This window comes from Trichechus manatus, unplaced genomic scaffold (genome assembly GCF_000243295.1).
Source record: "Trichechus manatus latirostris isolate Lorelei unplaced genomic scaffold, TriManLat1.0 scaffold00002, whole genome shotgun sequence".
Lineage (NCBI taxonomy): Eukaryota > Metazoa > Chordata > Mammalia > Sirenia > Trichechidae > Trichechus > Trichechus manatus.
The window spans coordinates 35,960,400-36,032,488 of NW_004443938.1; the positions used below are offsets into that span (position 1 = coordinate 35,960,400).

General features: G+C 39.6%; 1 long non-coding RNA gene across 3 annotated transcripts; it reads right to left on the minus strand.

Annotated features, from left to right (window-relative positions):
• Positions 1 to 15,141: 15,141 nt before the first annotated feature.
• LOC111820229 (uncharacterized) lies at positions 15,142 to 45,094 on the minus strand. Of its 3 annotated transcripts, XR_002823775.1 has the most exons (5): positions 44,719 to 45,094; positions 25,426 to 25,575; positions 24,412 to 24,540; positions 17,066 to 17,127; positions 15,142 to 15,679 (listed from the first exon to the last, which is right to left on the minus strand). It is a non-coding gene; the product is annotated as an uncharacterized LOC111820229 (long non-coding RNA). The 3 variants fall into 3 exon arrangements; XR_002823776.1 differs by lacking the exon at positions 15,142 to 15,679 and having other exon boundaries at positions 16,841 to 17,127; positions 24,412 to 24,490; XR_002823774.1 differs by lacking the exon at positions 15,142 to 15,679 and having other exon boundaries at positions 16,841 to 17,127.
• Between the last annotated feature and the right edge of the window lie 26,995 nt (positions 45,095 to 72,089).

The window sequence follows — 72,089 nt, forward strand, 5'->3', positions numbered from 1 at the left end:
TTTTCAGGTTGACTGAAAGTTTAACTTTGTTATTTTTTTTTTTATTTTTCAAGAAAATCCAGCGTGACGTGGCACGTGTTAATGCCCTCTTACTTAACAAATTACATGTTTTTCTGACCTAAGCTAAAAGCTGTGCAAATCTCCCTTGTCTGTGTTTTCATTGTGTATGGATTTGCCTGGTATAGCCTCAGAAGTGTTCGTGTTGGAACTCTGAAATTTAACCTCCGTCTCTCTGCCCAGAGCTCTTCTTGGTACCTCAAAACTCTGAGGAAGAGACCCTCCTCCAAAAAGGCGGTATTTTCTGGTGGTGAAACTCTCTTACTCTTCTATTTGTCATCAAAAATCAGAGATGTCCTGGGAGGGAGTAAGACCATGTCCACGCAAAGGCAACATCAGGGAGGCTGCATTATTGTCATCATCATCATTTTTAGAAATATCTGATTTTTTTCAATGATTGAAAGAGTTATCAGGGTTTTAATTTTCTTCAGGGCTGGAAAAATCAAAATGACCACAAAAGCTACCAAACCTAGCTCTCTTTATTTTGAGGAGCTTTTTAATAGTTTACAGAGTTCTTTTCCAGACTTCAATAGACTAGGGTAGAACACAACAAGTTTCTAGATGCTGGCTCCCCTGTGAGGGTGATGGCCCGTCTAAGGCTCCAGGCAAACACTGTCTTCTGGGAAAAATAATTTGGGATAAGCCTTTTAAAAAATGGATCAGAGGAGTCTTGAGGGAGCCTCTGCTTGCCCATTATTAAGCACACGCATCCTTTCTTTTCCTCCACAGACTTGCCTGGACCGAGGGAAGCTTTTGCACTGGGCGATGAACATTGAACTGGTCATGCCTGGGGATAGGCCCTTTCAGCCAAGCCCCTTTTCCTCTAATCTGCCATTTCATTTTCAAAAGGAAGGGATATTCTAGAGTTATAAATCTCTTCTCTTTCTTCACCCCCTTGCAGCCCTTGCCCTTATGTGGGGGCTACCTCTCCAAAGTTATTCAGAGTGGGCTGGGAGAGGTCAACCTGACGCACAGTTCCTGGCAGGTGGTCCCACACGGTAGCTCAGGGCCTTGGCTGAGTCTCAGCCCCAAGGTGCTTAAAAGGCTCTCTCTGGAAAATAATGGCCTGTCTTTGTCTGCATTTCCAGGGCTGTCTATGACAGGCTTTGCTTCGTGACAGATTGCTGTCCAGACACTGACCCCATATATCCCCAATCTGCCTGCGACGCAACCCCAGCGCAGAACAACTTGACATTCTTCCCAAAAATAAGCTCTTTTTACCTTCAAAGGAAAAAAAATAAATAACCTCATTGTTGTAGGTAGCCATAGAGAGATTCCTCTGAGAAAGACTGCTGAGAATGGAGGTGAGAAATACTGAGCAAACAGATATTAAGATGCTAGACTATGGGCAGCCGTGGCTAACGGCGCTAGGCTCACTTTCACTCTTGCTTTTCTCCACACGTTACTTGGATTCCATTTCACTCTGTCTCACTTTTCCATTTCCTTCTCAAGTCCCCAACTTAGTGTATCACTTATCATTATTGTCTTTCAAAAATCTTTTTCCTTCTGATTCCTCTAGTTTTGCCTTTGTTTCATTTCTTTGATTTCTTTCATTTTTCCTTTCTTCTCATCTACAGTGAAACCTGTGAGAGCCGGAACTTGATGGGACTGGCTTGTTTTACTGGGTCTTGCAAGTTTTCTGCCTTTGAAAGGAAGAAGTCTTGCCACTTTTCTATCACCTTCTACTAGTAGAAAATATTTGAATGTTCCTTCTTTGACAGGTTTCTACCTTACACACGTTCTGGCTTTTGAAGGTTTTACTGTATATGCAAGACTTTATGCTAATTCTTTAGTGGATAAAAACATAAGGAAAGTTGATTACGCTTTCCTTTGCCCAGAGTATAACGTTTACTACATTCAGCATATGTGACAACGTCTGATGTATCTTTACATCCAGAGTGCTAATATAGTACCCTGCAATATCTGGAACTCTATTAATGTTTTCTGAATGAATAAATAAAAGAATGAGAGCCTTCACAAAAAAAAGAGAACAAATTCTTATTAGCTCATCAATTCTGGCAAGTGAGTATGGTATCTGAAGGGTAGAACAACAGCCAGCAAGTCACAATCCAAGTAAATATTTAGCTTGGGAGGTGGGTGGTGGCCTACTCTAGGCACTATTGACATTTTGGGCAGGATAATTCTTTGTTCTGTGTTTTATTGACTATGCAAAGGCATTCAACTGTGTGGATCGTAACATGTTATTATAGAAAACATTGAGTACAATGGGAATTCAAAACACTTAATTGTGCTCATGAGGAAGCTGTACATAGATCAAGAGGCAGTCGTTGGAACGGAACAAGGGGATACTGCATGGTTTAAAGTCAGGGTTGTATCCTCGCACCATACCTATTCAATCTGTATGCTGAGCAAATAATCTGAGAAGCTGAACTATTTGAAGGATTGAAGGGAGACTTATTAACAACCTTTGATATGCAGATGACACAACCTCACTTGCTGAAAGTGAAGAGGAATTGAAGCACTTACTGATGAAGATCAAAGACTATAGCCTTCAGTACGGATTATACCTCAACATCAAGAAAACAAAAATTCTCACAACTGGACCAATAAGCAACATCATGATAAATGGAGAAAAGACTGAAGTTGTCAAGGATTTCATTTTACTTGGATCCACAATCAACCACCATGGAAGCAACAGTCAAGAAATCAAACGACACATTGCATTGGGCAAATCTGCTGCAAAACACCTCTTTAAAGTGTTGAAAAGCAAACATGTCACCTTAAAGACTAAGATGCTCCTGACCTAAGCCATGGTGTTTTCGATCGCCTCATATGCATGTGAAAGCTGGAAGTTGAATAAGGAAGACCGAAGAAGAATTGACACCTTTGAATTGTGGTGTTGGAAAAGAAAATTGAATATACCATGGACTGCCAAAAGAACGAACAAATCTATCTTGGAAGAAGTACAACCAGAATGCTCTTTAGAAGCAAGGATGGTGAGACTACTGCTCACATACTTTGGACGTGTTATCAGGAGGGATTAGTCCCTAGAGAAGGACATCATGCTTGGTAAAGTAGAGGGTCAGAGAAAAGAGGAAGACCTTCAGGAAGATGGATTGACACAGTGGCTGCCACAATGGGTGCAAGCATAACAAAGATTGTGAGGATGGAGCAGGACCAGGCGGTGTTTTGCTCTTTTATTCATAGGGTTTCTATGAGTTGGAACCAATGCCATGGCACCTAACAACAACAGCAACTCTTTCTTGTGAGAGGTTGTCCTGTGCATTATAATATGTTTAGCAGCATCCCTGACCTCTGCCTAGTAGACACCAGTAGCAATTCCTCTCCTCAATTGTGACAACATAAATATCTCCAAATAGTGCCAAACAAATGTCCCCTGAAAGACAAAGTCGCTCCCGGTTGAGAGCCACCACTCTAGATCAGCTCTGTCCAGTAGAACTTTCTGAAATGATGGAAATGTTGTCTCTGTGCTAATACAATGGCTACTGAGAACATGAAATGTGGCTAGTTTGAATTGTAAAATACACACCATATTTCAATGACTCCATGAAAAAAGAATGCAAAATATCACATTAATGATTTTTATACTGATTTCATGTTGAAATGATAATAATTTGGATATACTGAGTTAAATAAAATATATTATTAAAATTAACTTCGTCTGTTTCTTTTCACTTTTTTGGCTACTAGAAAATTTTTAGTTACATTATATAGCTTCGATCTGTGTTGTTGTTAGTTGCCATTGAGTTGGCTCCAACTCATGGTGAGCTTATACATAACGGAAGAAAACGTTGTTCGGTCCTGCACCATCTTCATGATGTTTGTATTTTTGAGCCTATTGTTGTGGCTATTGTGTCAATCCATCTCATTGAGGGTTTCCCTCGTTTTTCACTGACCTGCTACTTTATCAAGCATGATGTTCTTTTCTAGCAATTGGTGTTTCTTGAAGACATGTCCAAAGTAAGAGAGCCAAAAATCTCGCTATCCTCGCTTCTAAGGAACATTGTGATTGTATAACTTCTAAGACCAATTTGTTTCTTCTTCTGGCAGCTCACAGTATCTTCACTATTCTTTGCCAACACCACAGTTTGAATGTATCCATTCTTCTGTTTTCCAATTATTGCTCATATTATATTTCTATTGGAAAGCACTACTCTAGACAGTCATTGCTTGGTTTTTGTTTTGTTTTCCCAATTTATTTTCTTCTTATTTATGCTCTTCTCATCTGCTCCCCAGATAGCCACAGCTGCTATTTTCTAAACTAAGTTACTTTTGTGTAGCTCTGTTTCAATTTTTGGATTTTATTCTGATAGTAAATGAGAATCTGCTGAAGCCGGGAGTGACGTGAGTAATTCATATTTTAGTAAACTCCCTCTGCACAATGTAGGTGTCAAATTAGAAGGATAAGATAGGAGATCGGGTCAAAAGCAGATAATACCAGAAAGATGTTTACCCATGTTTTATTGACTATGCAAAGGTATTCGACTGTGTGGATTATAACAAAGTATGGATAACAGTTTGAAGAATGGGAATACCAGAACACTTAATTGTGCTCATGAGGAAATTGTGTATAGACCAAGAGACAATTGTTAGAACAGAACAAGGAGAAACTGAGTGGTTTAAAATTGGAAAAGGTATGTGTCAGGGTTTGTCCATTCATCATACTTATTAATCTGTATGCTGAGCAAATAATCCAAGAAGTTGGACTACATGAAGAAGAATGTGGCATCAGGATTGGTGAAAGACTCATTAACAACCTGAGTGCTATAGGCAGTTGGCACAACCTTCCTTGCCGAAAGTGAAGCACTTACTAATGAAGATCAAACACTACAGCCTTCAGTATGAGTTACACCTCACTGTAAAGAAAACAAAAATCCTCTCAACTGGACCAATAAGTAGCATCATGACAAATGGAGAAAATATTGAAGTTGCCGAGGATTTCATTTTACTTGGATCTACAATCAGCACCCACAGAAGTAGCAGTCAAGAACTTGCTGCAAAAGACCTCTTTAAAATCTTAAAAAGCAAAAACATCACTTTGATGACAAAGGTATGCCTGACCCAAGCCATGGTATTTTCAATAGCCTCATATTTATGTGAAAGCTGGACAATGAAAAAGAAAGACCAAAGAAGAACTGATGCATTTGAATTATGATGTGGGCGAAGAATGTTGAATATACCATGGACTGCTAGAAGAATGAACAAATCCATCTTGGAGGAAGTACAGCAAAATGCTTCTTAGAAGTGAGGATGGCCAGACTTTGTCTCACTTACTTTGGACACATTACCAGAAGGGACCAAGCTCTGGAGGAAGCCATCTTGCTAGGTAAAGTAGAGAGACAGTGAAAAAGAGGAAGACCCTCAATGAGATGGATTGACACCGTGACTGCAACAATGGGCTCAATCAAACATACCTACTATTGTGAAGATGGTGCAGGACTGGGCAGTATTTTGTTCTGTTATACATGGGATCACTATGCATCAGAGCCTACTACTCATCAGCACTTAACAACAACCACATTTTGAGTTTATTCTCTCTATAACCTTGAGTAAGTCTCTCCTTCTCTGACCCTCCATTTCTTTAGACATTAAGTCAGTGAATTGCACTCAATGATTTTAAAAGTCTCTGGCAGCTCTATAATTACGGGTGAATCAGCTGGGTTTAATCAAGCCCAAGGGCTGAGAGCAGGCACTCTGAGGAGAATCAGGGTAGGCATCCCTCAGGACAGCAGCTGTGACTTCCAGTGCAAGATCTGTGCTTTGCATTTAGACCTAGCTGGCCTCAGAGCGCCGAGTGAACTCCCTGGAGTATGTGCCAGAGAATTCTGCCTGGGGGCATGTGGATGGGAATTACTAGGGGAAAAAATTCCAGTTAAATGAATTTGAGACATACTGGGTTAAGCAAAACTAGAGAAGTCTCTTTAATGCTGACCTTCTCAGAACGTTTGTTATACTAAAGGCCAGTGTGAATCTCAAAGGAGGTATAAGAATGCAACATTTTCCACATGAATTTGTTTGTGGAAGTTATATGCTGGCTTTGGATTTTATCCTGATAGTAAATGAGAATCCACTGAAGCTGAGAGTTACATGAGAGATTCACATTTTTGAGAGCTCCCTCTGGACATTGTAGGTGTCAGATTAGCAGGATAAGATGGAAGGTCAGGGGGAGGCTGAAAGCAGAGGCAAGCAAGAGGCTACCGTAATTGACTGGATGAGATTTTGAGGACCAGGAAAGGAATGACTTGAGAGATGTTTACATGATTAAATCAACATCATTTAGTGGCCAATGAAAATGTACCAATACAGTCCCAGTTTCTGGTTTGGCAACTCAGTGGATAGTAGTGGTTCCATCAAAAACTTTACAGCCTCTGTGGGGACCATGATCTCAGGAACATCTAGCTTAATTGCCATAACATAGTTTATAAAGAAAATGTTCTACATTCTACTTTGGTGAGTAGTGTCTGGGATCTTAAAATCTTGTGAGCAGCCATCTAAGATACTCCACTGGTCCCACCCAGTCTGGAACAAGGGAGAATGAAGAAAACCAAAGACACAATGGGAAGATTAGTCCAAAGGACTAATGGACCACAAGTACCATAACCTCCACCAGACTGAGTCCAGCACAAGTAGATGGTGCCCAGCTACCACCACTGACTGCTCTGACAGGGATCACAATAAAGGGTTCTGGACAGAAAAATCTAGAACAAAATTCTAACTCACAAAAAAAAAGAAAAGATCAGACTTACTGGTCTGACAGACTGGAGAAACCCTGAGAATGTGGCCCTTGGACACCCTTATGGCCCATTAATGAAGTCACCACTGAGGTACACCCTTCAGTCAAAGATTAGACAGGACCATAAAATAAAACAAGACTAAATGGGCACACCAGCCCAGGGGCAAGGATGAGAAGGCAAGAGGGAACAGGAAAGCTGGTAATGAGGAACCCAAGGTTGAGAAAGGGAGAATGTTGACATGTCGTGGGATTGGCAACCAAAGTCACAAAACAATATGTGTATTAACTGTTTAATGAGAAACTAGTTTGCTCTGTAAACCTTCATCTAAAGTACAATTAAACAAAAAAACTTTATAGCCTCATTAAGGAAACAGACTTATAAACAAGTAATTACAATACAATGCATGAAAATTAGAAGTACCAGGTACTATGAGGGCAGGAGCCACAAGCATACACATATACATGCACATAAACATACAAAAAACAAATAAATGCAAGATTCAAGATCTTTTTCCAACTGTAATAATTGATGTCAACATGCTAATTTCCCACATTTTTTTTAAAGTTTGGATCAGGGTTCAAGATTCATTTTTGTTCTTAAAAGATAAAGAAGTTGTTGAGGAGGGCATTACAAAGTTATAAGACAACATATATGAGAGAAAACAAAACAAAACCAATGCAGATGAAATCTCAATGAAGGCAAGGACCATGTCTGTCTTATTCACCCTATATCCCTAGTCCATAGTTAAAAGGTCTGGCATAGAAATATCTGTTGAACAATCTAAATTTCAGAGCATTCTACAGCTCTACCTGAACATTGAATATAATATTAGGAATGATATAATATTAACCAAAAACATTGCTTTTAGCTGCAGCAATGGGAGTTCTTCTCTGGAAATTGTTTCTCAATTTAGATGTACTCTGTATTGTAAATAACATTTGCTGTTGTTAAAACAGCTTCTTTTATTGCTGGGAGGTGGGGACAGAGGCAAGGATAGGCTGATTTTGCCTGAGTATTCTTAAGGGATGGGGGCAGTGGTGAGTCAGTGGTAGAATTCTCACCTCCCATGCAGGAGACCCAGATAGGATTCCTAGCCAACGTATCTGAAGCACAGCTACTGCCTGTCTATCAGTAGAGATTTGTGTGTTACTATGATGCTGAACAGATTCAGTGGAGCTTCTAGACTAAGACAGACTAGGAAGAAAGGCCTGGCAATTTACTTCTGAAAAATAAGCCAATGAAAACCCTATGGATCACAAGGGTCCGATCCTCTTGTGCATGGGGTTGCGGTGAGTCATCACTGACTCCGCAGCAGCTAACAACAACAGTCTAGGAGGAGAGCTCTTAAAGGGTGTGATGAAAGCCCCATAAGCTGTACTCAGTTTTTTTTACAACTTTGGTCCCAATATATCTCCTATTCTTTCACAATTCCATTCTGAATTCAGTTAAGTAATTAATTCGTTTAAAGAAAACAGCCTAGTACTTAGTTGGAGAATTATACTTTTAAGAATTATCTATATCTTGGAAACTAAGGGAAGCAAAAATTAGGAAACTAAATTTATTTTTGATACCGTATTGACTCTAAACATAGAATTCTAAAACATGATTGAATTTGTAGTAGTATAATTTAGTTATAAATTATTAGAAGAATCTGAATTATATTTCCTGTATCATATCTATCCCCTCTCACCCTCTATTCTGCCAATCTCCTTAAGATAACATATAAGCTCTCTCTACCCAAACTGTAGTCTACGAACCAACAGCATCAGCATCATCGGGGACCCATTGGAAATGCAGAATCTCAGGCCTCTCTCCAGATCTACTGAATAAAAACTACCTAGGTAATTCGTATACACATTTGACAGTGTTTGATATAGACAATTCTTGGCTGGTCATGTAAATAGGAATGCAAATGGAAAAGACAAATCTTTCATTTTAGACATTCCTCTTGACTTCATCCTTGTCAATATTTTCAAGAACTGGTAATAAATTACTACCCACTGTGGCTGGTTTTTAGCTTCTCTCACTCACTAGTAACAATCAGTGTAATTCCTAAAAGAAGGAATGATAATTCATAAATTACAAGGGTAGACTGAATGTCTCCGGGTGCTCTGGTGTCTTGACCAAATTACGCACATAAGGAAGAAGGCAAACTGAGAGGCCTGGAATGTGGAACTAGGATCTGGGGAGAGATAGCTCCAAGAGCGGCAGCTGTAAAAGCAACCGGGAGGAATATCAGCTTGGCAAGTGGGTATGGTGTCTGAAGGGTAGAACAACAGCCAACAGGTCACAATCCAAGTAAACAGCTAACCTGGAAGGAGGGGTGAGGAGGTGCCCTACTAGGCAAACAGACGCCAACAGCAGGGCAAAGGGGAAAGGTCATACCCCAAAATTCAGACAGGCTGGCAGTGCCAGGGAAATCTCTCCTCAGGAAATAAGGCACCAGAATTACTAGCCAAATTCTTAAAAAAACAGAGCGACAAGCAGGGACAAGCCTATTGGTAAAGACTAAGTTACGGGAATTTCTGTTGAGGCCTAAAGCAGGCTCTAATTCTTCACTTACTGAAAACATTTGCTATATTGACTAGACAGGTTATCTGCTTTCATACTCTCTAGATATAGAAAAACATGGCATTTCATGCAAGATGAATTGTGGTTAAATTTCAGATAAATGAAGTGTTTTAAAAAACTTCAGTGACAGTGATTTCTCAAAAAGTTAAGCATAAAATTACCATGTTGTTGTTGTAGGTGCCATCAAGTCGGTTCCAACTCATAGCGACGCTATGCATCACAGAACAAAACACTGCCTGGGCCTGCGCCATCCTCACAATCTGTGTTATGCTTGAGCCCGTTGTTGCAGCCACTGTGTCAATCCATCTCAGTGAGGGTCTTCCTCTTTTACCCTGACCCTGTATTTTACCAAGCATGAAGTCCTTCTCCAGGGACTGATCCCTCCTAACAACATGTCCAAAGTACATAAGACGTAGTCTCGCCGTCCTTCCTTCTGAGGAGCATTCTGGTTGTACTTCTTCCAAGACAGATTTGTTCGCTCTTTTGGCAGTCCATGGTATATTCAATATTTTTCACCAACATCACAATTCCAAATTGTCAATTCTTCAGTCTTCCTTATTCATTGTCCAGCTTTCGCATGCATATGATGCAATTGAAAATACCATGGCTTGGGTCAGGCGCACATTAGTCTTCAAGGTGACATCTTTGCTTTTCTACACTTTAAAGAGGTCTTTTGCAGTAGATTTGACCAATGCAATGCGTCTTTTGATTTCCTGATTGCTGCTTCCATGGGTGTTGATTGTGAATCCAAGTCAAATGAAATCCTTGACAACTTCAATCTTTTCTCTGTTTATCATGATGTTGCTTATTGGTCCAGCTGTGAGGATTTTTGTTTTCTTTATGTTGAGGTGTAATCCACACTGAAGGCTGTGGTCTTTGATCTTCACCAGTAAGTGCTTCAAGTCCTCTTCACTTTCAACAAGCAAGGTTGTGTCATCTGCATATCAAAGGTTGTTTGATATGATATGTTTGATATGATCCAATCCCGATGCCCCTTTCTTCTTCATATAGTCCAGCTTCTCAGATTATTTGCTCAGCATACTTATTGAATAGGTATGGTGTTACAACCCTGACACACACCTTTCCTGACTTTAAACCACGCAGTATCCCCTTGTTCTGTCTGAACAACTGCCTCTTGATCTGTGTACAGGTTCCTCATGAGCACAATTAAGTGTTCTGGAATTCCCATTCTTTGCAATGTTATCTATAATTTGTTATGATCCACCCAGTCAAATGCCTTTGCATAGTCAATGAAACACAGGTAAACATCTTTCTGTTTGTCATGGGTTGAATTATGTCTCCCAAAAAACGTGTGTGTCAGTTTGTCTGGGTCATGATTCCTGGTACGGTGTGATTTTCCTATTGTTGTAAATCCTGTCTCTATGATGTTAATGAGGGAGGATGGGTGGCAGTTGTGTTAATAAGGCAGGACTCAATCTACAAGATAGGATTGTGTCCTGAGGCAATCTCTTGAGATATAAAAGACAGAAGTGAGCAGAGAGATAGGGGGACCTCATACCATCAAGAAAGCAGTGCCTGGAGCAGAGTGTGTCCTTTGGACCGGGGTCCCTGCGCGGAGAAGCTCCTAGTCCGGGGGAATACTGAAGAGAAGAAGGCCGGCAGAGAGAAAAAGCCTTCCCCTGGAGATGACGCCCGGAATTTGGACTTTTAGCCTACTTTAACCGTGAGGAAATAAACTTCTGTTCATTAAAACCATCCACTTGTGGTATTTCTGTTATAGCAGCACTAGATGAGTAAGACACTGGTATTCTCTGCTTTCAGCCAGGATCCATCTGACATCAGCAATCATATCCCTGGTTCCACATCCTCTTCCAAATCCAGCTTGAATTTCTGGCAGTTCCCTGTTGATATACTGCTGCAGCCACTTTTGCATGATCTTTAGCAAAATTTTACTGGTGTGTGATATTAATGATATTGTTCGATAATTTCCACATTCGGTTGGATCACCTTTCTTGGGAATAGGCATAAATATGGATCTCTTCCAGTCGGTTGGTCAGGCAGCAGTCTTCCAAATTTCTTGGCAGAAAACTTACCACACGACCCAGCAATTCCACTCTTGAGTATATACCTAAAAGACTTGGAAGCAGAGACTCACACAGATACTAGTAGACCAGTGTTCATAGCAGCACTACTCACAACAGCTCAAAGGTGTAAACAACAGATAAATGATAAACAAAATGTGGTACATACATTCGATGGAATATTATTCAGTCATAAAAAGGAATGAGGTTCTGATAAATTCTACAGCATGGATGAACCTCGAAAATACACTAAGGGAAAAAAACCAGTCACCAAAGGAAAAATATCATATGATTCCACTGAAATGCAGTATCTAGAATAGGTCAATTCATAGAGACAGAAAGTAGAATAGTGGTTACCAGGGGCTAGGGGAACGGGGAAATAGAGAGTTATTGATTAATAAGCAGACAGTCTCTATTTGGGATGATGAAAATGTTCTAGAAATAGATGGTGGTGATCATTACACAACATTGTGAATGTACTTAATACGACTAAGTTGTACACTTAAAAGGTTTAAATGGTAACTTTTATGTTATTTATGTTTTAAGTAAGAATGGCGAAACTTCAGCTTACTTACTCGGGACACACCATCAGGAAAGAACAATAGTAGAAAAGGACATCCAACCCACTGCCGACGAGTCGATTCTGACTCATAGCGACCCCATAGGGTTTCGAGGCTATAAATCTCTACGGACGTAGACTGCCACATCTTGCTCCCTCAGAGCGGCTGGTGGTTTTCGACCATCAGATCACCGACCTCTCAGTTAGCAGTCGATCTCTTTTATGACTGTGCCACCAGGGCTTCTTAGAAAAGGACATCGTCTTTGGTTAATGAGAGGGTAAGGGAAAACGAGAGGGATTGACACAATAGCCACAACAAAGGACTCAAACGTACCAACCATCGTGAAGATGGCACAGGACTTGGCAACGTTTCCTTCTGTTATACATGAGGTCGCCAGGAGTCACAGCCAACTCGACAGCAACTAACAACATTTTATCACAACAAAAAATTTAAAAAAACAAAAAACTACAGTCACTCTTGGGAATATCCTATAAAAATTTTATCTCTGCATTATGTCATTTGTCTGCAAAGATGGACAGAAGCACCTGAATGGACCATTTATACATAAACACATGATGGGCAGAGTCAGAAGATGACACGTCCTTTTCCAGATCCAGGACCCCTAGTCGGAGGGTGATTTACACGTCAGTTGCAGCATGTTGGTCAATGTTCCAGGCTGTCAGCTCTGCACCGCCCTGCTCTTCTTTAACAAGTGCCATCAGAGTTCAAGCTACACAGGGCATTGAAAGGTTAGTAAAAGACCACATTGTGTTTCTCTTGCTGCAGGAACTGCCGCACTAATTTGGATTGTGACTTGGCTTGTCTTCTCCCCACTCATCCTGAGGTCTGAGCTGAGTTTGTGTCAATCAGTGGTGTCACATCGTTCCAGCCCTAAAGGACGGTGTTCTGCCCAACTCTTGAAGCAGTTTTAGGATCTTTTTTAATAAGACATGTGGGGCAGTGTTAAGCAATTCTGCAGCCTCAGTACCAATGCTAATAACTGTCACCACTGCATCTTTTTGGAGACTTATGGAAGGCATGTAAAGTGTCCAGGGCATTTAATTTGTACACTTGTTGACGGAAGGAGTGTTAAATGTGGAGTTAAAAAGCCTGGCTTTGAGTCCTTCCCCTGCTACTTACTTTGTGCCTCAATTTACTTACCTATAAAATCAAAATATTATCTGTCTTTCATTGTAAATACAATGCATGTGAAATCACTTTGTAAACCATAAAAAATATTACACAAATTGAAATGGAGTATTATAATGATTGTCGTAACACTAGAGGGAGGCGACGTCTAAACCAAAGATCAAATCCCATGTAATCAGAGAGAATGTAGGTCACAGTCAGACGTTTCCAACTCAGATGCTATCTGAAATCCAGGATTATCAAGGATCATTAGAACTGGGATTACTTTATAATAATGTTTGCTGTAGCATGCATTGATTAGGTTTCCACTAAGTATGAATGGTTACCACTTATAAATAATAGCTATTTGTAAATAATTGCCAAATAAAACCCTAAAAGAAATATTTTCTAACCTAATGAAGCCGATGAACACAAGTAAGCAGAGCACAGCGTTTTGTTTTTTCATAGTAACAGCTGAAACAAGTCACCTCTGTGATTGTGATGTGGCCCCACTTGGAAAAGGCGCTGTCCCTTCTTTTCTCCTTTATATGGGAACTGTCCCCCATTCTCTTGGTTTTAGGAGATGACAACAGTGGCTACCCACTCCAAAAATTTCTCTCTTCTTATTTTCCTTTCTTGTCTTCTTGACTACTTGATTATACCCTTGGGTCTCTTTTCTTCTGATTCTTGCTTCACCAGCTTTTATTTCTAAATGCTCTATTTTCATGAATCTTCCCCAACTCTAAACCAAAAACCAACCCAATGCCATCGAGTTGATTCTGACTCATAGCAACCCTATAGGATAGAGTAGAACTGCCCTATAGAGTTTCCAAGACTGTAAATCTTGTCAAAAGCAGACTGCCACATCTTTCTCCCATGAAGCAGCTGCTGGGTTCAAATCACCAACCTTTTGCTTGGCAGCTGAGCACTTTAACCACTGTGCCACCAAGACTCCTTTCCCCAACTCTAGTCTCTGCCACATCAAGAGTAGAGTCTCCTGAAGTGTCTTATTAAAAAAATGTAAAAAGGATGATTCCCCCTTATTGTCTCAACCCTTCCGTCTGAACTTTTACTGGCAACTTGAAATGTTTTGCTTTCTTTAAAAGAAGTACGGGGCTAGAGGAAGCATGTAACTCTTTTTAACATGTTGAGTATGTAGATATGATGAAGGAAAATAAGTGTATTATTCCCATCTTTAATGAATTAAGTCTACTAGCAGGATTGTCATGTGAATTACAGAGGTGTTTTTAATTCCTTAGAGAAATGACATATTTGCAAGGGGGGGTTGTTTGAGGGTGGCGTTAGGATCCAAGATAATGAGTCTTTGGCACAGTCTGCATTCATATACTTGATGGCATGCACTGGTTGGGCTGGATGAGGGCAAACTGATGAGCTGAAACATAGGAAAGTGATTCCAGCAGCACTTGTATGTTAGTCTACGAAAAATCTCAAGTTCCCTAAGTTTTCTTACCCTTCCTTAACGCAGTGTAAACTGTCGAGCTGACTCTGACTCATGGCAACCACATGTGTGTCAGAGTAGAACTGTGCTCCATAGAGTTTTCAATGTAGATCACCGGCCTTTCTTCCAAGTTGCCTCTGGGTGGACTCAAACCTCTTAGAAGCCTAATGCGTTAACCATTTGCATCACCCACATTTTTAAATATGCAACTTGTTGTTAGATGCCATGGAGTCCATTTTGACCTCCTAGCAACCCCATGCGACAGAGTAGAACTGCCCCGTAAGGTTTTCTAGGCTGTAATCTTTATAGGAGCAGATAGCCAGATTTTCTCCTGCAGAGCTGCTAGGTAGGTTGGAACCTCCAACAATTTGGTTAGCAACTGAGTGCTTATGTAACCGTTGCACCACAAGGGCTCCCTCTAACCCTTTCATCCAGAGTTCACTAACACTGCCTGAACAGAGAAACCTGAGCCACCTCCTCTGCTAGGTCCCACCTCACTGGACTCAGAAGGACCAGCCTTGGCATTTGGATGGTGAGTGATTTACTATATAAATATATGACTTTCTTAGCAGACATATATTTATTCACAGTAATATTCCTTTGGGGCCCTCAGGGTCTTCTAAAGATTATGAAATAATCTCTTTTCTTACAATGTAAACAGCTCTTTCAGTTTTTTAGAGGATAAAATTTGCTGCGACCTGCAGCATTTGTCCCTTTTTGGCCATAGATTAAAAGGACCAGAGGCTTAGCCAGAAATGGCACAGTGGGAGTAGTCAGTAGGACGGGAGAGTATGATGAATTTCAGATATCTGCAGCCCAGAGAAAGCAACTGTGATTTTCCCACGCTAGGTAGAGTCCCTACTCCTCTGAACATATTGGGTAACAATTCAAATATTCTTGTTAGAATGGGATCTGTGTGTCCTCATTATACTTTAAGCCAGTAATTATGTAGTTCTGGTTTTCATACCCATTTTAAATTATGGTTCTAGAACCTATTCATCATCTTTATTAAGTGTAAATAACTAACTCTAAAAGAAATTAACTTAAGAATCAATCGTGTATATGTGTATTTGTGATTCATATCTCATGAAAACTGGAAATGTTAGCATAAAATACAGTGCTGCTCCGAGACAAAGAAGCACCAACCTGAAAGAAACCGATAGCAGATTTGATGAAAATCAGAAAACAGGCGTAAGATACTTAATACTAATAATTACCATTTTTGAACATCTAACTGCATAATTTATGGTTCACATTGTTTATATCTAATATTTGCAGCAACTTAGGAAGAGGCATTATGTTCCCATTTTTCACATAGTTAAACTAAGGCTCTGAAAGGTGGGGTGACTGGCCAGGTCGTTTAGTTATTGATTTCTGTCTGACCCCCAAAGCCTGTGTTTTTTCCACTACGCCAGCTCTACTGCTGATCTTGACTATTTCCTTTTGTTTGGCTCCCAAGATTAATCTACGTTTGTTTGAGAATGAAAAGCTAATTCCACAGTATGTAGCAACAGGCAGTGAAGCGTATTTTTAAGGGGGGAGAAAATTAAGTTAAATTGGAAAACATGAAGGAAATGGATGCAAATTTTACAATGACTTTGAATTGAGGGAAAAAAAGCAAAGGAAGGCAATTCTTAAATTATTTTAAAAATTTCTCTGATGTAGCCAAGGTAGGTAGAAAGTAGGTATAGTTTTTCAAGAAGTCGTTTTTTTTTTCTTTTTCTAAAAATTTGTTGCATTCTTGTAAGCTTACCAGATGTAAATATTCATTCATTTTAACATTTCTAATACAATCAAGGAGAGTTTAGTGGACTGCATTTGATTTTATGTAGTTTCTGGAAGTTTTGGCATTATCAGTATTTTTTGTTTTTATTCAAATACAGATACATTATGTCTATTGGAAATATATAAAGTGCTTGCTTTTTAAAACGGAATCCTTTTTTCTACTCATTAAAGAACACTGAAAAAGATTCTAATGAATTGTGAGTTAATTTACTGCTGATCCTTAGGAACATGAAACCTCAAAGCATATTTTCTTTGCTTCACCCAAAACCCATGTCCATGCAAACCTCTACGGTAGTGAGTTCCTGGTTTGGTTGTTTGAGACAGAGAGCACTCTGGGTATAGGGCCGTTACCTGGGGCTCTCTTTGGACGTGGTGCCCGGGCTGAGGGTCCATATTGGAACCGCCAATTCTTTTGATGGCCCTGCCCATTTCACTACTACTGGGCCATGCTCTTAATCAAAGTCACTTCAAAGACCCCAAACAGATTGATTCACATGTGAATGCTACCCAAACTGTCTTCCAAAGGAGGAGGGCTTCTAGTCTTATGTTCCTTTGAACCTACTGTTGCTCATTTACTAGTATTTACTTTGCATGGCCTATGGCTGAACCATGGAAATTGGAAAACAAACTCCCATTCAGCAAGTCATGTCAAAGGTGACTGCAGAGCCAGAGAGCTGACTGTGGGACAGACATTCTTTCTGGTGAGGAGGCCTCTTCTGCAGGGCTGCTGTCTCCACAGTTACATACCTGTCCATAGAAGCCTTTAGTTTATCTTGTCTATGTGGGAAGTCCGAGACGATGCCATCAATCTGGGAGATGAGAGAGATGCCCATTTGACACTCCAACAATGGTTGTAGGGCACACACACAAAAAAAAATTTAGCTGGACCCTGAACAAAGTTCTTTTGAACTGTACTATGGTCACCGAGAAGATCTAGCAGGCACTCTGTATAGAAACATACTTTGTGCTCTGTCAAACACACACTGTAGCAAGCATTTCCATTTGAAAATGTAAAATGGGTACTGTCCAAGGACTCAGTGAAGAGCAGGGCAGAAAATAACTACATTCCTGAGTTTTCTTGGGGAGAACACTCAGATTCCTGCAGAACGATTCAGCTACAGCATGCATCATCACCTAACAGTCATTATGGGGAGCATATTTCCTATTGATTATTCTTACAACAGTGTCAGAAAACGTGTGCAAAAATGTTGTGTTTGAACAATTTATAGTTCTGTAGTTCCAAACCAGAGGTTATTAGTATTATTATTACTCTAGATTGCACAACAAAAAACTTGAAAGCTTTTCAGATATACATTCAAACCTATATTAAAGTCCATTTAAATGTGAGAAACCTAAGAACCCAGATCGAATTATACGTTTTTTTCTTTTCCTGGGGGAAAATGTTTTGTATATGCACTTCTCATGATCTGATGTTGTAAGGTTCCATTGTGAGGCTGCATGTGAAAGCACCTCGAGAAGCATAAAGTGCTTGACACTTTCACCACCATCATCATCACCATTGCCATCTTCATCATTTGCTAATAGAATCCTTTGGAAACCTACCTGAGTGCTGTGTCTGTGATGGAAGCCTATCCCGTTCATGTCACTAGAATTGAAATGAAGACGAAGCTTTTCTTATGGGAACGCCCTTGACTAAGGGATTTGCTGCCAGACTCACAGCGCTCCAGCCAGCTGACCTTTAGGGCAAGGTGCAAAGTCCATCTGTTTACACAGAGTTTTACTCCATGGGGGTTAATTTGAGAAGAAATTTCTCAAGATGTGATAAGGAGGAGATGTGAATATGAATGTTTATTTAGTACTCTTTTTTTCTAACGTGCTTTATAAAGTTTCCAAATACCTTACCAAAATGGACCCATACGTTCATTTAAAACAACACAAAATATTATTTATAAGTCTAATGGAATAAATTATGTTAAATTAATGGATAGATAAAAGTGTTAAACTTCAATAAGCTCAAATACATTATCTCAGGAATAATGCATTGTGTTTTAAACTATTCTGTTTTAATCACCATTCTGATCTCATTACTGCTGAAATAAAAGCAGGTAACGGAGATTAAAAATAGCAAAGTATCCGTTAAGAAGTCCCATGATGAGTCCAATGCCAATAACAGTGATTCATGTGTCTCCCTCTACAGAATGCCTCCCCACCCTTGAGCATTGTTATTGCAGAAGTTACACGGCATCCATAGACTTATATTCAAGAACTCTTGCTAAGACTACAAAATGCTTTACACACATTATCTCATTTATCTTGGTTAGGTCACTATGGGTTGGTGTATGGACATGAGAAAGGGGGAAATGTAGGTATTTTGTCCAAGTAGTTGGGGATACACTATATAAAGAAACTGAATATCCCATTCTCATTTCTTATTGCCTATTCCACACACACACACATACACACACACACACTCCCCCCAGGGTATATTTCTGAGAATTCCTTCATTAAACTATGTGCAAGCAATACTGGATTTGAAAACTTCCCTTGTTACAATTTCATTAGCTAAAAAGCAAGTGGTGGTGCAAACAGTTAATGCACTCGACTACTAATTAAAAGGTTAGAACTGGGGGTTCAAGTCCACCCAGAGAAGAAAGGCCTGGTGATCTACTTCCAAAAAATCAGCTATTGAAAACCATATGGATCACAGTTCCATTCTGCCCCACATGGGGTTGCCGAGGGTTGGAATCGACTCTACAACAACTGGTTTAGTGACCATATACATTTTTACAGCGTAAGCGGGAAAATCTAACCAAAACATAACTTTCCTGTATATTAGCCTAAGTTTTAATCCACCAAAGCCCATTTGCCCAGGAACATGTATATCTGTGTGTAGGAGTGGTAAGGGAGAAGGTATGGATGTGATAAAGCAACTATTAGTATATGGAACTGAGATAAATAACATTCTGTGTCTAAATAATATTACAGATCTTTAAATTTGTCTATTTAAACTCAGGCTTAGTTTTCTATCTGCATTTCTCTCCTCCTTAAGACAAATCTGAGCGCTGAGCCACACTGGATATCCACCGGAAATGGCTTGCTCAGTAATAACTAATAAAAGCATCTGACATTAATGGGGCATCTCCATTGTGGAGGCACAACTCTAAGCACTTGACTCGGATTGCTTCATTTAAATACCTCAAAAGAGCCCTATGAGGTAGGTGCTATTATCATCACCATCTTACCTATGAGAAAACAAAGCCCAAAAAGCTGAAGTGACCTGCTGAGAGGTCATCTAGCCAGCAAACGGGGAGCTGGCACTGAAACTCTCATCTTCTTGACTCCCAGGCTGCATTCGTACCCGCTGGAGGCCCAGAGAATTAGGTGAAGCAGCAACACTCACTGAATTGGGGACTCTCTGCCTGAATTAGTGAGGAGACCAATGTATCAAAGGAACAACTTGGGATATAGCTTGACACAAAATTTGGAATAACCCAGGGAATATCTGCTGGAAACAAGCCAGTTGTGATGTGCAAACATCACTTGTTATTTGCACAATAGTCATTTGTAAACCAACGGAGACTGATAGGCACTTACACGTTTTGCCCTGTGGTGGAACAGGCTAAAGACGCTCTTAGAAATCTGGTACACATTATAAATTTGTTTCCCAAATAGACACCACCCAGAGGACTACTGCCTCACTCAGTGTTCTGGGAAGCTCCAGGTTGGTGGTTTGGATAGTAGTGAAGTCTCAATGTATCTGCCTTTCCAGTCTGGATTCGAGTTCTGAATGTGGCTGTCTCCTACTGCTGATATGCTTGTCTCTAAGGGAATCAAAGGGGTCAAGAGCTCAGCTGCTAACCAAAAGGTTGGCAGTTCGAATCCACCAGCCGCTCCTTGGAAACCCTATGGGGCTGTTCTACTCTGTCCTATAGGGTTGCTATGAGTCAGAACTCACTCGACAGCACCTAACAACAGCAGCAACAAAGGGAATCAAAGACTGGAGACTCCAATTTCTCTCCCTCTCGCCCTTTTGACTTTGCACGTGACAGAATGCAAGTCTACCCTGCCAGCAACAGGTGCTGCGTGGGGAAGAACACCGTTCCAGAGATAACAGGCATGCATATGTCTGGTGGATTTAATTAGACACAGCGCCCATTAACAATTTCTGCAGATGTTCACATTAAATCAGCTGAGCTAATTTTCTCACACTCTTCCGTTCAGCCTATTTTCTCTTTCCCAAGTGTATCTACTCTTTCTTTAGCCTTATGATGCCTACATGCAGGCAAACTTTCTTCTGCTCCTAGATCCAGATATTTGATTCATTGTGGAATGCTGAAGTGATTCGATTTCTAATAGACACTTAGTCCTCATTATAAAATGCATATTGTTCGTGGTTAAGGGCCTTTTCTGGGGGTTAGGAAGATAGTGGCTCTGTCTGACTGGGGGCTCCCGTCTCTGGCATAGAGAATGTGTACACTGGGTTCTCTGAGACACATTGGACCATCAAAAAGAACAATTAGAACAGTGGTTGCGTTTAACCGTAATTGTCTTGCATAAGTACTTTGCTAAGTCAAGTTCTTGGCCCTGGAATGCCAGTGGTTTTTCTAAGAAATGCAACTTATTCCACAAAGGTGTCTTCGAATATGTCTTTTGTTGTTGTTACCGTTAGCTGCCATGGAAATGGCTCCCAACTCATGGCAACCCCATACACAAAGGAAGGAAATGCTGCCTTGGTCTAGGTCATTCCAATGATCGATTAAGGATGGGACTGTTGTAACCCATAGAATTTCATTGGCTGATTTTTGGAAGTAGCTCATCAGGCCTTTCTTCCTTGTTCCTCTTAGTCTCAGCGGGATCCTGTTCAGCATCGTAACAACACACAAGCCATTACTAAAGAGTGATGGCTGTGCATAAGGTACATTGGCCAGGATTCAAACCTGGGTCTCTCACGTGGAAGGTGAGAATACTACCACAGAACCACCACTGCCCCCATAGAGTGTGTCTACATAGCTGAATATGCTGGATTGAAAACACTGTGGAGAGAAGACTTGAAGGAGGAATGAAGAGACGAGCACTTGTCTCATTCTCATCCCTATGTGGGTAACCTCGGCAAGTCACTACACTCCTCTCTGACTTAGTGTCTTTCTTTATAAAGTGAGGGGGTAGTAGGCGGTTTTGTTTTTAAGGTTTTTTCTAACTCAAAAGTTTTAGGTTGTTTTTTGTAACTAAATTACATTTTGTTGTGCGAACGATTAAGTGCTCGATTACTAGCCAAACCCCTCCAGAGGTCCTTGGAAAGAAAGGCTTAGTGAAATGCTTCCGAAAGGTCACAGCCTTGAAAATCCTGTGCAGCATAGTTCAACTTTGACACGTGCTGATGGCAACTAATAGCAACAACAACTCTCTGCCCTGCAAGTGTGGCGCAGAGGCTATGGAGTAGCATTAGAATAACAGATAGTCATTGAACTTTACATACTGTGATTCTTCTGACCCTCACAACAGCCCTACCAAATAGATATGATTATTATTTCCATTTTATGAAATTCACTCCCACAGGAAGATTTAAAAATAATAAACCCTGGTGGCATAGTGGTTAGGAGTTCAGCTGCTAACCAGAAGGTCAGCAGTTCGAATCCACCAGGCACTCCTTGGAAATCGTATGGGACAGTTCTACTCTGTCCTATAGGGACGCTATGAGTCGGAATCGACTCAGTGGCAACGGGTTTGGCTTTTGGTTTATCTCTAAAATAAAAAGAGATCTATAACAGATCACTATTGACGCAAGCTCAGAGAGAAGTTCTAAAATATAGCATATGCAATGTGCTCCCTTTGCTTTCCTTTCCTTTCTGTCTCCCCGAGCCTCAACTATGTCCCTAAAATGGGTATATCTTACTTCTTCAAAGCAGAGGGCTGGAGCAGACGAGCGCTTCAGGTTGTTTCCCGTGCTCACTGGTCCCTTCTAATTGGCTGTGCAGAAGTTGGTTATTAGGAAATCTAAGAAAAGTTCTCATTAAGATGGAGTTTTCATAGACCATCTAGAAATTAGACTATAGGGGCACAGAAAATGTCTGACCCCGAGTGCCAAACTAGCATTTTGGGAAGTCTTAGAACCTCCTCTGATGATCGAGGTGAGGCTGGAGAGGATGAGGGAAGACTTGGTAAAGATGCAGTCCCAACAAGTAACTTACACAGATTTGAAGCAAATGTAAGGATTTGATACGCATAGTCTCCAAGTTAAATATCATGTAGACATATGTTTTAGTTTATTCCTTCATTTTGCTTGCTTGTTTATACGCTAGCTTGTCACTTTCATGTTACTATTATTTTCAAGATGGTATAATGTCTCAAATTAAAGGTCACTCCTAAACCCACCTGACACATCCGTTTGCTGTTAAATTACCTAACATCACACGGGACCACCAGACTTCACATTTCAAGCCGAGGGCTGGCATTGGCGGATGGTGTTGACAGATGTAACACACTGACAGGACAAATGTGTTTTTATTTTGCATGAATAAATATGAACATTGCAGTGGGCCTAGTAAATGGATTCCCAAAGTCCCGTGAAAATCATCAGAATTAAAAGAGCAAAAAGTATTTTAAATGAGCCAGATCTAGATAGGTAGGTGAGCACTATCAGCTCAATATTATTTGTGCAGTTCAAGAGATCAAATGGGAAATTCCATGTCACGTGTCAGGATGTGAAAAATGGGGTTAGATGAGACTCTCCCTGTACCCCCAAAATCCCTGCCATATGCAAAACATGGCTAGTTAAGAGATTTATGAGGAAATTTCATCTTCCTTTCATACATGTTAACCATGCTGAGGACAGGATGTTGTTGTTGTTGTTAGGTACCATCAGGCTGGTTCCAACTCATAGCGACCCTATGTATAACACAGCCCAGTCCTGTGCCATTCTCACAATCGTTGCTATGTTTGAGCCTATGGTTGCAGCCACTGTGTCAATCCATCTCATTGAGGGTCTTTCTCTTTTTCACTGACCCTCTATTTTACCGAGCATGATGTCCTTCTCCAGGGACTAATCCCTCCTGATAACATGTACAAAGTACGTGAGACAAAGTCTCACCATCTTTGCTTCTAAGAAGCTTTCTGCCAGCTTTCCAAGACAGGTTGGTTCATTCTTATGGCGGTCCATGGTATAGTCAATATAGGATGGACGAGCAGAATAATGATTTATGTCAACATTTGTTTCTTTTGCTATTTGATTTTCAAAATTTGATCCTTTTCAAGGTTTCAGAACTAGAATTGAAATAAGCCTTGGCAACAACAACAACAAAAAAAGTGGGGGTTCCTTTCATCCTGGAAACCTTCCTTTTTGAGGTAGAATTGGTAATGGGTTCCCACAGACCTGCCAAAGAATAAGAAAGCCAAGCCCACCGCCACCCTCTAAAGAAACACATTTGTTCTCATAGAAAGGGAAACACTTCATTTTCTGCCTTTTATAAATAAGCCTTATATAAGGGCAGAGTTATCTGTACACCACGTAGTAGGGTGACTACTACCATTTTTAGTAACCATATATGTTAACTCATTTCTGAAAATAAGTTTTTAAGCATAATATGATATTAAAAACTTCCAACTGTATGTGCCCAGTTGCAATGTTATCCATCTTTAGAGGTAACATGCTCCACACAAACACATTGTACAATAACATAAACGTCACCATCTAAGTACAAAACTGTTTTCTAAAAAAAAAAAACCTGTTTTCTCCTCTAACCATTTCACATGGAAATTTGCTTTAAATGTGCCTTTTATATTTCTACCTTCTTAAACAGAGGATACTGAGCATAGCTATATTATTTACACTTTTCTTGATAACTTGGAGTTGTCCCTAGAAGCAAGTGTATTTTTTTTTTTTTAATGCCAGATTATAATTCTGTCCTGCCATTTCCCTTTCTTTGGAGCAGAATGTCAGTTGTCACATTGCCTGTCCTTTTAACAGCTCTCCTCACCCTTCAGTTTCTCTTCTTCGATGTTGCTTATGACCAGGAAAATATATCCAAACTAAGAAATGAAAAAGCTCAAGTGAGTTCCCGAAAAACTCAAGTGCCTAACTCTAGGGCAAGGGATTTGTGACAAATAGTTGAGGATCATTGGATACTTGTACTTACTTTGATTCTGTCGTGGAGCACAAGGCTTCCTTAAATCCGGCCGTAGAAGAGTGGAGTGTTACTATAATAGGGTGCACATCTGTTAAAGATCATAACTCAGTATATGCCAAATGGTTGAAAAATAAAAATCTGTAATAAGAATGTACAGTAACTATGATCCAGTGACCTCTTTTATGGATGCAAAAAGAAAGCCTTTGAAAGGCATCCTCTCTTTCTCTCCAACTCCTGCAGTCAGATTCCATAATTCCCAGCAAAGACTTGCTAGAGAGCAGGCCAGTTGTTTCCAGGCTTGCCAATGATTTGACAGTCTCTGCCCCAACCTCCTCTCCTCAGTCATTTTTGTTTTCTTGCTCCACAGTATCACTCTACAAAGCAAGCCACAAAATGGTGCTGGGAAAGCTTTTGGCAAAGAATGCCCCTCTTCTGTGGGATACCCAGAGGTGTCCCAGAATGAGACCACAGGCGTCCTTAGGATGCTGACCCGACCCTGGGAACTCAAGAGGTTGACACAGGGGTCGAGAACCAATGTCCCCTGGTTGCCTGCAGTGCTCTTCTATGACCCCATCCCACTGAGCAGCTGTCAGCATCACAGCAGAAAAACGTTTTCACTAAAAATCCTGCCTTATTGTGAGAGGTTGCACTGGTATGAAAGGACATTTTCAGAAAAAGATCCATTAGGGGATCTGCTTGGGAAATTATGGAGCTGCTCTATTTGTCTGCTACAAGTTATTCTTCATTAAATTTATTTTTTTTACCTTTCTATAGACTGAGATCAAAAGATAATAAATTACCTTCCCTTTCTGTCCTAGACAAGAGACATAACAGGTGATTCATCTCCCTCTCCTTCTACCTCCTATAAAATACAGAAGGTATCGTCAAACTTATCTCAGAAGAGTTAGTGTTCACCTCTACACTACAAAAGAAGAACTGCTTCCTCTTTGCATTTGTGCCAGACATCAAGCCTTAGGCCTTGTTACCCCAAAGAGTGACATACATTAGGAAAAAAAAAGATACCTTGGATGTCCTTTTGGTGGTTTCTTTTCCATGCTAGGAGGTCCCTTTCTCTGTCTCCTTTCTATTTTTGGTTTATCAAGTGTTGCACGTGTGGACATCATCAGAATATGTAATTCTAGTCTTCCCTGGTATCATCTTATGCAGGGTTCTCTAGAAAAACAGAATCAGTGATATATTTCAGAAGTCAGAAAGAGAATGAGTTTTTCCAAATTATCTATTTATAGTCTGAAGGCAGACCAAACCCCAAGGAACTCCCCTTTTAACTGATTGATTGATTACATTACATTAGATTACATTATGGAGGGTGATTCCACCATTGGGCTGGATTACATTATGGAGCCCTGGTGGCACAGTGGTTAAGAGGTTGGCTGCTAACGAAAGGGTCATCAGTTCAAATTCATCAGCCACTCCTTGGAAACTCTATGGGGCAGTTCTACTCGGTCCTATAGGGTCACCATGAGTTGGAATTGACTTGATGGCAATGGGTTCGAGTTTTTTAGATTACATTATGGGACAGTAACTAGTCTAGCATTTGGAAAAACCACTGGAAACCATAGACTAGCCAAGTTGACACATAAAATTAACCATCACACCTGGCAAATCAGAAGAGAAAGGCCATGTGCCGCAGAGGGTGTGGAGCAGTCCCTTGATATCTGCTTGGTTCCGATTGTAATCCCAAGTTGTCAGACCAGTTACACATCACCTCTGCAGTTCCATCCCACAGACAGTGCCTAAGGATTTAAGCATGGACCTACTCCTCTGTTAAAAACCCAAAGTAGGTCTCAGGAAACAGAGATTCCTTCTTGTAGGTTGCAGGGAGCTCCAACCTACTATCCAAGGTGTTGGGTGTGGGGCTCCCTCAGGAAAGACTAATTATGAAAAGCACAGGTTATGGGTCTAAGCCCTGAGCTGCCTCAGTTCTATCTCAGATCATCCACCTCAGACTTTTCTAGGGAGGAGACTGCCCAGCCTCCCAGATTTTGAGGGTTCCACAGAGATGAGAGGATGCTGCATATGACTTTCACAACCCAAATACCCCTATACCCTGATGGGTCCTGCTACCCCAAACCCTATTTCATTCACTCAACTAAACTCAACCACATTTTTGGTGTCTATTCTCTGCTTTGTTTGTTCAGTGGGAAGAACTCTTCTGCCCTTGCCCTTATGGTTGGGCATTGTAGGAGGTTTGAGGATCTCAGGAAATCTGAGGAATTCAACTTGAAGTAAAAATCAGCAACAAAGGCAATAAAATAAGAATCCAATTCCCTTTTTATTTAAGCTTAAATAAAATATATTGAAATAAGTACCTTTGATTGGTAATAAGGAAGTTTAAAAAAGGAAAATATTTCTATAGACCCTTAAATAAGTTTCTTTGCACTCTCGTGATTCCTGTAGCTTTGGATGTACCCTTTCGACTTTTCGATTCGCTCTATCACACACATTTTATACACATTATTACCAGATCTGACACTTCAATAAAGTGTAAATGTTTTAGTATTTTTCTTCGGCAATTTAGAGGAATAATATTTTGAGGTCATATTATATTAATCTACATAGAGATGTTTCAAAAATATTTGATGTACCCACCACTGTACATTAGTATATATTTCCTATAGGGAAGACTACTAACTGAGCATAAACGCACTTAACTATCATCTCAACTCAACAAAATCAACAGCTAGTTAAAATTGTCTTTTAAAATAGACTTCAGAATACAACCATCCCCACAGTTACTTAATTCTAAATCTTCACACATTTGAGTGGTTGGGTCAAGACTGAGTTTTCTGAGCTTCTTTTGGAGTAGACAGCCTAAGGTCATAAACAATTTCCTGCACACAAAATCAGGTTAGTAAGGTCTTACCAAACATAGCATCTAAGTAAGAGCAATGAAAGAAATTCTGTGCACATTCCTCCTCCCCCCTCTATCACCATGATTTTCTTATTAATTGATTAAGAATTTTCTCTGTAATTATCTACAAGAAACCTGGGTTAAAGTGCTAAAGAGAAGATCTAGTTTCAACAAGGACATGCTGTTGCTGTTGTTGGGTGCCTAGAGTTATAAATTATTACAGATTTAAAGATTATTTTTTGGTCATGTTACAACTCAGAGATGAGGGTATATGATGATGCAACTTTACCATAAACAAATTTCATGTGAATTTTAGAAATGTTTAACTTGTGGTATCTGTAAGGATAGTCCCGAAAATAATTATGCAGTTCTTAAGTAGCATAAAGAACATTTACTGGTACATGAAAGACTCCCAGACTTTATGCATTGGGGCATAAATACACTTCTTAGTGAAATACCTAAGTTAACCTAGGCGTCTCAGTCATAGTCCTGACCTTAAGAGATACTAGAATATATGGACACTGGAAGCACGTTATAGCCCTATTGTCTTCACAAACTCTTTGTATTTTTGAAGAGATGAAAATAAGAGTAGGTGGCAGGGGGAGAATTAAATAAAATAGTAAAATATGAGGGGAGCTTTCAAAAATAGTAGATCTTTTTTATTCTCTTTCTTTTCTCCGCATCTTGAATGGTGTCAAGGCACAAAGGCTCGGCAGGCTTCCCTCAGGAGACACACAGCCAGGGATGCCCCTGCGCTGGGGCCTTTACTGCTGGGAGGGCTCCAGACTTTCTCTACCCACCTCCTACTTCCTCCTTAGGCCCCCTCCCCCAGTTTCATTCCCAAACGTAGTGTGCTCTCAAGTGTGACCCCAACCTATTCTGCTTCAGAGCTGGACAAGCGTGTTAAGTGGCCAGCTTCAGTTAAAACTGAGAGCGGCTCATCCTAAACCAAAAGCAGCTCCGTAAAATAGACAAGTGCATCTTCAAATGTAAGTATAAATGTACAGTATTATGTGATCACATAGTACTGTAAATGCAAAACATACAATTATAAGTGATCAAAATGAAAATAACAGATAGCAAAGGGCTTAACAGGGTGGCTCAAACTGTTTGCACTTGACTGCTAACCTAAAAGTTAATGGTTCAAATCCACCCAGCAGTGCCATGGAAGAAAGGTCCAGCCGTCTGCTTCCATAAAGATTATAGCCAAGAAAACCTTACTCTGTAACACACGGGGTCGCCAAGAGTCGGAATTGACTCAAAGGCAGCTGGTTTGCTTGTTTATTTATTTTTGGTTGTTGTTAAGTTTACAGTACTTTACAAATGTGAGGGATTGTTTTCAAGTGGAATACACTCACTTCGTTGATCTACATAACTCGCTGAAGCTGCTGACCCTATCTAACTAGAAGAGTTTCAGAGTTAAGGTGAAACCGCCCCTATTTAATAGAAAGGTAATTTACCAGAATATGAAAGGCAAGAAACTGGTCATGAACACTGAGAATACTGTACTTGGATTACATTCTGCCTTCCAACCCTGCGTTGATGCAAAAAGACTAAGTGTCTTATTCCTATGCATTACTAAGCATGGGAGCATTTTTTGCAGCTTATTAAGAACAGGGAGGAGTTTGTTATGATTCCAGTTCCCACTCAGAACTTGCAGATACACAGTTTAAGTTCAGCCTGGAACCCAGGATGTGTAGCACATCATTAGCGATTAAGAAAGCCAACAGTTTACAATGGCATTTATAAAACAGTGCGCTGGGTGACGGTATCATGTCTATTGTTAATTCATGACCAGAACTGTCCAAGGAACTTGGCTTTTGGCCTCTTGCCTGACAGCAAAATAACCTTTAGTTAACACAACACTATTTGCCCATTCTCTTCCCTGTTGTTTACTTGTATTAAAAGAGAAGACTTTATTCAAGTTTGAATTATTTAATGAGGATGGTCTTTATGTCCCTACTGCACAGCACCTCACCTCCAGAGCTTAACTAGCAAAGGGCCTCCTTCTGAAGTTGGCGCTAACAATGCCACCTTGTGGGCAACTAACCCCCTCTTCTGAAAATACCAGCAATTTACAGCAACTGTCCATCAGCCTTCCCGGGCCTGGGAAACGTGTTCCTCGGCCTGGCAAGGTTATTCCTTGCTGCCCACACTCCAGTCAAAACGCACTGTCCCTGCATCGCCCGTCTGTTGGCCTTTGAAAGGTTACACACAGCTCGGAGCTCTGCACAGGCCCTTGTTCACTTCGAGTTGTGCAATGCAGTGTCGCCCCTGCTCTGCCCGCTTCTGCCCGGAGAGGCACAAATCGCTTCCAGGAGGCCTCGCGTATGATTAGCGTGAGCCAATGAGAAGGCTCCGAAAAGGCAGTGGTTGCCAAAAGAGCAGATGTGTCTGAAGTCTGCGTCAGTTCATCTGGTGACCTCCTCAAATCAGTGAAAGATTTATATTGCTAATTATATACTTTTTTTTTTTCTGATTTATTCATCCTCTTCATTAAAAAAAAAAAAAAACGGAGACAGGTTTCCAATTTAAAACCCAATGTTACTTTAAGAAGGGTGTCATCATTTTTAGGGTTTTTTTACAAACCACTGTTGAGATTTTCTCGAGTTAGGCTGGCAAAACACGGACACACACACACACAGAGTTACACCAAATTACAAAGCTCAGTGCAATAAAAAAACAAATGCACTTTGGTTGGAATTTGGTACTCATTATGATTTAAAATTTATGAAAATAAGCTAGAGTTGACTGGGAATTTATGTGTTTATCAGATAATTGCTATCGAGACAAGAGATTACGGAAGAAATTGAATGAGTAGCTAGGCCATACTGCAGTGGCTAATTGTTGGAATTATTTGATTTTTATAGTTGGATTTTGTTTGGACCATGGGGATTTTCTTCTGTGACTTAAAACACACACACAACAAACCCACAAAGCTTTTGGAAATGGGCAGGCGGCTCTCCATTTTCTCTCCTGATTCACTGGTTTACCTTTGGGACTGCTTTACAAGGGTTCAAGATTTCTGTAGCTGCTTCCACCAACCCCATCAAAGAGAAAATAATTTCTTGTCAATTCGCCTTGAAAAATGAAAACACGGGTTTCCTGTGTCTCTCAGACAAGTTTAGCCACAGAAATACATGCCAAAAAAAAGGAAAAGTGCAACTCCCTCTTAGCCAGCGAATTTGCTCTTGCATTCAGAAATTTAAAAGGGGTCTTAAGTCTACCTTCCATGGTCACTGCAGGCTCCATGTCTGGAGGTAGTTGGCGGTGGGCATTCAAAGGAGGTCCACGCTGAATCAGAAATATTTGAAGTATTATGACAAAGGTTTTCTTGCCATATCATCCTGAGAATAAAATCCGAGTTGTCTCATTTGAATGCTTTTTGATTTTAACCAGGAGCAAATGAACGGAATGGAATAGGTTATTTTTGATGTTAGCCCTTAAGTTACTCTGACATTACTACCATTTGATCAGAAATTCTATATCGTCTTAATGTGATAATGTCGGTTATAGATCTTTCTGGGTAGAGGAAATAAATTCATGTGCTAATAGCAAGAATTTCTCTTGCAATGTCATAGGCAATGCAGATATATAATGTGGATCCTGAGGCAGACCTAGATACAAAGATCCTGACCCAGAATGCCCACAGGGAGACAGCTCTAAGCCAGTTGTCTCCCCAATTCAGGAAAATTTGTTGTCAGGGACTTGATTGTGTATGAAAGGAATGTTGTTTTGTTTCAGAACCAAAGATTTCCGACAAGATAGAGCATGAGCTTTCTGAAAGGAGAGAGCTTTTTGTTTTTTTCTCACAAACATGCTCAGACATCGCTTTCCTTTCAGCTAATTAAGCTGTTTTAAAGCAAACTGGTCAAACAGTGACATCTTAGTGGGGAGCCTTGGAGTCAATTGCATGATATAGAAGGCAGGACACTTAAAGGGTGACTTCTGCTATTGTTTTCACTAGCTGAATATTTTCTACTTGGTCAATGCTGCCTGAGTGACCCCACACAATTGGGAGAATTCTAAGGCACTGACCTCATGAGATGCCATTGAGAAGGCAACCACAGAATAAGATTTCATGGTCAGAAGTCAAACTTACTCTCTCCTACCAAGTCCTGATGCTTACAATATTTTATATGTATGTTTTCTTCCTGTCATTAGCATACTGCTCAAACAGCTAAATAAAAAGAGAATTTAGCAATCGGGAATTTTGTAAATAATCACTCCTGTGTTGCTGTAAAAACCACAGGCTTTTTCACAAAAGATGTGGTTGAGAAAAAAAAAAATCCACTTGTTTTTTTTATTGATTAATGATGGTTCATTTAAGAGAAAGCAGTCGAATATCTAGAACAAATTTCTCTTAGCTAAATACACACTAAGAATGATAGACTATCTCTCCTGGCAAATATTTTCTAAACAATGTATGACACTCATGGTCTTTCTAAAGTGATGGATGTAAAAATTTCGCACTTTGACATCTGTCAAGAAGGCATACACTTTTCCATGTTGGAACAAGAGAAAAAAAAACCTAAATTTTCTACAAATAGTTGCAAAATTGTTGAAAATGCTCATGTTTGTATTTCGCGTGTTTAAATCTCAGCACATTAAATCAGTCAGTAGGCTGAAAATGAGTCTTTGAAGCCCTGATGATGTTAAACAAGTTTTGTTGGTGGTGGTTTTTGTTTGTTTTTATTAACGAAAAATAGTTCAACATTTCTTGCCAAGCAGCATGATGTTTTTACTAAACAGTATGATTCCGGGGCTAATTACAATGAAAATTCTGCATTAAGGTAAATGTCTTCTTATACAGATCATATGCCACCGCTCCTCCATTTCTGCCACCTCAGATAGGAAACCTATGACAAAAGGAATTGAAGAAAATAGCTAAAAACAGAAGAACTACTGATTAAGTGGTTACTTTTCAACTCTTTTTTCACAACAGATGTCACACTTAACTCAATATTTATTTATAGGAGATCGGTCGGGAAAGGTGTGCGTTAGAATTGCATCCTTTCAGCATACCTATTCAATCTGTATGCTGAGCAAATAATCTAACAAGCTGGACTATATGAATAAGAATGGGGCATCAGGATTGGAGGAAGACTTATTAACAACCTACAGTATGCAGATGACACAACCTTGCTTGCTGAAAGTGAAGAGAACTGGAAGCGTTTACTGATGAAGATCAAAGACTACAGCCTTCAGCATGACTTACGCCTCAATATAAGGAAAACAAAAATCCTCACAACTGGATCAATAAGCAACATCATGCTAAATGAGAAAAGATTGAAGTTGTCAAGGATTTCATTTTACTTGGATCCACAATCAACACCCAGGGAAGCAGAAGTCAGGAAATCAAAAGACGCATTGCATTGGTCAAATCTGCTGCAAAAGACCTCTTTAAAGTGTTGAAAAGCAAAGATGTCACCTTGAAGACTAAGGTGCGCCTGACCCAAGTCATGGTATTTTCAATTGCATCATATGCACGTGAAAGCTGGACAATGAATAAGGAAGACCGAAGAAGAATCGACTCCTTTGAATTGTGGTATTGGTGAAGAATATTGAATATACCATGGACTGTCAAGAACGAACAAATCTGTCTTGGAAGAAGTACAACCAGAAGGAAGGTTGTACTTAGAACGACCTTAGAAGGAAGGATGATGAGACTAAGTCTTACATACTTTGGACATGTTGTCAGGAGGGATAGGTCCCTGGAGAAGGACATCATGCTTGGTAAAGTACAGGGTCAGCGCAAAAGAGAAAGACCCTCAACGAGACGGATTGCCACGGTGGCTGCAACAATGAGCTCAAGCATAACAACGATCGTGAGCCTGGCGCAGGACTGGCCAGTGTTTCGTTCTTTGGTGCATAGGGTCGCTATGAGTCGGAACAGACCTGACGGCATCTAACAACAGGAACAGGAGATACATGTTTTCCTTTGGCATATAAACAATAACTATACTAAAATTAAGTAAGTGATTCATAGATTATCTTGATAACCGGGAAGGGAGGAGATGAGCACCAACACATGCTAGGGGTCTATAACCGAGAGAAGTATTACTGAGAACAGAATAATACTGTAATAATACTGAGTAATACGGACAGTACCATTGCTTTGTGATTAAGAGAGAAGCTTCAGGGGCCAAACTGCCTGGGCTCAAATTCCAGCTCCACCACTTCTTGCTCTGTAACCTTAGATAAGGCAGGCGACTTCTCTGTTCCTCAGTTTCCTAACCTGAGAGATGAGACTGATAATAGTACCAACCCCACAGGGACTGTTGTGTGAATCATATAAGTTAAGTGTCTGTAAGAATCACTCTGTAAATGTTGGTAATTATGATAACTATGTGCTAGGCATTATGCTAAGTGCTATACATACATTAAGGAGCCCTGGTGATGCAACAGTTAAGTTCTCAGCTGCTAACCAAAAGGTTGGTGATTTGAACCCACCGAGAGACTCCATGGGAGAAAGACCTGGTGATCTGCTCCCATAAATATTACAGCCTAGAAAACCCTATAGGGCAGTTCTACTCTGGCACATGGGGTCGTCATGAGTTGAAAATCAACTCAACGGCACTTAACAACACATACATTATTTTTCTTAATCTTAAAAAAAAATGTGTAAGGGCTAGATTATTCTCTCCATTTTAAGGCTGAGAAAGCTAACATTCATAGAATCTAATGAAATGTCTTGCTAATACAGAGCTAATAATAAGCTCAGATTTTGATGCAATTTGCCTGACTCCAAAGTCTATATTATTTTGTTATATCTTACCGATTCTCAAACAGACTTCAAAACAGACTTTTGGGGTCTGTTTGAGAAAAATAAAGAAAAAGAACACCAAAAAAACCAAACCTGTTGCCGTAGAGTCCATTGCAACTCATAGTGACCCTATAGGACAGAGCAGAACTGCCCCATAGGGTTTCCAAGGAGTGGCTAGTGGACTCAAACTGCTAACCTTTTTAGCAGCTGAGCTCTTAACCACTGCACCACCAGGACTCCAGAAAAAAAGAGAAGGAGGAAATAAACACTCAAAATTCTACCTTCATTGATAAAACAGCACTCTTGACATTTTGACATATTGCCATGTTGTCATACATGTATTTCTAAAAACAAATACCTCATTACATAGTATCTATCATTTATTAACCACACAACCTCCTTTTAGGTATAAAGAGGTAACTTGGCCACATTTATACAGCCGTGCTGTGCAAAGATGTAACTGATGATGAGTCTGTATGGCACTGTCCTGAAATTCAGAGAAATAAAGGACTCGGGTGAACTTTGATTGACTATTGACACTTCTCTGTGGTTTTAGACAAAATTTGGCCCCTGAAGGAGACAGCCCTAGCACAATGTACCCACTGGCCCGCATTCTGCACTGGCTCCAGATTTCCATCCTCTGTCCTGGCCTCTCATTGTAAACCCAATGGCACACAGCAAAGGAGGACTAGGCCAGGCCCCCAACCTCCCTGGGTATTGTACCCACACACCATTCGGCAGAAGGGCTGCTCAGCTGAGTCATAGAGGAAAGAGGACAGTCGTTAGAACCAAGCAGAGCCAGGGACAGAGTCCAGCTCTGCCATTTTCGAGCTACACTTGTGTCTTGTGTGAGTCGGTTTTCTCTTAAAAAATTGAGACTAATTTATAACTTGCAGGGTGGTTGTGAGAATCAGAAAAAAATGTGTATGAAATGTCTGACATAGTGCTGGTCACAGAGAGAATGTCCCATAAGTAGCCATCAAAAATAACAATAATTTGTAATAATCATTTAAAACACGTTTGAGGGCTTACTAACTGCCTGTGCTCCCTGCTCTCGCTTGCTGTTCAGATGACGGTGGGGATCTGTTTGTCTCTTGAAGAACCATGCTACCTCCAACTTTAAGGGCAAAGTCACCTCACGCACAGCAAGCACCCATCTATCAGGGGAGACTTGCTTGTTGCTATGATGCTCAACAAGTTTCAGCACAGCTTCCAGACTAAAATGGAAGAAAGGCCTGGTGATCTACTTCCAAAAAGCAGTCAATAAAAACCCTACAGATCACAATGGTCCAATCTGCAACCAATCATAGGGGTGATGTAGGACTGGGCCGGGTTTTGTTCCATTGTACATGGGGTTGCCATGGGTTGGGAGCTGACTCAGTGGCAGCTAACAACAACAGAGATGGTTAAAATGACTAATGAAGTATTTAAAGTATTAAAAAGTAGCTAATAAAATAACGATATGTAGGCCAAAGAGCAAGTTTAGAAAATTAAATACAGAAGGGCTTGTACACAGAAATCAGCAAGCTACCCAAGGACTCAGGGATTATTACTCTATCTTCATACGGTTGAGTCAAGCACAATAAAAGGTAAGAAAAATTCCAATGCTAAACAACAAAACATTGCTGATATTCTTAGTGACCCCATAGGAAGGAGTAGAAATGCCCATGGGGTTTCCATGGCTGTAAATTTTTATGAAAGCAAACGGCCACATCTTTCTCATGTGGAGCAGCTGGTGGGTTCATACTGGCGACCTTTCAGTTAGCAGCCAAGTACTTAACCACTGCGCCACCAAGCATAATTGCCATAAGCTTTTGGGCATGAGAGATGCTTACTTGGAGAAAGGAGATTGGAAGAGAGTAGGAAGGTTGAGGGTCCCAACATAATTTTCCCATATGCACAGGAACACCTGTAAGTCCAACTTACGGATGATGTCAGTAAAATGCAGAAGTTGTGTTGTTTCATATGCAATTTTCCCCAAACTTTAATGGTTTGAATACAGTCAAGTACAAACTTTCTCACAATTAATGTCTCATCAATATTTGAAATATTTGCAAGTCTTAAGAACGGAGCTGAAAATCCAACAGAAGTGACTTCTTTTAGTGCAAGGCTACTTTAGTATCTTCAAGTTTCTGCACTTTCCACTACATTAAACTATATGGGTAAACTGACAACACAGATGAAGAAGCTGTGAAGAGTATCCTTGTGTGTTAACATGTTTTTTCACTGACGAAAAAATCTACATCTTGGATCAGATTATTAATTTTGATGAGATATCTCAAAAGGGAAGCACCAGCCCTGAGTTTAAGGCTACAAAATATCAGCTGATTGTGACAAAGTGTGATTGATGGGCATTTAACTGCACTAGTACTCTTTTAGGATTGCTATTGCTTTTGCTAAGGCTCTGGTTACAAATTCTATGGGTTTTGAGAGGTCTGCCCCCAATCCAATTTTTCCCATGAGTCCTGTTATTTTAGGTATGTGTCTTGCAATTTTGCAGAACATGAGGTTTTTCAGGAACAAATGAGGTGTTCCTGAAAATGGAAATATGTTCTATTTGGGCAGAAATACCTGTATTTTTTTTGCTAAAGTTACAATGCTGGAATCTGCTCTTTCCTTCTTGTCCCTTGACTAAAGTCCTTTCTCTACTGTATAATCTTCTGGATAGCCTAATACTTGGAAAAGATTCAACGGATATATTTTCACCCTCTTTCCCATAGTTCTCTAGCAGAAATTCTGTCATTACAGCCCAGGAAAATGAGCAGAACAATAGCTATCATGAAAAAGAGAAGAGGAATATAATGTCAGAGAGAATACCAATAAAATTAGAGGGCAGAGCAGGCAGGGAGCCGGCCCCTTTTGCCCAGTAGGATTATGGAAAGAAGAAGGAGAAGCAGATAGTGAACACGTTTATTTCAAGCTTCCCTCTTTAAACAGAAGTCCCAGAAAAAGGAGGAATGTTAAGCAGGTTGAAGCAAGAACTGTAAAAGCAGAAGGTCTGCAAGTGACCCATGGGCACCAGTGGGTTAGGAGCTGTAATGTAATGGTGTCAGAAGCCATCTAAATTCAAGAGGGTGAGAGAGAATCACCATCATCATCAGCACAAAACTGATTCCTATGAGGTCGAGGTCAGACATACCTCCACTCTCCAACCTTTTACCAATTATGACACCAGCCATCCCTTCCACGGAACTCTCTACTTCTCTGCTGGGTTCGACTATTCATTGTAATGGCCACACAGAACTCACAGATCATACTCATGATTATAGGGTTTATTAGGGAAGTAACAGGTTACAATTCAGGATCAGGATCAACTTGGAAATTACAGGAATAACTCAGGAGACAGGATATAGTCCGTCAGTCAAGACAGCTTCCAAACAAGACAGCTTTCACCTCCTTCAGAGCCATGCCCGAAGATGGGCCCTTTGCCCAGGCCTACTGCCTCCCAGGCTTTCACTTGGGCCTGGGCTTTGTCCTGCTCAGGCCATTGTTACAACTCTTTCACTCTGCCAGTAAGTGCCTGGAGGCACCCTACTCTGCCAGCAAGCCTCCTGCCTGAAGGTGCTCCATTCTCTCGCTCTGTGGGTCAGTGAGCCCACTGCAGCTGGCTTGCTCTGTGGTTTTGCATTCGTCTCCTGGTTCTCACTGTCTCGTACCATCTCCAGTGTTATAGCTCTCTCTGCCTCCTGGGTCTAGGAGGCTCTCAGTGCAGGGACCCTTCCCAAAGGATGAGCTCTACTCCCAGATCTTCTTCTTGATTGTAGTGAGGTCCCCCTCAACCTCTTTGGGGATTGGTCCTGTTAAGCCTACCAGGATGGCAAAACTAACCAATCCCCTAGGTAGGCCATAGCCACCTAGTTTACATAGTAATTGACCAATCCTTGCAGGGGTTTTACACTTACATGCATAGTAGACTAACCAATCCCTTTGCAAGATTATGGCCTAGTGAATCATCTTAGCTGAACTGCAAACCCAGGGCCAGAAAGGCTGTATATAGAGAAACTCATTGCCCTGCAGGAGCAGAAAGCTAAGGATGAAGGAAGTGGTTGAAACTCAGCAAGGATCTGAAGTGCCATCTAACAACAACATCTAGGAAGGACCACTGGGCCCTCAGTAAGTTGGGAGAGAACAGTCTCTAAGTTCACCAGTTTTCAGTCACAAATACAGTGGGGCAAGCAGAAGCCAAGGAACAAGGACTACTACCAAGGAGATCAGAAGAGTTGCAGATCAGTGCAGACACCCTTGCATCAGCCAAGGCCTTGAAGTTAACAGAGGTCCTTCAAATAAAGGATCTCAATGAAGAAATTATTTCCAGAGGCATGGATAGAGTTGAGGAAGCAAACAAGGCATTGTGAGGCACCCAGAGACTAGCAACTTCAGGAAGCTCTTCCTACCCATAGGGCTAAAGGGACCAGGGAAGAAAAAACTAGAGCCTCCTGAGAGCTAGGATTGTGCCAATCTATAATCATGGAGGCACAGAGCTACTGCCAGAAACACGGTGCCAAAGCAGGGAGGGCTCAGGGAAGAAATGCCCCACCTCTTTCACCTTCCAAACAGTGATGCACTGCTGGTCCTCTGATTAACCAAACTCAGTAGAAGCCAACCAACAAGGAAGCGTGGGAGGTAGAGTCTGTAGGAGTCTGCCTCCTGAAATACAGAGTAAGGTAGTAAAGGCAGAGAATGAGGTATATGTGGGGAGGGGAGCAGTATAAGCAGAGAAGAACCAGACAGCTCCTTCCATTCCAACGTAAGACCACGCTAGCCCTTCTTCCTTAAACACACAGATGCCATGTTGAGGAGAAGCAATGGGAGGTTTGGAAATATTGAATACTTACCTAAATAGAATGGATCACTTAAAGGATGTGCTTATATGATTGAAACAGACTGAGTTCACCTACTAGACTAAACCATAGTATGTTTTTCTCTCTACCCATGAGGCCATTGTAATGAAAATTAGCTCAGTTATTAAAAAGTAAAGAAGCTACATTTTCATTACACTATTTACTGGTGTGAGGAAATCTGTGAGCCCTCTCCGCTTTGTGCCCTCTCTACTTCCAAAAGTCAATAGAGGTGACGTAGATGAAACGTGACAGAAATGTCTGATAGAAACAGAAAGAAAAGAATACCTCAGACCCCTGATGTGAGCAAGTAAATCCTGGACAATAAATTTGGTTCTAAGTTATTTGATATCTAAAATGGTAATGAAATGCATTGAGTGATATAGCCTTGATTATTTAAAAACAAAAATATAAATTTATTTAAAGGAAATATTTTCTGAAACTCAATATAAATGATAACTGATCACAAGGATTCTTCTGTGAAGTACATGTAATGATATCTGGAAAAATCTTTGATCACATTTTCTGAGAAAATGAAATGATGTTTAAGCATGATATAAATTCTGTGACTTCGCATCTCCTAACCCTCTGCTTCTGTCTTCTCCAAAATGTTTTACACTACATCCTCACCTCACACCACACACCACCACTATATTTTTATGCAAATAACACATGCCTACTGCATTTATTTGCCAGCCTGGCCCTCCCCGCTGTGAGATATCTTTGTTAGTGTCCTATGCTAATTTTTTTACAGCAACATGTGGAAGAGGATTGGCATGGTGGCACTTGTGAGGGTGCCTCGTGGGGTGGGGGGAGGAAGGAGGAGCACATGACCAGCAAACAAACACAAAAGGCGCGTGTTATTTGCATAAAATATGGTAATCAGTTTCCTGATGTCTTCTGGACAAAACAATTATTTTTAGCAATGACTCTCCAAGCCTTTCCAAGAGGACTTGGATCAACTTGTCAGGATGTCCCCCTCATGCACAGCCCCAGCCTCTATTCTCATGGGACTTCTCCCTGGATATCCCACACATTCAAATGTAGTTTTGTGTTTCTTTGTCCAATTCTTCCTTTCCTAGATTTAATTATTCCAAATGCAAAATTCTTCCACAAAGGTGATGTCAAACATTTTCCAACCTGCCATCATAATCTTTAACTGAACTCTTCATCAAAACTATTTTGCAATGTCTGTATTTTTTTCTTTATGTATTGTTCTTACATTTATTTTTATCTGTCAAGTCTCCATGTCATTATAATTCAAAATATCTGAGATAGAGGCTGTGTCTAATTTTCATCATATATTTCTAAGATCATGGAAGCTGTTCATTCAGAAAGTGACGAAAAACTTTATTAAAATGCAGAAGAATGCAATACTAATTAATCTACTTGAGGGATAGTGTATGCTTTCTTATTATATTAAAAAAATTTTTTTGAAACTCAAAGAAAAATATCTGTACTCCAGTGAATGATTTGCTCAAGGCTTGCTTTCCTTTCTTCTTTCCTTTCTTCCTTCCTTCCCTCCTTCGCTGTATTTCTTTTCTTCCTCTTTTCTCAAGTCTTAGTTAAGTGTTAAATAATGTGATAGCAACACTCTCCCACTCCTCCGACACACACACACTCAAGCCAACAGCTTTCCTGGTAAAGTCATTTTAAACCAGTGGGATTGGGAACTTAAGTGACCCTTTAGTGAGAAATGAAATTATTTGGAGACTGTACGCTTAATCGTTTTTGATTTGACAGGAAAACTTCTAAGGGTGACTCCTGTCCCGTTTCTGGCCACTTGCTACTTTTCCTGTGTAGTTGCATGTTAAACATGATGACTTGCTGTATAGAAGCCATGTGTTGTCATAATGTAACATCATTAAACAAAGTGTTTAGAGCAGTTTTAGCTGAGCCAGAACATGAACAACAAAACCCGCCAATTACAGTGTCATTTTGTGTAGTTGTTAAGGTTTCAAATGTCTCGAACTTTTTCTGATAGGCCATATTGAGCATGTCACAGTGAACATCTGAGATAACGATTTGCTGGGCAATGTGCAATTCTCACTCCTTTTTTTAACATCGGAGAAGAAAGAGTTCTTTATAATAATTTGGCTCAAATGTCTACACACATTGCTCCAGCGTCTGTAGCAGCATGTGTTTCTGGGATTGTTCTGGAAGAGAAAATGCAGAAACAGCAGGGAGCAGAAGATAAACAGGCAATCCGCGACTCATTAAAACAAGCATTGGTAGCCAACATTGTGGAGTGTGTGAAGACCCCAGATCCAAGTCGCCTATAAACTTTTTTTACCAGCTGGACTTAGCATCTGTCAGAGTTTGGAAGGAGAGATAATCTGGTACAAATGATGTCAGTGTGTCGCATTTATTAACCTGCCACCTTACATAACTCTGCGGATTGGGAACTCAGGAAAACATTTGAGCAATGACACAGCTTATTGTTGGAATGTTACAACTTCACTAATAAAGATGTGAGTTTCTATTTAGGAAAAAAAATACAAAAACCATAGAGCAACTGGAAAATGATAATGAAGCAAAGTTAAAAAGCATCACAGTCTTGAGAAATGTTCGTGCCAGAAGCATAATTGAAATTCAGTTTGGATTTTGATTGTTTTCAATTCTTTACATCAATTAGGCAGGAAAAGTATTTTGTTTTTTAATAGTTGTCACATTAGCTTTTGTTAACAGCTCTGGTCTACACAAATGCCAAAGTGGGAGCATTAGCACGTTCTCTCCCAACCACTCACTGCTCTAAATGAGTGACTCGCTTCTGTTGTGAAATCCCTGACAATTGCTAGAAGGGCATTTTCTGTTTTTTGAGCGTTTTTGTAGTAGAACTGAAGGGAAGGCAAAGGGGCTATTGCACAAAAACTGTGTCCAGTTTTGTCTTAAACAGCGTTGCCTTGCCTCACAGTTCATTAAAAACAAAGAACGTGACCCCCAGAAATAAAACCCACACGGGTAACCAGCCCACTTTTCATCCCATGCTTTGATTTACTTCCTTTCACCTCAAAGTTTGCTTGAGATTCTTTGGGTGACAGGGGGAGAAGACCACAAAGCAATTTTCTCTTTTTTACCCAGATCTCACGTACCAGTAATTTCAAATGAATGGGGATGTTTACTCACTGGTACAAAATTTGCACATATTAGCTTATACAATATGAATAAGCTGGTTTCCTAGAACAAAATATAGCCCTGCCATTTCAAAAATGAAAATTGCAGAGACTTTGGAAAAGAATCAGCTGAAGGAATGCTTCACGTCTCGCAATGGTTAGCCTATTATTTGTAGTTTTGAAACTTTATTGGTCCCCAATCTAATCTTTTCTGAGTATAAAAACATTAACATATGGTTTACCACAGCACAGGGACGGAAAGTCCATATCCCAAATGCACATTGTATGCAGGGTGACATTCACACTAAATATCATCCCTCAGGGTCTGTACTCCATTTTACCTGGGATTGGAGAGCCATGAAATCCCTGGAAAAGTTGTTCATGAGTCTGAACCAAATGGTGCACAGTGTACTGAGATACTAACAGTGTATGCTTCTGCCAAAGGTTGTGGTTCAAATGTCTCTCTAAGTAACATTAAAAATCTGCTGCTTCATGCCTATGAATTTCAATATTTATAGCATTCAATAAAACGGTCCACTGTCAGAGAGAGATGTGCCACTGTGCACTCTCTGAGCAGATGGGCAGCAATATGGCACATTTACATGGACCAGCTGTGGTACGCAGAAATGGATGCTGGTCAGAGGTAGGGTACAGGCCCCACATCTGGAATTCTAACGCACTGGCCTTGGTACCCATTGTAAACTTTCCTTCCACAGGACAAGCTCTGATTTAGAGCTGCTCACTAGTGTGCCTTAAACTGCATCAAGAGTCCTCATTAACACAAGAGACTAGAGGGAGGCTGGAGCCTGGAACTCCTCTGTTGGGCATCTGTTAGAGTCTGTGGATGGCACTCTGTAGTCGGTTATAGAGGAACCCAGGGGAAGATTCTCTCGTGCATGATGCAGTGTTCTATATTTAACTGGATTTATACAAAAAAAGAGGTTTTATTATAAACAGGGCTACTCTATCCACATTCCCTTTCTAAACAGGTCAGAAAACACCCCCCAGAGAAAGGTTAATGCCTAGGATATTTTAAAATTTGGTAGAAAATGTCTACTTTTTTTTTAAAGTCTCAAATGGAGCATTGTCTTACTTTAGCTAGAATGGGCTTAATTCAAATGCACAGTTAGAAGTTTCTAGAATATATAAAGTTCTTAGATCAGCTCCCTTCATTGTAGTATCACTGTTCAGATAATCAAAAGAGTATGATTTTATGTAACTTGAATTATTTCACTGACTTGATAGAAAGGCAAGCTGCTTTAGACATATTTTAAATACGAACAAGAAATAGTTTGTTACATACAAATACTCTTAAGGAATAATGTACTAGTTTCGCTTTTAATGTAAATTTTCCTTTAGAGAAAATTCTGCTCTCATTGTTTAATTTTGTAAACTAATCTCACCCACTTTTTCCAATTATTGACTTTAAAATTTATTTGGTCTTCAAACACTCCATCTCTTAAAAAGTCTTGCATACGTATCCTCCTACTACTGATGACTTATTTTCTACTGTTGTTGTTAGCTCCATCAAGTCAATTCCAACTCATGGCAACCCCACATGTGCAGAATAGAACTGGTCCATAGGGTTTTCAAGGCTGTGACCTTTCAGAGGCAAATCACTAGCCTGTCTTTTGAGGCACCTCTGTGTGTTTTCCAACCATCAGCCTTTCAGCTAGTAGCTGAGCACTTCACCATTTGAGTCATCCAGAGACTCTTGTATTTTCTACTACCATCTCTCAATATCTATTCCTACCTCCCCTCTCCCCAATAGAAACACAGATATTTTAAGTAATTGAGCCAATACCACTGATTAACAATTTGTTATTGTTGTTAGGAGCCATCGAGTCAGGTTCTGACTCATAGTGACCCCATAGGACAGAGTAGAACTGCCCCATGGCGTTCTTCCAAGGAGCAGCTGGTGGATTTGAACTGCCAACCTTTTGGTTAACAGCTGAGCTCTTAACCACTATGCTATTTTAGGGCCTTGCCATTCAATAATCCTCTATTTTAAAATGTAAAAATAAAATTGTATTTATGCTATTTGGCCTCAATCTTTAAACAGGACTTTTTGGTCAGAGCTGTCAAAGAAGTTGTAAGGGATAACTGATTGCCGCCTAATGAAAAGCTAAATGGTTAAAAATACTCTGATCGATTGATTGAATGGTAACCTGGGTTAGTAATTAATGCATGACTGAATGCCCAACCAAGACATGGTAGCGAAAGCAATAATTGTTTACACAAGATGGTCTCCACTATAAATGCACCCATCTGACATGCGCCCTAAAGACTTCTCCTGACTATAAAAAAAGAAGGTGAAGTAGATGGGGAGGGAATTAACCATACTAGCCTCTTAGAATTATAGTGATAAGAGGTATAGAATTGTTAGAAGATAAAGAGCGTTTAGGGAATGAACAGTGCAGCAAAATTGCAATCAAGTAAAATACGTGTGACCACAGCAGTCTCAAAAACTACTTACTATGAAAGATATTTTTAATTTTGCTTTTATTTTTAACCACAGTTAAATTTTTCATTGGCAATTCAAAGCCCCAAAGATATCATGTACTTACTTCCGCAGAAAATGTCCAGATTTAGGTAATTCCAGGCCCTCCTTTTAACTGTAAGGTTCGTGAGTATATTGTGACTTAAACAGGTGATGTCTCTGAAAGAAGGCACCTGACTAGAAGAAATATTGAAAACAAAGTGAATGTGAAGCAAAGTACATCTTACTTGATATGAACATTCTCAAGTGGCTATCTCCATCCATGGGAGATTGTTGTCTCCTCTCAGTTGTGACAGATGCAAGCTTTGCCAACACAAATAATCCCATCTCTGGGTGTCCATCAGGCAAGCAGCGTTCCAGCAGTGTTGTCTGGCTCAACTTGTGCTTGTCACGGATTGCTGAATGCACAACTTTTCCCATCTTGTAGAGGGACTTCCGCTCCACCTCTCCTGACAAGAGACAAATCCATTTACGTATCCTGCTTCAAGTTTTAAAACGTAGAAAGATCATTTTTCCTCCCATGTTAAAAAAATTATTCTATTTAAAACAATACTTCAATTACAATTAAATGGCTGTAAAGGACGGCTCAGTTTCATAAATCTGCATCAAAGCAATATTAAAACGTCTATTAGAACGTACTTATTCTTAACATAAAATTTATGAGTAGGTGTGAATGTATATCCGTGAATGAGTTTTTTGTAAGAAAGTGTATATAAGAGAGCTACCAAAAAGAGATATATTTTGCTTAATAATTTTGTGATTTTTTTTTTTAGTGTGGTGAGCAATGAAAATGAAGAACACCTTTACTGGTGTTCCGTATTATTTATTTTCAAATTCCTCAAGTCCTGAAGATGAAAAGGGAACGACATATATTGAAAGGAGAAAAACTAGAATAAACGAGTGATATTGGATTGGGATTGTAGTTATCAGTGTGAACTCATGGTTTTCAAAATAGGTAGAAAGAGATAAAGATAAATATAGATGTGAAGTGTGTGTATACACATATTTATACATTCACATGTTCCCTAGCTCTATCTTCTGAGAGGGCCTAGCAGCTGCAATAGCCCAGTAGCAATAAGCACACCCAACACCCTGAGCTCAGCTTCAAATACCATTCTCCTCTAAAAGAAACCAGGGCTCCTTGGAGAGATGGCAGATTCCAGGACTGGGGCAAGGAAAGTACCCGATGAGTCTGGAACATCTTGTGGTAGAAAGCAGAAAGGGCCCAAAGAATGATGGCGACATGTGAAAAGTACACATGAGCCAGCTTGATGGGACTCCCACAGGCCAAATTTGGGACAATTTGAGCATTAAATAAATAATTATAGTAATAGATTTAAACTCATTGAATAAAATAGAAAATCATAAATCCATACAGATACAAATAAATGCGTTGGAAGTTCGATGCGGTACAAGTATTTACAGAGTTTCAAAGCATCGCTGCACAAAATACTTCTCAGTTACAAAAGGAAAAGATTAGCTTTGCAGTTAAGAAGTCAGGCAGACATCATTCTAATCCAGTGACCAAAGTGAACCTCACTAATAATGGGACAAATTGAAATCATGTGCCTCGATAGGAAGAACCCAGGGTTACTTCTGTGATATTCTTGCCAAACATATATAATCTGAATCTAAACATGAGGAAGCATCAAGCCAGCCCAAAGTGAGTGACATTCTATAAAATAAATGGTTTATTGGTACCACGAAATGTTAAACATAAAATTATTATGCCACCAGCAATTCTACTCCTAGGCATATACCCAAAGGAATTGAAAACAGGTACTCAGACAAATACTTGCTCATGAACTTTCCTAGCAGCACTATTTACAATAACTAAAGGTGGATACAACCCAAAGGTCTATCCGCAGATGAATGGGTAAACAAATTATAATACACGCATGCACAATAATCTATTAGTCAGCCATAAAAAGGAATGAAGTACTTATACAGGCTACAATGGTGGATGAACCTTGAAAACATTATACATTAAGTGAAAGAAGCCAGACACAGAAAATCACATATTGTATGATTCTGTTTATATGAAATATCTAGAATAGGCAAATACATACAGGCAGAAAGCAGATTAGTGGTTGCCAGAAAATTGGAGGGGGGGGCGGTGTTGGGGAATAGGGAATGACTGCTTAATGGTATGGAGCTTTCTTTTGGGGCAATGAAAATATTTTGGAACTAGATAGATGATTGCACAATGTGAATTGTGAATGTACTAAATGTCACAGAACTATACATTTTAAAAAGGTTCATTTATGGTATGGGACTTAGGCCTGAATAAAAAAATTTTTAATTAATAGAATAAAATAAATGGCTGTCATCTTTAAAAGTGTCAAGGTCATGAAAGTCAAGGAAATACTGAAGAAAGGCATCAGTCTAAAGGAGACTAAAAAGACATGATAACGTGTGACTCTGAACAGGTTCCATTTACAAAGACATTTTTTGAGGCAATGGGTGAAATGTGATGGTATCTGAGGATTAGATGGATATAATGGATCTATGTTCTCCATCAGATTTTGATGATTATGCTGCTGTTATGTAGGAGAATGTACTCGTTTATAGAAATTTGCACTACAGTGTTTAGGGTCTCTAGGAGTCGGAATTGACTCAACGGCAAATGACAACATTTAGGGGTTCAGGGAAAGAAAAGATTTTCGTCCTCTATTTCCAACTTTTCTGTACGTTGTAGTTGTTTCAAAATTCAGAGAGCCTGGATTGATTTGAAGGGGCATATGCATTTTTTAAAAGTTCTCCCGGGTATTCCTAATACTCAACCAGGGTTAACATGCAATGGTCTAGACTCTAGACTAATCCTCTTATTTTACAAAACAGTGAACAGAATTCAGTTGCCAGACCAAAGTGTGCAGCTGGCAGAACTGTCTCCAGAACTCAGGTCTTCAGATTCCTACTTGGTTCATTCATTCATTTTATTGATATTCTATTCAGGGCACTGTGCTGGGTATTTTGTATGAAACAAAGATGAATATAGTAAAACATGTGTGCTTGTAACAGTAATAATACCCTCCCTTGTATAAGATTTTATTGTTTTGACAGTGTTTTAACATTTCTTTGGGTTCTCAAAGCAACCCACTTGTGTTTTATTACCTCTGTTTTACAGACAAGGAAGCCAAGGTTACAGTGAGAGATAATCCTGCTGTCAGCCCAGCACTCAGGGCTACTGACATCTAGACCAGGGTTGTTCTGCCACACCCAATAGTTAAACAGAAGTCAGCAAATGTTAAACGTCAAATGAGTAATAAAGAGAACAAGCATTCCGGGAGCTCACAGGAACTTGAGGTCACTCCAGGTGCAGATTAGAGAAAACTTCATAAAGAAAAGTAAGATGTGAGCTGCAAATGGAAAGGTAGTTTGATAAGATTACCTAAGCAGAGAGAGCAGTAAGCCATTCTAGACAAACACGGTATATGAGCAAAGGCAAGAAGAAAATAAAAATTCAATGTCTTGTGGGAGATAGTGAGTGAAGTTGTTTGGGTAGAGGAAAGGGTTCATGTCAGTGAAAAATTTTATCAGAAAGGCTTTATGAGTGTAAACTACAAGTATCTTTAAATGACCTGCAGCCTCCAATGAGCAGCCGCAAGCTGGCTGAACAGCCTGGGTTAGAAACCAAGGACTCCAGTCCCTGGAGAAGGACATCATACTTTGTAGACGGTCAGCAAATAAGAGGAAGGCCCTCAATGAGATGGATTGACACAGTGGCTGAAACAATGGGCTCATACATAGCAACCATTGTGAAGATGGCGCAGAACCGTGCAGTATTCCGTTCTGTTGTACATAGGGTCGTTATGAGTCAGAACTACCCAACAACAATGATGACAGAAACCAAGGAAAGCTGGGTTATGAGTTTGAGACTTAGCTTTTCATTATGATTTGCTCTGTAATGCAGAAGAAATGGAAACATTTAGTACTCAGTGTTTCCAATCATGAAATAAGATCAAAGATAACCAATCTCAACAAATGGATAAACAAATAAAAGGATCCTTAATTAATCTGGTGGAAGATGCGAACCACTATACATTGATCTCATACTTATTGCCAGTCCCCATACAGGGCACCCAACTAAGGAGATTCCATTACACCTCGTGGCAACCTTACGTTGTAGGAATTGTTGTCCCTGTCTCACAGACAAGGAAGATTAGGGTAAAAGGGCTTCAATAAACTGCTCCAGATCACCGAACTGGTAGGTTGCAGAGCAGAAGTTCAGATTTAGAGCTCCCATCTCTTCTGTCCATTCCATCACCCTGTTGTGTACCTACACAGGACCAGCAAGGTCATTGTGTGCACAGCTCTGGTCAGGAGTTAGCTAGAACTAGAGCTTTTTGAACGTGGAAGTAATATTTTGTCACAACATTTACCACCAAATTTGAATAGAACTTGTTTAACTAGTATATTCTTATTGCTCTGAGGAGTCTTCTTTCAGTTTTACTTTAAGTACAGTAAATATCTCTTTCTTTTGACTTTTATCAAATTAGTAGCTAACAATATTTTTTCATATTTTTAAATGTAGAACTAGAAACTTTATTTAAATGAAATGGGTTGAGAATCTAGCAAAAGATCTGGCTCTGATAGAGTTGGAGGGATTGCAGACACTTAGACTGTACTTGAAGAAAACAGGTTGAAAAGGAGTTTTAAGAAAATTCAGAAGAAATGAATTCCCTAATTTCCTGGTTCCAATACAGAAAACAAAACAAAAAAACACATTATGTTCCATGGTCATCAAAGCATTCTAGACTTGGTGGGGCCAGGGGTGGGGGGACACCCTAATTGATGCCTTTGCTGAAGATCAGTGGAGATAAACAATCAGCTCACACTAGTAATGACTGAGCATGGAGATGAAAAATGGGAAACAGATTTGAGAGTGGGGATTAGAAAAGAGGGTGTATTAGTTTCCTAGTCGACCTGATGGCGCAATGGTTGAGTTCTTGGCTGCTAACCAAAAGGTCGGCAGCTCAAACCAACCAGCGGCTCCTCGGGAGAAAAGACCTGGTGATCTTCTCCTGTAATGTTGTTGTCAGGTGCTGTTGAGTCAATTCCGACTCATAGCAACCTATGCACAACAGAATGAAACACTGCCCAGTCCTGTGCCATCCTCACAATCGTTGTTATGCTTGAGCCCATTGTTGCAGTCACTGTGTCAATCCATCTTGTTGAGAAAGTCTTCTTTTTCACTGACCCTGTACTTTACCAAGCATGATGTCCTTCTCTAGGAACTGATCCCTCCTGATAACATGTCCAAAGTATGTAAGACATAGTCTCACCATTCTTGCTTTTAAGGAGCATTCTGGATGTACTTCTTCAAGGACAGATTTGTTCATTCTTTTGGCAGTCCATGGTATATTCAACATTCTTAGGAAACACCATAATTCAAAGGCATCAATTCTTCTTCCGTCTTCCTTATTCATCGTCCAGCTTTCCCATGCATATGAGGCCACTGAAAACACCATGGCTTGGGTCAGGCCAACCTTAGTCTTCAAGGTGACATCTTTGATTTTAACATTTTAAAGAATTCTTTTGCAGCAGATTTGACCAATGCAATGTGTCCTTTGATTTCTTGATTGCTGCTTCTATGGGTGTTGACTGTGGATCCAGGTAAAATGAAATCCTTGACAACTTCAATCTTTGCTCCATTTATCATGATGTTGCTTATTGGTCCAGTTTCTGTTTCTGAAGGCTGTGGTCTTCGATCTTCATCAGTAAGTGCTTCAAGTCCTCGTCACTTTCAGCAAGCAAGGTTGTGTCATCTGCATATCACAGGTTGTTAATGAGTCTTCCTCCAATCCAGATGCCACATTCTTCTTCCTATAGTTCAGCTTCTCGGATTATTTTCTCACCATACAGATTGAATAAGTATGGTGACAGAATACAACCCTGATGCACAACTTTCCTGACTTTAAACCATGCAGTGTCCCCTTGTTCTGTCTGAACAAACTGCCTCTTGATCTATGTACAGATTCCTCATGAGCACAATTAAGTGTTCTGGAATTCCCATTCTTCACAATGTTATCCATAATCAGTTATGATCCACACAGCCAAATGCCTTTGCATAGTCAATAAAACACAGGTAAACATCTTCCTGATATTCTCTGCTTTCAGCCAGGATCCATCTGACATCAGCAATGATATCCCTTGTTCCACTTCTCTTCTGAATCCGGCTTGAGTTTCTGGCAGTTACCTATTGATGTACTACTGCATCTGCTTTTGAATGATCTTCAGCAAAATTTTCCTTGCATATAACATTAATGATATTACTGCCTGGGAAACCCTATGAGGCAGCTCTACTCTGTCCTATAGGGTTGTTATGAGTCAGAATGGACTCGACAACACACAACAACAACAGGGCTGACATAACAACCTAAGTGGCTTAAAACAACAGAAATTTATGTCCCGCAGTTCTTGAGGCTAGAAGCCCAAAGTCAAGATATCAGCAGGGCAGTGCTATCTCTGAAGACTCTAGCGGAAGATCTTTCCTCGCTGTTTCTAGCTTCTGGTGGTTCCTGGCAATCTTTGGCGTTCCTTAGCCTATAGATGCATCACTCCAATCTCTGCCTCTGTCTTCACATGATGGCCTTCCCTCTGTCTGTGCCTCTCTGTGTCTCTTCTTCTCTTCTTATTTATAAGGACACCAGTCATAATGGATTAGGGCCCAGTCTATTCCAGCATGACCTCATGTTAACTTCACTAATAACATTTTCAAAGACTTCGTTTCCAAACAAGATAATAGTCACAAGTATTGGGGTAGGGTTAGGATTTCAACATATCTCTTTGGGGGCAAATTTCAGCTCTTAACAGAGGATGTATCCTATGCCTGGCCATCAGTGCCAGTGGCATGGAATCTGGGCAGTGCTTTTTCTGCCCAAACTGATACACATACAATCAATTGTTACAATGGTAAAATACTACCATTGCTTGCATAAATCAATTATCTACCACACATTTTTTGTTGAGCCTCTTCAATATAACAAACGTGTTTACAGCCAGACAGATACTGGATGTCATGGGAAACAGGAAGTCTGTGGGGAGGAGATGGATGAGATATCACCTCAAGGATCTTCAGTCTGGGAAGATGTTTACAGTCATCATTACAATGCTTGGCATCTATTTGTTCCAGTGTGTACTACCTCTAGAAGTCCCTGTCATATTAATTGATAAGTACCCACGTTGACCTTTCCATGCTTGCCCTTTGCTATCTGAAATCAATCTTAGAAAAGGCCAAGTGAACTGATGGGGACCAAAGACATAAAAAGAGTGAGAAGATATAAATTTGTGTCAAAAATGACTGGTTCTGCTCCTCTTAATTCCTGAGTTACTAGGATGGCGAACAAGAACAGTCCCTGTTCAGGACAGAAAAACTTTGCTGGGCATCATCTCAACTTGCCAGAGGAAAAATCCCATCACTGAAAACAGCTGAATAAATTCAAGCTAAGTTTTCTATTTGAAAACTCTCCTCTGGATAGGTAGCTTAGTAAATTATTCATTTTCACTAGAAATAAAAGCACAGACAGATATTATACTATAAAGTTACAAGAAAATATAAGTCATATTTGACAAATATTAGTTAGATGTTCTGCATTTTGCAACATATAGTTGCCCACTTGCAGGACTTTATCTTCCCTGTCGGGCTCCAATTAGCTTTCAATTGTTGATGATAATGGAGGGGAACAGTGATAGAAATTAGCCACAAATTGTTTCTATTTTGGCTTTAAAACGTATTTTTGTAATTTTCTTTGAAACAAATGTATTTGAATGTATTCACTGGAGTAATGTTAAATTGCTGAAACAAAGAGATCCCAAAATACAGTGACTTCACAAACATAGTTTATTACTCTCTCTTCTGCACTGAGCAGTTCAGGTTAAATTCCTCTAAATTTAGTGGAAATGATCAAGTCACATGTTAACATATTTTACTATTTAGCCATATAACCTGCAGCCTAACCCAAGAGCTAATAGCATAAATGATATCATTAAGAACAGTCCTGCTCCACACAGCTTACAGACACTCAGGATGCTTCTGTTACGGATTGAAATGTGTTCTCCAAAAATGTGTGTCGGCTTGGCTAGGCCATGGTTCCCAGTATTGTGTGATTGTCCACCATTTTGTCATCTGATGTGATTTTCCTATGTTTTGTAAATCCTACCTTTATGATGTTAATGAGCCAAGACCCAATCTACAAGATTGGGTTGTATCTAAAGTCAATCTCTTTTATAAAAGAAAGAAGCAAGCAGAGCAATATGGGGACCTCATACCACCAAGAAACAAGAGCCAGGAGAACAGAACATCCTTTGGACCTGGAGTCCCTACGCTGAGAAGCTCCTCGACCAGGAAAGATTGATAACAAGGACCTTCCCTTATAGTTGTCAGAGAAAGCCTTCCCCTGGAACTGACACCCTGACTTCTAGCCTACTGGACTGTGGGAGAATAAATTTCTCTTGATTAAAGCCATCCACTTGCGGTATTTCTGTTATAGCAGCACTAGATGACTAAAGACAGCTTTCACGTTGCTTCTCTGACCCTAAGGCATTCTTATTATCTGTATGCTGAAGCTGGGTTACCTCCATGTCTAGGTTCAGCCAGTAGGAAAGAGAAGATCCAGATGAAACCCCAATGCCTTGAGATCTAGGCCCAGAGATGGCACCCCCACCTCCTTCCACGTTCCATCCCTGAGAACTTGGTCACATCTAACTGCAAAGAAGAGTGGGAAATGTAGTCTCTAGCAACACAGTCATGTACCCAGGGAAAAAGGCAAAAAGAGTTTGGGGAGTGTGATGGTTAATATTGTGTGTCAACTTGGCTGGACCATGATTCTCTGTGTTTTGGCAGTCTTATAATATTGTGATCACTTCCCTGTTGAGATATGATACGTGATCACCCCCATGATGGGATCTGCTGTGAGTAGCCAATCAGTTGAAGGGAAATTTCCTTAGGCATGTGGCCTGCATCAAGTGTGGGTGGACTTTCAGGCAGGGCTCAGGGGCTTTTGCTCATTCTGGATCCTGCAGCTGGCTCCTGTTTGTCTGACCTCTGCTTCTTGGGACTTGAGCTAGTAGCTCAAGATCTTGCCTGCCGATCTTGGGTTTGCCAGTCCCTGTGGCTATGTGAATCAGGAGAAGCCTCTTTCTTGACCCACGGACTTGGGATGTTACAGCTTCTACAACTGCATGGGCCATTTCCTTGATATAAATCACTCTTTCTCTCTATATATGTTTATATGTTTTATCGGTTTTGCTTCTCTAGAGAACCCAGCCTAAGACAGGGAGATAGCCAATAGTCTATACCACACTGATGTTATGGGAAATCATAATCCAATGTGTATACTTTAAAAAACTTAGGAAGCTGCAAGGTAAAGATCTTGGAGAAGCTAGAAAACAGGCCTGCTTCCCTATCATGCCTCCTGGGGAAGAGGTTAAATTCCTCTAAATTTAGTGGAAGTGATCAAGTCACATGTTAACATATTTTACCATTTAGCCATATAACCTGCAGCCTAACCCAAGACCTAATAGCATAAATGATATCATTAAGAACTAAGAAGAATCATATCTAACGATACCCCAGATAACACACACTGGTGCCCTGTAAGTTGAAAGGGGCTCAGAGACGTGTTTCATTTGTAGGGGAAAACATATGCAGTCCCTGTGTGGTGCAAATGGTTAATGAGCTCAATTGCTCACTGAAAGGTTGGAATTTTAAGTCTACACGAGGTGTCTCGAAAAAAAAGCCTGGTGTTCCATTTCTGAAAAATCAGCCGTTGAAAACCCTATAGAGCACGGTTCTACTCTGACACACGTAGGGTCGCCATGAGTTGGAATCAACTCGACGGCAACTGAAAAAACTGGCAAAACATGTAACTTCTCCTGGGGAAAAAAAGGGGAGGAATTCTGACAAAAATATCAGAATGACATTCTTGCATGGTAACAGGCTTGCATTTGGCTGGGACAAGTGCTAGGGTTACCATAGTCTACAGCACAACCTCTGGTCTTGTACCCAGCCTACTGTGGCCTGGCCCCTAAAAACATTTCAGTTTTTAAGCCCTGATTATACCTGGATAAAATCACCTCACTCAAACTTGGTGTCAGCTTCCATCATGATGGCACGAAGTATTGCAGGAAAGCGGGGTCGTTGCTCTCGGCAGGATGCGCCCGTAGACATGCCTTACTTTCCCTTAATATTTAACTGTGGATTTCTCATTCATTTAATTTTTATAACCAATTTTTTTTTTTACTTTGTTATATTGTATGGTATAACCTGTACTAGATATTGAGTTGTTAATTTAGATAAAAACCTTGATTCATTGAGATTGGTATTTTCCATCAATATTAAACGCAATTAGCTGTACCCATTGTTGCATAGCATCAAGCAAAATTTCAGAGGAAGAGACAAATTAGGGAAGGTAAGCAGTTTCCCAAAGTCGGTTTTTAACATTTTGGTTTATTTTTCATTAAAATGAAACTTTGCCTTATACGTTCTCATAACATCAGACAGAACACTACTTAAGCAAAAGTACAAAAATACATGCTAAAGCCAAATGTGAATGAATCATTTGTGGTTCATAAGTCTCACTGGCCCCTCCATTATAATCGATTGGAGTCCACCAGAAAGAAAAACCCCTAATCTTCATGTTCTTACATGAATAGGCAGGCATACATAGACAATCGCCATGCATGCTTACGAATGTAGAACTAGAAAAATGGTTTTCCGTCGTGATTGATCTTAGCACAATTAAAGGAATCACTAAATGAAAATCATGCGTCTCGTGAATTTAGTTCTATTAACTCGAAGAGGTCTTTAGAGACACGGGTGCAACACTGAAAAGATGGAAGGGGGACACAAATTTCTTGGAAATGCCCAAAAATATTTTTAAATTTAGAAAAATTCAAGGAAGTCTTAAAAAATGTTTAAAAAAATAGATTTATTGAAAAAATTAATTCATGATGACACTTGATTGAAAGACTAGGAATGGGAAATCTAGCACTAAGAATAAATCTTGAGTAGGAGAGAAACAGATTGGTCTGTGTGCCTAAGAATGTAAGTTCTTCTTTTTTGTTTCTTTTTCTCTGCTGTTGTTTTATGTAAATAGTTCTTTATTTAATCTTCCTCTGAGGGAAGTGACCAACTGAACTGTAGTTTAAGTCAATCAGCTGGTCAAAAAGTAGTATTCCAGGCCAAATCCTTTGACAGTGTGCCATATGCATTAATTCTCTAGTGCTCAGTTCAGATCCCAGTGGTTAAAAATTATATTAGACAGAGTATTGGTTCTCTGATCTCCCCAGACTGTCAGAATCCATCTTTGGCCCGTATAAATTTGAGCTGTTGTCTGGTTTTGTTTGGAAAGAGAAATAAATAATATAACAAAACACACGCAGGGGAAATCCAACAAGGCCATCATTAATGTGTTAAATTATTTCTAATATCTATCATCCTCCTAACACCATGACTGCAAATGCTTTGCATAGCAGTAAAGCTGTCTTTATCTACTGAAATGGAGCAGAGGGGGGAACATTTGCATTTGACTTCAGCTGATAAAAACGAAACATTAAAATGCTATTTGGCAAGTACGCCAAAACACAGAAGAGCAAAGCCTTATTCTTTTTTAGATGTAGTTCTTTACAGAGTCCCCTTAAGAGTGCTCAGTAGGGTGTGACCATATTGCTCCCCGTGGTCATCATATGGTTTGCCCACGCAGAGGCTGAATTGTTTTGTGGCTGTGAAATATTGTATGTTACCCCGAGAGCAGTGGAGCCAGTGGATCCAGGAACTGTTGTTGAGACTGACAGTTACATTGTGTTACTGATTAGTAAAACGACAGAATCAAAAACACAAATGGACCCAGACAGAATGTCCTGACCTTTAAGAAAAAGGCTGATTGGATATGGTGTGAGCTTGCCTTCATCTCGCTCCATAATCCATTACACCTTTCTCAGCCCACTTTCTCAGAGCAGGCGGCTCATAGATGAGCGTCTCTTAGATTCTTTATGTGAAATTATTTATGGGGGAAAAAAAAAGCAGAAGTACTGCAATAAGTAACCACCCACCCCCCCATATAATTTATTCTTGATGGTTATTTTATATTAACACAGTTCAAAGACAACATCAATAACGAATAGTGTTATTTTCATTCATCTAAGCATATTGGTATTTATGCCTGTATTGAAAGTAAAAAATGAGGAGAGATGCCCAAATATGGGATTGAATGTGTAATCAGTGCTCCAAACAAATATCATTTAAATGTCTCTAAACTCACAAATTCCTGTTTGTAATCACTATTCACCATATAGCAAACTTCTTCAAACAATCTAAATATAAGGAGCACAGAGAGGTGGGAGTAATTCCTTTCTCGCTTCTCTGCATAGATTTTTCTGTTGAATAAGGTTGTAAAATAATTGTCTTGTTTATGCTAAAACTCATAAACTATATAAAATATAGTATATATTTTAATAAGTTTATGCTTCAAACTTAATTTCTTTCACTTTATATATGACAATATTACTTGGCCACCATTTAAAAGGTTCATGGTATTCTCATGTGAAGATATATTTGATATATTATTAAATCCAGTGTCCACTACTATCTGATACAAGAACCTCATGGAAGTTGGAACAAGACTGTAAAAGAGCCACTGAGGTAATTAACATAACATGAAATAATCATTTAAATGACATATCTATTTCTGCAAAATTGGAATTGAGCAGTAAAGTTAAATTTATACTGCCAGAAAAATAAAATAGTCAGGATTCATATCTGTAGTAAAACAAAACAAAACAAAACAAAAAACCCAAGAAGTAGTGCCTCTTTATTCTTACTAAAAGATAGGTTTCTTCTTTGCATTTATTTTCTAATATTTTTCCTCCTTGAACAGCTTGAAGGACACACCGCAGCCTTCTTAAATGTTCTCCCTGTCTCTCCCCCACCCCTCGTTTTTAGGATTTCTAGGTTGCCTGGTGACGAACAAAATATCCTCCATAAGTTAACAAACTTGATTTCAATAATTTCTTAGTATATAAGTATTTATGACCTACTAGATTTATAATACATGATTTAAAACATTTATAAGATTGTATTTACTTCCGTATTAAATCTTCCTCATGAGATACAGGGACTTAACTTCCCCTCATATTTTTTTTTCTTTAACTCTGACCTTCTGCTCTGGAAGTCTGATGATTCCTCTGATATTTCTTACATCTCTGTTACACACGAGGAAAGCGTCTTCTAACTCAATTAGTATTCTAAAGAATGGGTTTGGTTTTGTGCTCCATTAAAGTCAACTAAATGGATGCGCTGCATGTCTTTATTTCAAAAATAAAGCTGAACAATTAAATCCCATGTCTCTTTGCTCAGCTTTTGATTCCACACAAAGCTTTCCCACTTGCTGCCTTCGGATGTAATGTTAACAAAGTCAGTTAACATCAAGCACTGCAGTAACAGGCATGGCAAAATTCCTTGTTTTTGCTCAATCAGTCTGTGTTCAAACTATCAGTTTGATTTATTTGCCCACATTGACCCTTATTCACCACTTAATTATCCTCGTATAATGTTTCAAGAGGCTCCTGACACAAGGAGAAAGACAATTGCCAATGTTTTGTGAAACAACTGTTGACCTGATGGGCCCGAACGAAGACCGTGGGTCGAAGGTTGTTTGCTTTTGCAAGAACCCACTTCTCCTCCTGAAAGCTGCGGCTGGAGCCATTCACTCTGGGTGCTAAAGGGAGTCTGGTCAAGCTGCTGATCAGGATCTTAAGAGCGTGCTGACCATCACCACAAGGTATTCACACAGGTTGCCTTATCATCTCTCCAGATTCCTCAATATGTTCAGGATATTGCAAAAATTAAGCAAAGCGCACACACACACAGACACACACACACAGACACACACACACACACAGTACACTTTAATTTCAGCAATTTCTTATTAGTGCATGGCTACAGCTGTGAGCAGAAGATATACTTTCTCACTTTGTGTATGAACAGGAGAGGTTTCAGAATCACAGGCACGAAATGAGAATTAACAATTATAAACATTGAACTGTTTCATATTGTGGTTGATCTCTAAGCTCCTGCTAACAATTCAGATTAGTTAGAATTTTAGGGAAAAACAAACCAGTATCTGTTTTTGTGCCTAGCCAGAAATATCAAATATAGTGATAGGTTTCGTTTGAAATGAAAGAGATTCTTTCGGAACTTTTGAAATCTGATGGCTATTCTACACGGCATTACATAACTTCAAGTTCAACTATAAATAAATGATCATTGAAAACACAGACAACAAATAGTAATATTTATAGAAAAATAGCACATAAAAATACAAAAGGGTAATTTTTATATTTATGGGTGATTTTCTATAAAAATTTGAAATTCTCTTTTTGGCAAGTTAAGCCCATATGTCTTTACAAGACCTGCCAATGCCTGCTTGTCATTTACGTTTTTCACACATTTTCCTCTCATGTTTGGTGTGTTCTTCATCTTATTAAATTTTGGTGTCCACAGTTACCAATATAAAGTGACAGCATGATTATTTGGTATACATTAAAAGTGTTCATAAATGCGGATTAAAACTGATATTAGAAAGTCATTCAGTAATTCATGACATGGACTCCGTTTGTTGGTGATTTTCCATTTGTGTCTTAGCCTTTCTTTCTCTGTAATGGGTATATAATTACAAATGTTGCCATACAAAAACAATACCATAAAAACTGGATAAATTACAGGCAGCATTTTCAAAATAAAAAACACTAAATATTTCTAAAAGCTACTTTGTAGGACTTTTTACTACTATAGCTGCAACCTAAACCCTGGGAAGCATTTTGGAATCCCCCTGTAACCAGTATGAAAACTACCAGAATATAGTCTTGTATACTCTACAAACCTAAGCCCCCATTCCTTCCTAAGGAAGTCTATGGAGTCCCTGGCTGATATAAACAGTTAACGTGCTCAGCTGCTAAGAAGGTTAGAGGTTTGATTCCACTCAGAGGTACCTTGGAAGAAAGGCGTGGTGATCTACTTCCAAAAATCAGCCATTAAAAACCCTGTGGAGCTCAGTTCTACTCTGTCACGCATGGGGTTACCATGAGTCAGAATTGGCTCAACAGCAACTGGTTAAGGAGGTCTCAAATCCCGGGAGAGATAGTCTAGTAGCCAATGGCCTTCTACGTGATTTGGTGCAGAGGGACTGAGGGTCAGAAGGCCACCTGTGTGGCCTTGGGTGCCGCACTTAGACTTGCTAGTAGCAGCTTCCTCATTAGCAAGAGGGCTTCCTATCATCTGAGGTTTGGCTGTCAGTGTTCCTAGGAGCCCCCTATGGTGCTCAAGGGGTATGTAACTGAGATGGTGCCTATTGGGACAGAAACACTTGCAAGCTGAAGCCCACTACACCCAGGTTTAACCAGAGCAGATCCACTTTTTTCAGCTCTTTTCTGCATAAGATTTTTCAGGACAAAGAGTTCCATTGTCTTTAAAGAGTTTAAAAACAAAACAAAACAAAACTCTGAGTTTAGGAACCTTCCAGGTTGGTGTTACATGACCCTAGGAATAAAATCATAGTTCTTAGAGCTGGAAGAGGAGACCCTGGATGGCGCAAATGATTAAGTGCTAGACCACTAGCCAAAAGGTTGGTGGTTCAAACCCACACAGAGGGCCTGGGAAAAGAGCCCTGGTGATCTGCTTCCTAAAGGTCACAAGTATAAAAACCCTGTGGAGCACACTTCTACTCTGCACACATGGAGTTGCCATGAGTGGGTACGGTCTCGAAGGCAACTAACAACAGAGCTGAAAGCACACAAAGAGACCAAATGGAAGAAGCAAAAACCTCAGATGAAAAACTTGGCCTCCATCTTAATCTTTGGATCACTCTACCATTCTTCCAGTGGGTTCTGTAACTTGTTGCTGGAAAAACAATTCCATCGGTTCTTCCAGCAGCAAACAAGTGAGGCTGAAATTTTCTAAGGGTTCCTGCCTAGTAAGAATGCAAATGAGAAGGTGAAGATGCATATATCAGGAGACTATTCTAACATGGAGTCCTGCTCTAAAATAATTAATCCACCAAGGTTTTCTCTCTGCTCTGGACTTGGCTTCCAATATCAAGAAATGTTCAGTTCTATTCCAATAGAAATGGCCAAAATTAAAATCTGAAATAAATGCCACATTCTTTAAAAAAATTTTTGTTTTTTCAGCTCATTCTTCTGCTCAAAGTTCCTTTCTACCTGAAAATATTTTTGTAATCTGAAAAAAATAATTTGTTTTTGACTTTTATTGTGACATGTATCTGTTCTCTTCAAAAACAAGTCTGTGTCAAAAATCCATTTTCAATAGCCTGGGAACTTTAGTAGTTCTCACCGTTCTACTTCTGCTTTTGCCTGCCAGTGCTGCTCTTGTCTCAAAACAGAACACAAATGTGGAAGTAAGCCAGTTGAGAAAAAGCAGTCAGGAGCCACAGAAATAAGCAAGTGTTTTAGCAAATATTCCTAACTAACACCTGTTGTTGTAAACCTCCCAAATAGTTGGAAGATAGTAGGACTTTACAAAGAAGATTAGAAGGAATAGAACACTGAAGATAGTTCTAAATTTACCAAAATATTTTGGATTATCATGGGCAGGGTTAATAATTTGCTAGCTTTGTCTTTTAATTGACTAAAACATCAACAAACTCTCCCTTGGCCCTCTCGAAGACAAATAGATAAATAGTGTTTGAGACCGTGCCTTGTTTTAGGAACTGGGGAAGGTGCTTTAGGTAGTTTGAGAGCGCAGACTGACTTCTCTACTAAACACCTGTGTGCTCTTGAAAAAGTCATTTTATTTTTCAGAACCCTGTTTCTTTTATGTGTAAAATGGGGACTTCAATGTTGGGAGTCTATAGTGAGATAATCTGAGTACAATATCTACTTCATGACTCCCGCAAAGAAGTGTGATCAACAGATTAGTTTCCTTTCAATTCAGTCCCTTTTACAATCCTCACAACGCCTGTGAAGCAGATGTGATCATCCTTTCAAAGATGAAGTAATTGAGGCTTAGGAAGAGGAATCAGAACACAAACCTAGGTCTGCTGAACTCTCCAGTCATGCTTGTTACATTGCTCCGTCCAGTTCTTGTTTCTCCTGATGACCACCATAGTAAGATGAAAATTTAGCTACAATGTGTCTGCATTTATGGGGAAATATGTTAAAGGTAGAAGGAGGAACAGAGAAGTAAAACAATAATGGAGACATATAGCTTGTGACCATATATCCTACATCTGGTCTTCGAATCCTTGCAAAATGGCAAATGCCTGGCTGCAGATGTTGGAAAAGGGAGGAAAAGAAGCAACAGGTGCACAGTTTATTGGTTTAAAATAGTGGTTCTAAATGGGAGGCAATTTTGCCCCCGCATGGTATTGGGCAATGTAGAGACATTTTTTGTTGTCACAACAGAGTTGGGGGGATGTTACTGGCATCTAGTGAGTAGAGGCCAGGTGCAATGCTGAACATCCTACAGTGCACAAAACAGCCCCTCACAACAAAGAATTATCCAGTCCAAAATGTCAATAGTGCTGAGACTGAAACACCCTCTTGTTGTATTGGTTCTTTCATTGTATTGGTTTCCTTTCAATAATAGCCTTTAAATATTTTGGCAGTAATGTCAGGTGGGGGTTTGCTCAGTATACTAGTTCTGAACTGTGAGAAGGGGTGCTGAGGTGAGAACATTGTTAAAATATATGTAACACCTTTTGGACTGGAATGAAGACAGCCCAGGAAAAAACTGATATTCAAATTATTCATAAGTTTTGAATCCCAAAAAGTGCTTTTAAAATCTTAAATGATTAGCTAACATAGTAAAAGGTTCTCATCAGATTATTCTTCTTTCAGTTAGGAAAGCCTGAATTCCTTGCCATAGATTATTTGGATCTTGGAGATTTGGAACAAACTCAGGATCCAAAATAGACCATGCATCTCAGGAAACAAGGTAGGAAAAATAAATATAATTCTAAATCTACGAGTTTATTAAAGCATCTGTATTTTGTCCAAATTGGTTCCTTTCCTGTAAAACACAGACACCAAATCCAACAGAGATGACACAACTAATATTCTACAAAGAACAAAAGTAGATTTAATATATAGTTTAATCGTGTGTCAAAAAACCAAACCAGAAAACCAAGAGAAGCATTTGTTAGTGAGCCCCACAATACAAATACCACTAGCTTGTTCTTTGAAACCTAACCACTTGTGGGAGGAAAAAAAAGTAAAGATACTTCATTCTCTTATCTTCCAGGAGTCTTTCCATTACAAAAAAGCCTTGAGAGTGAGAGTTTGGTAGCGTCTATCATGTTGACCCCAAAGTTCAAGACTGCATTGTTATGGTTGATTCTCTGTCTGATGGCAGAGAGGTTTCTGTCTAAGGAAAATCAAAGTTGTGTTTTTCATGTGGTGACTCCTGTAAGCAAATTTTAAATTACTATTCTAATAAAAAATATGAACATCTAATACTTCATGGTTGGGATGGATCAATGAAAAACCATTAAACCTTTTTTTTAAATATGGGAAATTTATGACCACAACTAAGTCAGTATATATCAAAGAGTTTGGCCAAGTCACACCAATAAAGCATTCACCTACTGGGTTATGTTAAAATGGGGCAAGATAAAAGTAAAGTTAGTTCATTTCTTCCCATCACAACAAAAAGGTTGATAAAGAACATACTTGATATCAAACAGAGCTTCCTGCTGGCTTCAGTTACCTGGGAGTTTGGAGCCTGTGGTTTGAATAATGTTTGCCCTACAATAGGAGTGACAGCAGAAGTGTGGAGAGACTGATGGGGCTTCCTGCAGGCTCAGCTTTGAGAGTTCAAACTCATTCTTTATTCCCAAGCAGAAATGATAACAAATGTGTAGATAAATCGTCACCGATCTTCAGATGTTGCTTTTTTGGTGCTGGGAATTACATAACATTTCACCCAGCAGAGATGAGCTGTGTCCATCAAACAGAGTTATGTAAGTTTTCAAGAAAATTGGCAAAGAATGGTTTTCATAATTTCACTTGAAACTAAATGTCTGTGTATTAGATTCTTGAAGAAGTAGAATTTAGGCATTGACCAAAGATGCTTTGATGATGAAAAACATGGAAACCACTGTAACAAAAATAGACTTCACACACATGCATGAGTTCTAATTTTAATGGCTATAGTTTTTTTTCTCCTTAATTCCAGAAAGCATTTTGCCCAAGTAATAAAATTTTAATATAAGAATTTAAATGTTTCATATGAAATATAATGCCAATACTAGAGTTCATAATTACTTTTTTTCTAAAAAAAAGCCTAAATTAATACCAAAGGGATTTCTGCTTGATTCTTAGGTAATTGGCTATTATTTATTTTGCTTTCAAACTTATCAATAAAAAGACTTAGACAATGCATTTTATATAATTGCATATATAATTTTCTAATAGCTTCAAATCAAAACTATACTATTTGTCATTTTAATTTTTTTTAACTCTACATATGTGATTCAGCAGCTATGCTTCAAGTAATGCCCAGAGGGAAACAGGTTGACTTCTTATAAATAAGCATTTAAGTTCAAGGAAAATGGAGACAAAGAAAATTCTGGCATGGTTCAGATTGACTGAGCTATAGAAGCAGTTTTGAGTGACCACCAGAGGGCAGCACCCTCAAATGGTTGTGGGTGGGAGAGCGGTGAAGAGAACGGGATGGAATCTATGGAAGTTAGCTGCACCTATTTAGAAGTTCAAAGCCTCACGTTGCTGTTTTTGTTGTTGTTTCTTGCTGTGGATTCGATTCCAACTCATGGCAGGCCCGTATGAATAGAGTAGAACAGCTCCATAGAGCTTCAAGGCCTGTCTTCCAAGGCGCCTCTAGTAGTTGAGCGCTTGACTGTTTGTGCCACCCAGGGACTCCAATTCAAAGCCTCGTACTGTTTTTTAATTTTCCTGATTGAAACCCAGAAGTGTGAGAGCAAGGATTTTTTTTCTCCAACTTAAAATGCAAGAAATCCTAGAGTAGAAATAATAACAACACATTATAACACTTAACCCTGTGCCAGGCAATGTTCTAAGTGTTTTTCTCATTTAGTCCTCATAACAAGCCTGTGATGTGAACACAGTACCCTAGTCTAACGGATGAGGTAACTGAGGTCCCAGGGAGCTTCAGTAACTTGCTAAAGTCTTGCTGCTACCAAGTAACGGAACTGGGATTCAAACCAAAGCAGTTGGCTCCTGAGTCCAGGCTTAAGATTTCCCTCAGACACAGACCTGAGACTTTCCAATCAATTCTCTTTTCCATTGGGTCATTAAGCCTCTTTTAAACTAAAAGTCTGATAGTCATTTCCTTCTCTCACTGTATCTTTTTTGAAGATACAAGTCTACTTTTAATCATATTTTGCATAATAATAATCATACGTTTGCAGTTTTTTATAAGTGCATTCTGTATTTCCTTGAAATTCACACTACTACAGGCATATCTGTCATATCAAGACTTGTCCTTTGGAATGATGTCCATTTTAGGTTAAGCGTTTTCAGAAGGCAAAAATCTAAATGTGCACAAAAATAAATAAAGACTAGAGCCTTAGCCAGCACTGGGCTTATAAATTGGTTAAATCAATAGCCCACATATGGAGGGAAGTGAAGAACATACAAATAGGAACATATTATTAAATACACATCGTGATATTAATAAAAATGACTAAAGAATTACTGAGGGAGACCTCAATGTAGAATATAAAAAAGATAAGTAGAATTAATTAATCAGAAATATAAAATCGAAACTAGTTTTACAAAAATTGTTACGCCCTTATAGAAGAGAGAGAAGTAGTAAATTACTGTGAAACAAAACTGTGCTGTCAAGTAATCAACTCATTCATTCACTCATTTGGCAATTATGGTGAGTTGGAGGCAGGATCATAACCTCTTTATAGAGTAGAGCCTTGAAAGGTGAGTAGGATTTTTCTAGAAGAAGCAAAGAGGGGAAGAGCTTCCCTAGTGTCTTCGTTTCTTAGTGCTGCTATAATAGAAATACCACAAGTGGGTGGCTTTAATGAACAGAAATTTATTTTCTCACAATTTAGGAGGCTAGAAGTTCAAATTCAGCGTGCCAGCTCTAGGGGCAGGCTCCCTCTGTCCACTCTGGGGGAAAATCCTTGTCTCAGCTTCTCTAGTGTTCCTTGGAGATATCCGCATGGCATGTATCTTCCCTTGTTGGTGCTTGCTTGTTTCTGAGTCTATGCTGCTCTTTGTGTCACTCCAAAGTGATTGGATTTAGGGCACACCCTACACTGATACGGCCTCGTTAACATAACCAAGAAAACTCTATTCCCAAAAGGGATTATATCCACAGGTATAGGGTCAAGACTCCAACACGTATTTTTAGGGGACTCAATTCAATCCATAACACCTAGCAAGGGATCAACAAAAGTAAAGTTCAGGAAGAGCAGGATGTGTTTGGAGTATGGGGAAAAAGCCATACTTGGCTGAAGCTTGTGGTCTGTGGAGGGAGACTGAGGAGAAGGGCCTGCAAAGATATGAAGTGAGAGGATGTAAAGGCTGGAGCAGAAAGCCCTAGTAAGGGATTTGGCCTGAATGTTGTAGGAGATGGAGAAATGGTGGATTAAATTCTAAAGCTGACCTAAAGTACATATCTATCACACAAATAAGAGGTCAATTTTGGACATCTTATTAAGTGTCTGGAGCCCTGGCGCAGTGGTTAAGAGCTCAACTGCTAACCAAGAGGTCAGCGGTTAGAATCCACCAGCTGCTCCTTGGAAACGCTATGGGGCAGTTCTACCCTGTCCTCTAGAGTCACTATGAGTTGGAATCTACTTGATGGCAACGGGTTTGTTTGTTTGTTATTAATTATTTGTACAAAGGGCTGGATAATGAGATATCCTTTAAGTTCACAGATAACACCAGTTTGGGAAGGCAGGCTAACATTTTCAAATGCCTTGATGATTGGAAAAGTGACAGTTAAAAAGAAATAGGAAGAAACAAATAAGGACAGGAAGTAAGAGCAAAGTCAGAACAAGTAAAGAAGAGTTAGCAGGAGTAATATCTCCAGGACATGCATGGGATGGGATTGAGATAACGACAGTCTGTTGGCCAGTTAATGTCCATCAGTCTCAATCAAGAGGATCCAATCACCTAAATCAGACTCCTTTTTTAAAATGCAGGCATGTGCCCCTCAAGCACTTTGAGTGCCTACTATGTTCAAGGCACTGTTTTAGATGCTAGCTAATCAAAGACAAAAGAAAGACTACTCTGCTATCCAGAAGTTCACAGTCTGTAGAGCGACAGGGTAGAGATGGACAATAAAACAAACCATTGCACTACAATTGAGAAATTCTAGCTATCTGCATAGTTCTGTGACAGTAGAGAAATAAAAACCTGGTTCTTCAGAAGGACATTCCAGATATTCTGGATAATTCTTCATAACTCTCAGTACCAAGGATAAATTTCCCTTCCTCTCCTCTTTTTGGAAACGCTATTTATCTTTCAAGACTCATTTCTCTGAAGAGGTAACTAATCCATCCATCACCCCAGCTCTTAATAAATGCCTAATTAATTAATTAATGAGTGAATGAAAAGTTTACTTGGCAGTTCAGATCATACCTATTTTTGCATGGCTAAAATGTAAGAAAAAAATCTTCCTCACAAAGAAAGTCTTTGTGTTAAAAAAAAAAAATTAACAATGTGCTCTTGTTTTATAAATACTAAATTCCTTTAGAAAGTATCTTGAGAGAGAACTGAACGTACTTCGTGAAGGCAAAAAGGAGAGTGAGAGAGAAGTAGAAACAGAACTGGGTAAGAAAACCAAAAGACCTTGGTTCTTATACTTGCTTGTCCATAATCAGCTACCTGGAGACCTTAAAAAATCTGTACTCCCTACGTCTATTTTTTCCTCTCCCTGTTTCAGTTAAATATAAAGTGTATTAATTAATTTCTTGGCCTTGGGGGCACTATGGAGTAGAGGATTAACTCAGCTGGTCTGGGTTATCCACATCCTGCACATTCCAACGAAAGATTTGGCCTTTGCTTGGCTCCTAGGAGGTAACGTCTAAGCCCTTGGAATATCCTGCCTGATAAGAGTGTCTTTGTTTATGTGTTGGCCATGGTCCTTGCCGGTTAGTCTATGCTAGCAATGTGATTAGGAGCCCTGCAATAGTTAAGCTCTCGGCTAGTAACTGAAAGGTTGGTGGTTCAAACTCACCAGCGGCTCTGTGGGACAAAAGACTTGGCGATCTGTTCCGATAAAGATTTACAGCCTAGGAAACCCTATGAAGCAGCTCTACTTTGTCCTATAGGGTTGCTGTGAGTTGAAATTAACTCAAAGTCACACAACAACAGCAATGTGATTTATGGTGGGGGCCTTGGACAATGCAGTATCATCTTGACCTCTGGAAGAGCTGGAGATCAAAAGTCAGCCATGAAGGTGGTCAGCCATGCCTCTGTGGCCAACTCCCAATAAAATCTCTGGACACCAAGCCTTGCATGAGCTTCCCTGGTTAGCAATACTCCATGCATGTTGTCACACATCATTGCTATAGAATAAAGTGCTATCTGCATGATTCCACTGGGAAAGGACAACTGAAAGCTTGCTCCTGGTGTATCCTGGGCTTTGCTCTATGGGCCTTTTCACATTGCTGATTTTAATCTGTATCCTTTTGTTGTAATAAGCCATAAAAATGAGTGTAACACTTTTTCTGAGTTCTGTGAGCTGTTCTAGAGAATCATTGAATTTGAGGGTGGTCTTGGAGACCCCTGAACACAGGCATAGTAGGAGAAAAAAAAACTGGAAGTCAATTCATAATGATCAGAATGGAAAATGAACCAACTATTTTAAGATACATATTATATGCTCGGCTTTAGTAAGCCTAGTGTAGAAAATATTATTTCGTTTTCAAAACTATTCCAAGATGCTTTGTTCTGTACTGCAAGGGAGAAATAAGAGATCCAAAGCTTTTACATATTTTCTCCAAGTGGCAAAACTTGGAGAGTTGAATTATGACATAAATATACTGTCATCCCTGACTACCCGAACTTCCAAGCAATAATACGACAGGCAACTTTTCAGACAATATCCAACATGAACATTCAGGGTTTAACCTATCCTTCACCTATTCTTCTTCTAGATACAAATAACCGGTTCTACATGCATTCCAACAACCCGACTGTTCAAACAGCCAAGTGGAAACACAGGTATGTGACCAAATTTTGTTGTTGCTGTTGTGTGTGCTGTCGAGTTGATTCTGACTCATAGCAACCCTATAGGACAGAGTAGTTGCCACCAGGGCTCCTTGTTGACACTTTAAGATGGAATAAATCCAGACTAAGTCATGGGAACTAGCTGCCTAATTATATTGTTGTTATTTTAAGCCTGAGCTTTTGCTAGATATGCACAAGAGTTCCTAATCCTCTTTTCTGTCACCTCCCTCCTCCCCAACTCTCACCACCCAACTTATGTTCCTTTTTACTGGCTTTCTCCAACCTCTATGGAAAGTGATCAAATCAAAACCATAACTTTTACTCTTGGCATGAATGACTAGCAATAATTGACTGATGGTGCCAATTTGTTTGATAGGTGTGTTTATCTCTGTTGAAAAGCTTTGATTCTAAAACCTGCATAGATGCTTTGGAAGTTACTTAAACTTTCTTTGCCTCAGCTTTCTATCTGTTAGATAGAGTTAATAATAACAATAGTACCTACCTCAAAGGGTTATTGTGAGGATTAAATGAGTACACACATACACACACGCACACGTCATGCTTAGAATAGTGCCTGTAAGTGATATACACCCTAAGTGTTTGATATTATCATATGTGTTCTTGATGCTTAGCTAAGACCAGTATTTCATATCACAAGACTGAGAATAAGACCAGACTTCTGATCTTCAGACTTCTGAAATAACCAGTATTCAATTTTACCCCTCCCACTAAAAAACTGTTAACTTGCTTGCATAATATAATTACCACTATGGAATCTTCCGCATACAGTCATTACTTTATTCCATATATGTTGGGCCAAATAGATACAGCAATAGTTGATTTTACTTTATAGAGTTGAGAGCTATTAACTCTCTCTAGTCCTAATAATCTATCATTCAACACATCTTTATTACACACCTACTATGTGCAAAGCTACATACTGGATATCCTTCAGCTCAAAAAGATTGTTTGCTGCTGACCCTGAATCTGGAGAAACCCTCTCTGTAAAATTCTTCCTTAGCTATGAATGCATAAAGTACCTTGAGACATAGTTTAACTAATTATTTAATAACTTCTGGTTGCAGGGGTTATTTCTCCCTCCTCCTGCACCCTACCTACTGTCTTATCTTAAGTTGGTACATTGAGAGTCAGCATGTTCTTCTTTATTTTTAGGATTTGAGGAACCTTGTGGTCAGAAACCTTCTTGCTCTTTTGCAGTCTAACTTCCTCTTTGAGTCTTGTATGGCTTAATCTATTTTCTAACATCAATTTCTATCCCTTTTGCATTATATAGAGTCTGACTTTGTAGAACTTTCTAATCAATAAATGTTGTTAATTATCATGTGATTTCAATTATCATGTGGTAAGTGATTTCAATCATCGTGTGAGAAGTTCAGACTTAGAATTATGTGAATTTATAGAGCCTGCACAACAAGCCAGGCTTGAAAGTGCTAACGGGTCACGTAGTTAATACTAGTCATCATTTTTTTTTTAACATTTACTATGTGACAGACAATTTGTAAGCAAAAAATCTCATTTAATAATGTTAAATTGTATTTAAAGCTCTCAGCTCTTTAGGATTCCCGTAGCTCTAAAAGCAGATGAATTGTCAACTACAAGAATTATGAGGTTGCATGTTATATTTTATGCTGGGCCGGGTCTAAAGTCATATGTAGATATTGCTTACCCTAGAATTTTCCCCAAGGCAAAGGGTAGCAACTCAGGCCAAACTGAGGAGTTTAATTCTGTTGACACGTGAAGTAAGGATTAAGGTATTAAATATTTAGAATTTATACTCAGAAAAAAAGCCATAGGAAATTGCATTGCTCAACTATTTTTTGCACATTTTAATCATGTCCAAAATAACTTTAACTAGTTTATTTTTCTTATAGAAAAAGGAATATATCTGTGGTTTAAAAAGAGTTTATTTCTATCATCTATCAATCATCTACCTACCTACTTACCTGTCTATCTACTTATTATCTATCTATCTGTCTGTCTGACTACTTTATCTGTCTATCTATTGGAGATGCTAGTTGGGTTCGAACAACTCACCCTTCAGTCAGCAGCAGAGCAACATCAACAACAAACCTGGTCAAACACCTGTGTTTTCACCTGACTGTTTGAACAGTAGGACTGTAGGAATGCGTGTGGAACTAGCTATTATTTGTGTCTAGAGAAGAATAGGTTAAACCCTGAATGTTCATGTTGGATATTGTCTGAAAAGTTGCCTGTCATGTTACTACTTTTGGAAGCTCCAGTAGTCAGGGATGACACGTTCCGGCTTCCCTATCAGGCCTCCTGTGGTTCAAGGACAAAGGGAACGGCAGGCACCCCACGAAGCACATACATTTGCAAACTGCCGCCAGTCAGTTCCCAAGGCCAGGGGCTGGGCATTGACAAAGGAGGCTGAACTATGGACTTCACCTATTTCACTCTCCCTGCCAGGCAGGCCCAGCCTCTCAGGAAGAACTACAGGATTCCTTCTCTCTCTAGCTCATAGTTAGGGGGATGGCAGGAATGACTCAACGTTTCCTTTCCATGATAAAAGAAATACTTTCACCAAAAAATACCTTCATCAAAGTTTCTCAGCCACATCTCGTGGAAAGCTGAAAAAGAGCTTTGTTTCACAAATCTGACTTTAAAAATTTACTTGTTTTTGATTGTTCACATAGGGGTTAGAAGTTCCTGGACAAGGTTTTGAATACATTCAGTTCTTAAATCTATTCACGATAAGGTATGATTTCATCAAAAACTTAGTATCTAATTAGTCCCATCACATCTGCACTTTTGAAGCTTCCAGCAAAACTCATTTAAGTTGCCTAGACAAATGCATTTACCTCCATGTGAAATGATAAAATATGGTGAAGTGGGTAAGAGCTCAGGCTGCTAACCAAAAGGTCAGCAGTTTGAGTCCACCAGCTGCTCCTTCAAAACTCTGTGGGGCAGTTCTAGTCTGTTCTATAAGGTCGCCATGAGTCAGAATCGACTCAATGGCACACTGTTTTTAGGTGCCATCAAGTCAATTTCAACTCATAGCCATCCTATAGGACACAGAAGAACTGTTCCCAGAGCGTTTTCTAGGCTGTAATGTTTACGGGAGCAGATGGTCAGGTCTTTCTCCTGAAGAACCATTGTGTTGCCAGGTGCAAATCCCAGGTTTTGCTTAGTATGACTTGTTAGAGCCAATAAACAAGAGGCTGAGGTGGCAGATCAGAAAGATGTATTTATTTCATTGCGCAAGGAAAGGAGTAATTGGGGCTGTTGCCTCCAAAACTGCTTGTAAACAACTTGGGTAAGTGGGCTTTTACAGAAAGCAGACAAGGAAATGCAAATTCATCATGAATATTCAGGCTTGACCTCCATGCAGGTGCTCAGAGCTTGGGGATGACTATGCATTTTCTCTAGA